The 70,856-nt window shown below is 53.8% G+C and overlaps 2 protein-coding genes across 3 annotated transcripts; one reads left to right on the forward strand and one right to left on the reverse strand.

The window, feature by feature from the left end:
- Positions 1-7,812: 7,812 nt before the first annotated feature.
- LOC144487963 (H-2 class II histocompatibility antigen, A-D beta chain-like) lies at positions 7,813-30,791 on the reverse strand. Its single transcript, XM_078206007.1, has 7 exons — positions 30,588-30,791; positions 12,695-12,970; positions 11,078-11,350; positions 9,846-9,959; positions 8,393-8,422; positions 8,156-8,263; positions 7,813-8,048 (listed from the first exon to the last, which is right to left on the reverse strand). The coding sequence occupies exons 1-7, from the start codon at positions 30,667-30,669 to the stop codon at positions 8,020-8,022; spliced, it is 912 nt and encodes a 303-aa protein (XP_078062133.1). The 5' UTR covers positions 30,670-30,791; the 3' UTR covers positions 7,813-8,019.
- A 1,901-nt stretch (positions 30,792-32,692) lies between these two features.
- On the forward strand, positions 32,693-38,177 carry LOC144487964 (class II histocompatibility antigen, B-L beta chain-like). Of its 2 annotated transcripts, none has more exons than XM_078206008.1 (6): positions 32,693-32,971; positions 34,565-34,837; positions 36,123-36,404; positions 37,079-37,190; positions 37,305-37,379; positions 37,997-38,177. In XM_078206008.1, exons 1-5 carry the CDS (start codon positions 32,908-32,910, stop codon positions 37,342-37,344), a joined length of 771 nt encoding a protein of 256 aa, XP_078062134.1. In that variant the 5' UTR covers positions 32,693-32,907; the 3' UTR covers positions 37,345-37,379; positions 37,997-38,177. The 2 variants fall into 2 exon arrangements, with proteins under 2 accessions (XP_078062134.1, XP_078062135.1); XM_078206009.1 differs by having other exon boundaries at positions 32,731-32,971; positions 38,002-38,177.
- Positions 38,178-70,856: the final 32,679 nt, after the last annotated feature.

The raw sequence follows: 70,856 nt of genomic DNA on the forward strand, positions 1-70,856 counted from the left end.
GGTTCGCCAGCCCGGGCCCCCCGCACCCCAGACGCCCCCTTCTGCATAGGGGGTGGGTGGTGGGGGGGCTGTTTAGCTGCTAGATAATTTATATACAAACACACCACCCTCCGCAGAGAGAGAGAGAGAGAGAGTTACATTGGCAGCTGCTGCGATATTCAGCATGGAAACCGCCTGCCTTTTGGCTCTCCCGCGGTGACCGATTAGCGGGCGCCACCCCCCCCCCCCCCCCCCTCCCCGCCCCCACTGCACCCCTCAGCACAGCAATGTGAGTGGGAGTCTCTCCCCTTTTCTCCTGGTTCTGCGGCGGGGTGGGGGTGGTTGGGGAGGGTGGAGGGCAGGGGGGCATTGGGCATGGCTCGCTTAGACTCCCAAGTTCCTCTCTACTCCCTTCACCTTCGCTTCTCACCCCCTCCCCCGCCCCCTCACTTGTTCCTGCGAGGAGCAAACGAAGGGCACCCCCCCTGGCCTGCTGTATCCCCCCACCCCGCTCACTGCTGCTCACCGCCGCCACAAGGGAGGTGGCGTTCGACTGAGACGGGCACCCATCCTCCTGCTTTGTCACTCCACTCGGGGGCGGTTGTGAATGACGGCCGGGTGAGGGTGGGGAACCAACATGGGCCCCTGGGGAAGCTCCCTGGGGTCTGTGCCCAGTCAGAGGAGTGAGGGGCAGTCGAGAAACAGTGACCCGCGGGGCAGGCGCTGCCTCTACAGCTCACGGCGCTCACCCACTCTGCCGGACCACGGACTTGAGTGGAAACACTCCAAGATCTTCCAGATGTCCCCTCCACTCCCAGCCCTGAGGGAGCGCCGCACTGTGGGAGAGTCGGTGCTGAGGGAGCGCCGCACTGTGGGAGGGTCGGTGCTGAGGGAGCGCCGCACTGTGGGAGAGTCGGTGCTGAGGGAGCGCCGCACTGTGGGAAGGTCGGTGCTGAGGGAGCGCCGCACTGTGGGAGGGTCAGTGCTGAGGGAGCGTCGCACTGTGGGAGGCTCAGTGCTGAGGGAGCGCCGCACTGTGGGAGGGTCAGTGCTGAGGGAGCGCCGCACTGTGGGAGGGTCAGTGCTGAGGGAGCGCCGCACTGTGGGAGGGTCAGCGCTGAGGGAGCGCCGCACTGTGGGAGGGTCAGTGCTGAGGGAGCGCCGCACTGTGGGAGGGTCAGCGCTGAGGGAGCGCCGCACTGTGGGAGGGTCAGTGCTGAGGGAGCGCCGCACTGTGGGAGGGTCAGTGCTGTGGGAGCGCCGCACTGTGGGAGGGTCAGTGCTGAGGGAGCGCCGCACTGTGGGAGGGTCAGTGCTGAGGGAGCGCCGCACTGTGGGAGGGTCAGTGCTGAGGGAGCGCCGCACTGTGGGGGGGTCAGTGCTGAGGGAGCGCCGCACTGTGGGAGGTGCTGTCTTTCCAATGAGAGGCTCCAGTAGAAGGGAAACACTCAGCGGCGCTTCATTTGGAGGTGGAACAATTGATGCCCATGTGATTGGTCAGCCCTCCTCCTGCCACCTCCCCCCCCCCCCCCCCCTCTCACAGCTGAGCAGCCCTTCCTTGGGGATCTCTTTACCAGGTGCAGCGTGCCCCCAGCGTTTGCACACACACTCTGCAAATACCCGAACGTGTTTGCGATGCTTGGTGCTCTGCCATTCTCCAAGGAGCGAGGGGAAGGGGAGAGATGTTAACTGGGAGAATCATGTCTATGAATGAATGAGCTTTGTTTAAAGAAGAGAGGCTTTTTATGTGCTTTTTATTTAATGGAATTGTTGTAAACACTATCTCGAAACTGAGTTCCCCGAAGCGCTGGTTAGATTCCATTCGTTAAAAGACAGAGTTTGCACAGACAGACCCCCACCCGCTCCCGATCGCGACCCCTCGAATCTGTATGTTGTTTGTGGCACCGGATACTCCTCGCTGAGGGAGAGAGAGGAGGTTCCTGCGGGGAGCCGTGCTGTCTCCCTGCTACACGGCTGGAAGGGATGCTCAGGCTGGAGTCTGTCGTGAGTATGTCAGTGCCGTGGGTGGGGTGACTCTCTGCGCGTGGGGTTGTGTGACCGTACAACCATTTGTCCAAGAGTTTAACCAATGTTGCCTGGTGAATATTTAACAGTGAAAATTAAATTATACAATTGACTCTCCATTCTCGCTCTCTGTCTCTGTCTCGGGTGCTCCTCCTGTTGGCTGTGGAGGATGGGTATCGATGGAAGCCCTGACCATCCCCAATGTTCCAACACAAGTCTCCAGTCACTGCTGAGCTACTCAACTCCACGAGGCATCACCTCTGCGTCGGGTTTGACCCACTGCGCTGTGGCTCAGACACTAAGAGATGGGAATCCAGCGTTTCTAGCCAGTTTACTCCACAGGACATTCGGCCCTCTATTCTATGCTGGCCCACACCAGCCTCCTCACCACCCTGACCCACCATTCATCTCCCCCCCCCCCCCAATATCATTCTATTCCTTTCTCTCGCGTCTGTTTATCCAGCTTCTCCCCCCCCACACCCTTAAACACATCGACACTCCCCATAGGAGCGACTCCCACATTCTCCCCCACTCCCCATGGGAGCGAGTCCCACATACTCCCCCACTCCCCCGTCGGAGCGAGTCCCACATACTCCCCCACTCCCCCGTGGGAGCGAGTCCCACATTCTCCCCCACTCCCCGTGGGAGCGAGTCCCACATTCTCCCCCACTCCCCGTGGGAGCGAGTCCCACATTCTCCCCCACTCCCCGTGGGAGCGAGTCCCACATTCTCCCCCACTCCCCGTGGGAGCGAGTCCCACATTCTCCCCCACTCCCCGTGGGAGCGAGTCCCACATTCTCCCCCACTCCCCGTGGGAGCGAGTCCCACATTCTCCCCCACTCCCCGTGGGAGCGAGTCCCACATTCTCCCCACTCCCCGTGGGAGCGAGTCCCACATTCTCCCCCACTCCCCGTGGGAGCGAGTCCCACATTCTCCCCACTCCCCGTGGGAGCGAGTCCCACATTCTCCCCCCGTGGGAGCGAGTCCCACATTCTCTCCCACTCTCTGTCGGGGTGAGTGCGGTGTCCAGATCTTCCAACTCGATATTCGACGTTGGAGGGACGTATCTGATAGGCGCCTGTCTCTTTTGTAGCGAGCAGCAGAGTTCTCGTTCGCCTCCTTCCTTGGCGGCAGAAGCGTCGCCATGGTTTTGTCTGCGGTGTCTGTTTTGGATTCCAAAGAGGCGGGAAAGTTTAAGGGAGATATTCCGGGGGAATCTTTTCACACAGAGAGCGGTGAGTGCCTGGAACGCGCTGCCAGAGGAGGTGGTGGAAGCAGGCACATTAACAACAGTTAAGAGACATCTGGATGGGTCCCTGGATAGGGAGGGAATAGAGGGATACGGACCGAGTGAGGGCAGAAGGTTTATTTTTAGTTTAGTTCGGGCATCATGATCAGCACGGGATTGGAGGGGCCGAAGGGCCTGTTCTTGTGCTGGACTGTTCTCTGCTCTTTGTAAATGGTTAAATTGTTGATAATATGAGTTCACCGGTGGAATCGTAAAACTTACACCCATCGTGACAAACTGATGTCGTGCTGATTGGTACACAGGATATCTCTTGTCGTCTGACATGAGGCTCTCTACTGCCACCACTGACTGGGAGGTGTCATCACAGCGTGATCTTTACATAGGCAGTTCCCATTGTAAACCTGGACAGAAGCAGCATCGAGTAGGAAGTCATCGACATTAAAGGAAAGCAGGCTGTGGTAGAGAGAACCTCTCCCTCAACCCTGAACTTCCTTCCCATTCAAGTAATGATCCCCCTTTTGTGAATGAATCTTCTTCCACCGCCCTTTCAGAGTGATTTGATTTGATTTATTACGGTCAGATGTACTGGGATACAGTGATAAGTTTTGGTTCCTGTACGCTATACAGACAAAGCATACTGTTCATAGCGTACATAGGGGAGAAGGAAAGGAGAGGGTGCAGAATGTCGTGTTACAGTCATAGCTAGGGTGTAGAGAAAGATCAACTTAATGCGAGGTCGGTCCATTCAAAAGTCTGACAGCAGCAGGGAAGAAGCTGTTCTTGAGTCAGTCGGTGCGTGACCTCAGACTTTTGTATCTTTTCCCCGACGGGAGAAGGTGGAAGAGAGAATGTCCGGGGTGCGTGGGGGTCCTTAATTTTGCAGCTGCTTTGCCGAGGCAGCGGGAAGTGTAGACAGAGTCAATGGATGGGAGGCTGGTTTGCGTGTTGGACTGGGTTACGTTCACAACCCTTTGTCGTTCCTTGTCGCCTCAGTCACATGGGGGGCACCAGGACAGGTTGTTGGTGATCTGGACACCTGGAAACTTGAAGCTCTCGACCATTTCCACTCCATTCCCGTTGATACATATGCTGGAATTTTACCATCCCACCCACCATGGGAATCGGAGCGGGAGTGGGGCGGACAATGGGAAGGTCTGTTGACCTCGGGTGGGATTTTACAGTTTTGGGGTGAGCGAGGTTGGAAAATTCCGCAGTCTTTTTCCCAGGGAAGGGGAATTGAAAACTAGGGGGGGCATAGGTTAAAGGTGAGAGGGGAAAGGTTGCAAAGGACCCCACGCACCCCGGACATTCTCTCTTCCACCTTCTTCCTTCGGGAAAAAGATACAAAAGTCTGAGGTCACGCACCGACCGACTCAAGAACAGCTTCTTCCCTGCTGCTGCTGTCAGACTTTTGAATGGACCGACCTCGCATTAAGTTGATCTTTCTCTACACCCTAGCTATGGCTGTAACACTACATTCTGCACCCGCTCCTTTCCTTCTCTATGAACGGTATGCTTTGTATCGTGCACAGGAAACAATAGTTTTCACTGTACATTAATACATGTAACAATAATAAATCAAATCAAATGAAGTCGATGACTATCTGGGCGGCACGGTGGCACAGTGGGTTAGCACTGCTGCCTCACAGTGCCAGGGACCCGGGGCAGCACGGTGACACAGTGGTTAGCACTGCTGCTTCACAGCTCCAGGGTCCCGGGGCAGCACGGTGACACAGTGGGTTAACACTGCTGCTTCACAGCTCCAGGGACCCGGGGCGGCACGGTGACACAGTGGTTAACACTGCTGCTTCACAGCTCCAGGGACCCGGGGCGGCACGGTGACACAGTGGTTAACACTGCTGCTTCACAGCTCCAGGGTCCCGGGGCGGCACGGTAGCACAGTGGTTAGCACTGCTGCTTCACAGCTCCAGGGTCCCGGGTTCGATTCCCGGCTCGGGCCACTGTCTGTGTGGAGTTTGCACATTCTCCTCGTGTCTGCGTGGGTTTCCTCCGGGTGCTCCGGTTTCCTCCCGCAGTCCAAAGATGTGCGGGTTAGGTTGATTGGCCAGGTTAAAAAAAAAAATTGCCCCTTAGAGTCCTGGGATGCGTAGGTTAGAGGGATTAGCGGGTAAAATATGTGGGGGTAGGGCCTGGGTGGGATTGTGGTCGGTGCAGACTCGATGGGCCGAATGGCCTTCTTCTGCACTGTAGGGTTTCTATGATTTCTATGATTTTGTTGACATTGAGGGAGAAATTATTATCACAGCAGTTCACCAGATTCGATGTCTTCCAGAGTACAACAACTGGTTGTGTTGGAAAAAATTCTCATCTTCCCCTTTCTGGTTCATTTCTCGATTCCCTTCATAGAACACAGAACAGTACAGCACAGAACAGGCCCTTCGGCCCACGATGTTGTGCCGAGCTTTATCTGAAACCAAGATCAAGCTATCCCACTCCCTATCATCCTGGTGTGCTCCATCTGCCTATCCAATAACCGCTTAAATGTTCCTAAAGTGTCTGACTCCACTATCACTGCAGGCAGTCCATTCCACACCCCAACCACTCTCTGCGTAAAGAACCGACCTCTGATATCCTTCCTATATCTCCCACCACGAACCCTATAGTTATGCCAACCTTTGGTTACTGACTCTCTTGCCACTGGAAGCACTTCCTCCTCATTTACTCCATCTAACCACCACCCCCCCCCCCCGCCCCGATTTGAACACCTCGATTAAATCGCCCCTTTGACCATCTCTGCTCTGAAGAGAACGATCCCAGCTTCTCCCAGCCTCTCCACATCCCCTCATCCCTGGAACCGTTTCGGGTGAATCTCCTCTCCACGCACTCCCTCCAAGACATCCTTCGTTACGTTTAGTGCCTGGAATTGGATACAGTGCTCAAACTGGGGCCAACAAATGATTTAATCAGTTTTAGCCGAACGCCTTCGCTTTTGAATTCTTCATCTCTCTTTTGCAAACAACCTTCCCAGCCAATATCAGCCATGATTGAGTGGCAGAGTAGACTCGATGGGCTGAATGGCCTAATTCTGCTCAAAGAAACCTGTCCTGTTACCTTCACTGAAATTTCCTTCATACTCAACTTCTTTCTACTTAAACCTCATGTTTCTCAAACCAGTGGTTGGGGGCAGACTGGGGCAACCAGAGGGAGCCCAGGGGGCTCTCGCCAGGATCCCACCAAGACCCCCATCCTTCGTGACACAGTCAGAAGTCACCAGCTTCAAGTCCAAGAGGTTTATTTGGAATCGAGAGCTTTCGGAGCGCTGCTCCTTCCTCAGGTGAGTGTGGAGTCCGAACACCTGATGAAGGAGCAGCGCTCCGAAAGCTCGTGCCACCAAATAAACCTGTTGGACTTTAACCTGGTGTTGTGAGACTTCTTACTGTGCCCACCCCAGTCCAACGCCGGCATCTCCACATCATTCTTCATGACCACATTGCTGAGAGTCACGTGTAGGCCAGGCCAGGTAAGGACGGCAGATTTCCTTCCCCAGAGGAAGGGTGGGGAGTAGCTGGCATGGTTTCCATTGCTGAGAATACCAGATTCCTAAAAACTGGCCTTGGGTAGAGAGGGAGAGGATGGGTTTCATATTTCTGTGGGGGGTGGGATGGGGGAGGGGGGTGCAAGGTAGGCGAAGATGGCAAGAAAGGTCAGGCTTGGCTCCGAGATGTGGAAGAGCCAATGTCAATATTCGTAATGAATTAGGGTTGAGGCTTTGAAGAAGCCTCCTTCACTGCGGCCATTTTTATATTTCAAAAGGAAAAGAAGGGTTTGTTTTTGTCCCTTCAATCTCCTCCCATTCCCCCACCCAATGCACATCCCCCACCCAATGCACATCCCCCACCCAATGCACATCCCCCACCCAATGCACATCCCCCACCCAATGCACATCCCCCACCCAATGCACATCCCCCACCCAATGCACATCCCCCACCCAATGCCCATTCCCCACCCAATGCCCATCCACACCCAATGCCCACCCTCCACCCAATGCCCACCCTCCACCCAATGCCCACCCTCACCCAATGTCCATCCTCACCCAATGCCCACCCCCCCATCCAATGCCCACCCTCCACCCAATGCCCACCCTCCACCCAATGCCCACCTCCTCCACCCAATGCCTATCCCTCACCCAATGCCCATCCCTCACCCAATGCCCATCCCTCACCCAATGCCCATCCCTCACCCAATGCCCATCCCTCACCCAATGCCCATCCCTCACCCAATGCCCACCCCCCACCCAATGCCCACCCCCTACCCAATGCCCACCCTCTACCCAATGCCCACCCTCTACCCAATGCCCACCCCTCCACCCAATGCCCACCCCCTCACCCAATGCCCACCCCCTCCACCCAATATCTATTCCCTTTCCCACCACCATCTTGATTGGGGCAGTCTCATGGTCATGCCCTGCACCCTTCTCTTTAGCGCCCCCCAGCTCTTCTGCTGGTCAGAAGTGGTACTGCAACCTCCTCCTCCTTATCTCTTCCCCCCCCCACCCCGCCCCCAAGATATATTCCGGATATATAACTCCAGACTGAATTACTGCATCAACACATTGGCAAGTCTTTATTACACACAGGAAGAGTTCTTCACAAAAGCGTTACAAGGTTATATTTATTGAATGGTTTGTTGCCCAGAAATGATCATGTCCTGCCCAATCTGGAGCAGGAGAATCCCTCATGGACAGCACAGAGTCACAGCCTCCAGTCACCGCACTAATATAGATATATTCCACACAGCTCGTAACCTCAGGCGTGGGATTTGGTCAAATCATCAGCTGTAACAGAGAGAGGGGATGTTGGGTGAATTGAGTGAAAGTTTCTCTCATTCCGGGTTGTAAATGTGACAGTAAACAAGGTGACAGATATACAGGATCTCTGGTACCTGAAGTGCAGCTGGTGTTGGAGGTGTTTGAGGTGTTTGAGCTACTCGAACGCACACTGGAACTACACAGGTTCGGTTGGCAGGATCCTGACCGTTTAGTGAACTTGGCTGGGAAGAGAGAAACAGCAAGTTGTGTGGCCATGATCAGTATATCTCCCACCCCCACCCCCAGCTCCCCCTTCCCAAATTATTCCCATACGGCCAAAATTACTCCGAGTCCAGGGTAGTTTCTCTTACCTGTCAGGTCAACGTTGAACTGGCCGGAACCTGTGTGAGAAACAGAATGGTGAACAGTTTAACATCAGCCTCTGGGAGTGATGTATTTCTAAACAGACTCTCCCTCTTCCTGCTTTGTTTTGTCTGGGATTTCTATCCCTCTCTCCCTCTCTCACACACAAATACACTCAGTGAATCATAGAATCCCTACGGAGCAGAAGGAGGCCATTCAGCCCATCGAGTCTGCACGGACCACAATCCCACCCAGGCCCTTTCATAGAACATAGAACAGTACAGCACAGAACAGGCCCTTCGGCCCACGATGTTGTGCCGAGCTTTATCTGAAACCAAGATCAAGCTATCCCACTCCCTATCATCCTGGTGTGCTCCATGTGCCTATCCAATAACCGCTTAAATGTTTCTAAAGTATCTGACTCCACTATCACTGCAGCCAGTCCATTCCACACCCCAACCACTCTCTGCGTAAAGAACTTACCTCTGATATCCGTCCTGTATCTCCCACCACGAACCCTATAGTTATGCCCCCTTGTAATAGCTCCATCCACCCGAGGAAATAGTCTTTGAACGTTCACTCTATCTATCCCCTTCATCATTTTATACACCTCTATTAAGTCTCCCCTCAGCCTCCTCCGCTCCAGAGAGAACAGCCCTAGCTCCCTCAACCTTTCCTCATATGACCTACTTTCCACTTTTCCCCCTAACCCCATGCATTTACCCTAACTAGTCCCCCTGACACTAGGGGACAATTTAGCACGGCCAATCCACCTAACCTGCACATCTTTGGACACTGCCTCTGGAAAAGCAGCCAGCATAATCAAGGACCCCACGCACCCCGGACATTCTCTCTTCCACCTTCTTTCGTTGGGAAAAAGATACAAAAGTCTGAGGTCACGCACCGACCGACTCAAAATGGGTTCTTCCCTGCTGCCATATTCACAATTCTCTTCACATGTTGAAAGCAGCAGGTTCAAACACACCAAATGTCCTGATTAATTCCAAATATTTGGGATCCTTTGCTAAAGTCGTAGAAAAGAATATTGCAGGTTCCTGGGGAGACGATAGGCTAGTGGTATTATTGCCAGATTATTAATCCAGAAACTCAGCTAATGTTCTGGGGACCCGGGTTCGAATCCCGCCACGGCAGATGGTGGAATTTGATTTCAATAAAAAAAATCTGGAATTAAGAATCTACTGATGACCATGAAACCAGTGTTGATTATCGGAAAAACCCACCTGGTTCCTTTGGGGAAGGAAATCTGCCGTCCTTACCCGGTCTGGCCTACATGTGACTCCAGAGCCACAGCAATGTGGGTGACTCTCAACTGCCCTCCAAGGGCAATGAGGGATGGGCAATAAATGCTGGACCCAGCCAGCGACACCCGTGTCCCAGGAATGAATAAAGAAATCCGTCTCCAATGTAATCTGAGAGTTTCTAATCTCTGCAGTCACTTACGATTTAAGATGCAGCGGGACAGAATTCCCATCACCAGAGCAAAGCAGATTCCCAGTATTCCCAGCACGGCTCCGATGATGATCAAATCTTCATTTTTTGTGATCCTGTTATGTTCTGAGGGAAGTTTTAAAATTTGTTCATTAATGTTGCAAGTAAGGCTTACATTAACACTGCAATGAAGTTGCTGTGAAAATCCCCTAGTCGCCACATTCCGGTGCCTGTTTGGGTTACACTGAGGGAGAATTTAGCACGGCCAATGCACCCTAACCAGCACGTCTTTCAGACTGTGGGAGGAAACCGGAGCATCTGGAGAAAACCCACGCAGACACGGAGAGAACGTGCAAACTTCACACAGAAAGTCACCCAAGCCGGGAATCGAACCTGGGTCCCTGGTGGTGGGAGATAGCAGTGCGAAACACTGTGCCACCCCAGACAGTTGGGAGACAGTTTACCTTGTGTTTGCAATCTTAACACCCGGACAATCCCCACCCGCTCCACACCCTCCCTGAGAATGCCACTCCCTGTAATAAGTGGCCTCTGATAATGGTGACAGATGGAAGAGGGGGTAGAAACATAGAAACTAGAAGCAGGAGGAGGCCATTCAGCCCTTCCAGCTGCTCCCCCATTCATTTTGACCATGGCTGATCATCAAATTTAATATCCTGATCCCCCTTCCCCCCCATATCCCTCGATCCCTTTAGCCCCAAGAGCGATATCTAATTTCTTCCTGAAATCACACAACGTTTTGGCCTCAGCTACTTTCTGTGGGAGTGAATTCCACACATTCACCACCCTCTGGGTGAAGAAATTTCTCCTCACCTCAGTTCTAAAAGGTTTACCCCTTATCCTCAAACTATGACCCCTAGTTCTGGACTCCCCCCACCATCGGGAACATTCTTTCTGAATCTACCCTGTCTAACCCTGTTAGAATTTTATAAGTTTCTATGAGATCCCCCCTCACTCTTCTAAACTCCAGTGAATATAATCCTAACTGACTTAGTCTATCCTCATATGACAGACCTGCCATCCCAGGAATCAGCCTGGTAAACCTTCGCTGCGCTCCCTCGATAGCAAGGACATCCTTCCTCAGATAAGGAAACCAAAACTGCACACAATACTCCAGGTGCGACCTCACCAACACCCGATACAATTGCAACAACACTTCTGTACTTTGGGGACAGGGTGGGTTTATTGATCTATTCCTGCCTGAGTATCTCAATATCAAACCTTACCAAATGGTAGCAGGAGTTTTCCTGTGAGGGCCTCATGTTCCACTTGGCAGGAGTAGTATCCGTCCACACCTCCATTCAATGTGAGGACGTTTCTCGCCTGAAAGGTCCCATCCCTTTGGGGTAAAATGTTCATGGTCTCCGGTCCGTCGACAATGGCCACTCCGTCCCTCAGCCAGCTCACTTGAATGTTTCTCGGGAAGAAGTTCTTCAGCGAACACACCAAATCCCTCTGGCCGCCTTTCTCCTGAAGAAAGACTCTGCTGGATGTCGGAGCTGTGGAACCAAACAGGAATGGCTTACAGGTTAGAATCGGCATGCTCAGGAATCTTCCAGAGACCCCAGCCCTTTGGATATGGTGCAGGGACAGCTTTGGAGTAGATCTGGTGCCGCTTTGGAATTGTTAAAAGAAGGCATGAACGTGCGTAGAAAAGGTGCAGAAACTCATTACTCTCAAGCCCATTGGAACTGTCAACAGAATTGTCAACATCAACTGTCAGAGGGATCTGTCAATGGGATCTGCCAGAGAGTCAAAAGGACCTATCAAAAGTGGCGGCAAAGGAAGTTGTCAATTTGTCAAGGCATTTAAAAGACCTGCCCTTATTACTTTTTTAAAATTTGTTCGTTCATGGCATGTGGGCATCGCTGGTTGGGCCAGCATTTAATGCCCGCCTCAAATTATCCTCCATTTCAGAGGGCAACTGAGAGTCAACCACATTGCTGTGGCTCTGGAGTCACATGTAGGCCAGACCGGGTGAGAATGGCAGATTTCCTTCCCTAAAGAATATTAGTGAACCAGATGGGTTTTTCAGACAATTGAGAATGGTTTCATGGTCACCAGTCAACTATTAATTCCAGATTTTTATTGAATTTGATCCTGGGTGCCCAGAGAATGACCCAGTGACAATATCACCAGCCCACTGCCTCCCCATGAGACCAAGGGCATAGGTTGGTATGGTGAGTATGGGGTGGGCTGGACGATAAGGGGTCATGGAGGTTGGAACGGATGTGCGAGGGGAGGGGCTGGAGGGGTTTATTTTATTGTTCATTTTTTAATCTGTCACATGAACATTGATGCACAAAACTGGAGGCCCCAGTCTCCACACTCGGTCACCCCAAACTCTCTGCCTTACCCCATCCCACCCCACAAAAACCTCCATCCGTATCGTGAGGAGGCGATGGTCTAGTGGGATTATCGCTAGACTATTAATCCAGAAACTCAGCTAATGTTCTGGGAACCCAGGTTCGAATCCCGCCACGGCAGACGGTGGAATTTGAATTCAATAAAAAATATCTGGAATTAAGAATCTACTGATGACCCATTGTCGGAAAAACCCATCTGGTTCCTTTAGGGAAGGAAATCTGCCGTCCTTACCCGGTCTGGCCTACATGTGACTCCAGAGCCACAGCAATGTGGGTGACTCTCAACTGCCCTCCAAGGGGCAACTAGGGATGGGCAATAACTGCTGGGCCCAGCCAGCGACGCCCGTGTCCCAGGAATGAATAAAGTAAAATCTGTTGTGCCAGGGCTCTGGCAGAGTCTGACGCCCACGCTGCGCGTTCCCGTGTCGATCTGATCCTCTCTGTGTTTGGCGGCTGTTTGCGGTTATATCATCGTACCCGTTCCATTCAGAGAGAGGTGGCTGGATTCCGCCGTTTGCTTAATCTCATCGCAGACGCTCTCGATCCGGCGAGGTACCGTCACCATGGAATCGGGGTCAGAATTCCGTCTGTTGACCACAGGTTGCATGAAAGACCTCACAGCCACGTATCTCAGACTGCTCGTATCATAGAACATGACCGTCGCGCCATCATAGGCGTAGCGCAGGCGAATGTTGGACAGCGTCTGGTTCCTGTGGTAGAAACATTCACACTGCACATGAAGCAGGTGAATCCCTGAAAGAAAAACACAACACAAGATAACAGGATTGGGCGATGTGTTCTGGAGGCTGTGTCGTGTGTCCAGCCTTGGAAGGATATTTCACACTGTGAAAGCACTCGTGAATTTACACACTTACCACAGTGCGGCGCTCCCTCAGCACTGACCCTCCCACAGTGCGGCGCTCCCTCAGCACCGACCCTCCCACAGTGCGGCGCTCCCTCAGCACTGACCCTCCCACAGTGCGGCGCTCCCTCAGCACTGACCCTCCCACAGTGCGGCGCTCCCTCAGCACTGACCCTCCCACAGTGCGGCGCTCCCTCAGCACCGACCCTCCCACAGTGCGGCGCTCCCTCAGCACTGACCCTCCCACAGTGCGGCGCTCCCTCAGCACCGACCCTCCCACAGTGCGGCGCTCCCTCAGCACTGACCCTCCCACAGTGCGGCGCTCCCTCAGCACCGACCCTCCCACAGTGCGGCGCTCCCTCAGCACTGACCCTCCCACAGTGCGGCGCTCCCCCAGCACTAACCCTCCCACAGTGCGGCACCCCCTCAGCACTGACCCTCCCACAGTGCGGCGCTGCCTCAGCACAGACCCTCCCACAGTGCGGCGCTCCCTCAGCACTGACCCTCCCACAGTGCGGCGCTCCCTCAGCACTGACCCTCCCACAGTGTGGCGCTCCCTCAGCACTAACCCTCCCACAGTGCGGCGCTGCCTCAGCACTGACCCTCCCACAGTGCGGCGCTCCCTCAGCACTGACCCTCCCACGGTGCGGCACCCCCTCAGCACTGACCCTCCCACAGTGTGGCGCTCCCTCAGCACCGACCCTCCCACGGTGCGGCGCTCCCTCAGCACCGACCCTCCCACAGTGCGGCGCTCCCTCAGCACTGACCCTCCCACAGTGCGGCGCTCCCTCAGCACTGACCCTCCCACAGTGCGGAGCTCCCTCAGCACTGACCCTCCCACAGTGCAGCGCTCCCTCAGCACTGACCCTCCTACAGTGCGGCGCTCCCTCAGCACTGACCCTCCCACAGTGCGGCGCTCCCTCAGCACTGACCCTCCCACAGTGTGGCGCTCCCTCAGCACTAACCCTCCCACAGTGCGGCGCTGCCTCAGCACTGACCCTCCCACAGTGCGGCGCTCCCTCAGCACTGACCCTCCCACGGTGCGGCACCCCCTCAGCACTGACCCTCCCACAGTGTGGCGCTCCCTCAGCACCGACCCTCCCACGGTGCGGCGCTCCCTCAGCACCGACCCTCCCACAGTGCGGCGCTCCCTCAGCACTGACCCTCCCACAGTGCGGCGCTCCCTCAGCACTGACCCTCCCACAGTGCGGAGCTCCCTCAGCACTGACCCTCCCACAGTACGGCGCTCCCTCAGCACTGACCCTCCTACAGTGCGGCGCTCCCTCAGCACTGGCCCTCCCACAGTGCGGCGCTCCCTCAGCACTGACCCTCCTACAGTGCGGCGCTCCCTCAGCACTGACCCTCCCACAGTGCGGCGCTCCCTCAGCACTGACCCTCCCACAGTGCGGCGCTCTCTCAGCACTGACCCTCCCACAGTGCGGCGCTCCCTCAGCACTGACCCTCCCACAGTGCGGCGCTCCCTCAGCACTGACCCTCCCACAATGCGGGGCTCCCTCAGCACTGACCCTCCCACAGTGCGGCGCTCCCTCAGCACTGACCCTCCCACAGTGTGGCGCTCCCTCAGCACTGACCCTCCCACAGCGCCTGCCACTCCCTCAGCACTGACCCTCCCACAGTGCGGCGCTCCCTCAGCACTGACCCTCCCACAGTGCGGCGCTCCCTCAGCACTGACCCTCCCACAGTGCGGCGCTCTCTCAGCACTGACCCTCCCACAGTGCGGCGCTCCCTCAGCACTGACCCTCCCACAGTGCAGGGCTCCCTCAGCACTGACCCTCCCACAGTGCGGCGCTCCCTCAGCACTGACCCTCCCACAGTGCGGGGCTCCCTCAGCACTGACCCTCCCACAGTGCGGCGCTCCCTCAGCACTGACCCTCCCACAGTGCGGCGCTCCCTCAGCACTGACCCTCCCACAGTGCGGCGCTCTCTCAGCACTGACCCTCCCACAGTGCGGCGCTCCCTCAGCACTGACCCTCCCACAGTGCAGGGCTCCCTCAGCACTGACCCTCCCACAGTGCGGCGCTCCCTCAGCACTGACCCTCCCACAGTGCGGGGCTCCCTCAGCACTGACCCTCCCACAGTGCGGCGCTCCCTCAGCACTGACCCTCCCACAGTGTGGCGCTCCCTCAGCACTGACCCTCCCACAGTGCGGCGCTCCCTCAGCACTGACCCTCCCACGGTGCGGCACCCCCTCAGCACTGACCCTCCCACTGTGCGGCGCTCCCTCAGCACTGACCCTCCCACAGTGCGGCGCTCCCTCAGCACTGACCCTCCCACAGTGCGGCGCTCCCTCAGCACTGACCCTCCCACAGTGCGGCGCTCCCTCAGCACTGACCCTCCCACAGTGCGGGGCTCCCTCAACACTGACCCTCCCACAGTGCGGCGCTCCCTCAGCACTGACCCTCCCACAGTGCGACGCTCCCTCAGCACTGACCCACAGTGCGGCGCTCCCTCAGCCCTGACCCTCCCACAGTGCGGGGCTCCCCCAACACTGACCCTCCCACAGTGCGGCGCTCCCTCAGCTCCGACCCTCCCACAGTGCGGTGCTCCCTCAACACTGACCCTCCCACAGTGCGGCGCTCCCTCAGCACTGACCATCCCACAGTGCGGCGCTCCCTCAGCACCGACCCTCCCACAGAGCGGCGCTCCCTCAACACTGACCCTCCCACAGTGCGGCGCTCCCTCAACACTGACCCTCCCACAGTGTGGCACACCCTCAGCACTGACCCTCCCACAGTGGGGCGCTCCCTCAGCACTGACCCTCCCACAGTGCGGGGCTCCCTCAACACTGACCCTCCCACAGTGCGGCGCTCCCTCAGCACTGACCATCCCACAGTGCGGCGCTCCCTCAGCACCGACCCTCCCACAGAGCGGCGCTCCCTCAACACTGACCCTCCCACAGTGCGGCGCTCCCTCAACACTGACCCTCCCACAGTGTGGCACTCCCTCAGCACTGACCCTCCCACAGTGCGGCGCTCCCTCAGCACTGACCCTCCCACAGTGCGGCGCTCCCTCAGCACTGACCCTCCCACAGTGCGGCGCTCCCTCAGCACTGACCCTCCCACAGTGCGGCGCTCCCTCAGCACTGACCCTCCCACAGTGTGGCACTCCCTCAGCACTGACCCTCCCACAGTGCGGCGCTCCCTCAGCACCGACCCTCCCACAGTGCGGCGCTCCCTCAGCACTGACCCTCCCACAGTGCGGCGCTCCCTCAGCACTGACCCTCCCACAGTGCGGCGCTCCCTCAACACTGACCCTCCCACAGTGCGGCGCTCCCTCAACACTGACCCTCCCACAGTGCGGCGCTCCCTCAGCACCTACCCTCCCACAGTGCGGCGCTCCCTCAGCACTGACCCTCCCACAGTGCGGCGCTCCCTCAGCACTGACCCTCCCACAGTGCGGCACTCCCTCAGCACTGACCCTCCCACAGTGCGGCACTCCCTCAGCACTGACTCTCCCACAGTGCGGCGCTCCCTCAGCACCGACCCTCCCACAGTGCGGCGCTCCCTCAGCACCGACCCTCCCACAGTGCGGCGCTCCCTCAGCACTGACCCTCCCACAGTGCGGCGCTCCCTCAACACTGACCCTCCCACAGTGCGGCGCTCCCTCAACACTGACCTCCCACAGTGCGGCGCTCCCTCAGCACTGACCCTCCCACAGTGCAGGGCTCCCTCAGCACTGACCCTCCCACAGTGTGGCGCTCGCTCAGCACTGACCCTCCCACAGTGCGGCGCTCCCTCAGCACTGACCCTCCCACAGTGCGGCGCTCCCTCAGCACTGACCCTCCCACGGTGCGGCACCCGCTCAGCACTGACCCTCCCACTGTGCGGCGCTCCCTCAGCACTGACCCTCCCACAGTGCGGCGCTCCCTCAGCACTGACCCTCCCACAGTGCGGCGCTCCCTCAGCACTGACCCTCCCACAGTGCGGCGCTCCCTCAGCACTGACCCTCCCACAGTGCGGGGCTCCCTCAACACTGACCCTCCCACAGTGCGGCGCTCCCTCAGCACTGACCCTCCCACAGTGCGACGCTCCCTCAGCACTGACCCACAGTGCGGCGCTCCCTCAGCCCTGACCCTCCCACAGTGCGGGGCTCCCCCAACACTGACCCTCCCACAGTGCGGCGCTCCCTCAGCACCGACCCTCCCACAGTGCGGTGCTCCCTCAACACTGACCCTCCCACAGTGCGGCGCTCCCTCAGCACTGACCATCCCACAGTGCGGCGCTCCCTCAGCACCGACCCTCCCACAGTGTGGCACTCCCTCAGCACTGACCCTCCCACAGTGGGGCGCTCCCTCAGCACTGACCCTCCCACAGTGCGGGGCTCCCTCAACACTGACCCTCCCACAGTGCGGCGCTCCCTCAGCACTGACCATCCCACAGTGCGGCGCTCCCTCAGCACCGACCCTCCCACAGAGCGGCGCTCCCTCAACACTGACCCTCCCACAGTGCGGCGCTCCCTCAACACTGACCCTCCCACAGTGTGGCACTCCCTCAGCACTGACCCTCCCACAGTGCGGCGCTCCCCCAGCACTGACCCTCCCACAGTGCGGCGCTCCCTCAGCACTGACCCTCCCACAGTGCGGCGCTCCCTCAGCACTGACCCTCCCACAGTGCGGCACTCCCTCAGCACTGACCCTCCCACAGTGTGGCACTCCCTCAGCACTGACCCTCCCACAGTGCGGCGCTCCCTCAGCACCGACCCTCCCACAGTGCGGCGCTCCCTCAGCACCGACCCTCCCACAGTGCTGCGCTCCCTCAGCACTGACCCTCCCACAGTGCGGCGCTCCCTCAACACTGACCCTCCCACAGTGCGGCGCTCCCTCTACACTGACCCTCCCACAGTGCGGCGCTCCCTCAGCACCTACCCTCCCACAGTGCGGCGCTCCCTCAGCACTGACCCTCCCACAGTGCGGCGCTCCCTCAGCACTGACCCTCCCACAGTGCGGCACTCCCTCAGCACTGACCCTCCCACAGTGCGGCACTCCCTCAGCACTGACCCTCCCACAGTGCGGCGCTCCCTCAGCACCGACCCTCCCACAGTGCGGCGCTCCCTCAGCACCGACCCTCCCACAGTGCGGCGCTCCCTCAGCACTGACCCTCCCACAGTGCGGCGCTCCCTCAACACTGACCCTCCCACAGTGCGGCGCTCCCTCAACACTGACACTCCCACAGTGCGGCGCTCCCTCAGCACTGACCCTCCCACTGTGCGGCGCTCCCTCAGCACTGACCCTCCCACAGTGCGGCGCTCCCTCAACACTGACCCTCCCACTGTGCGGCGCTCCCTCAGCACTGACCCTCCCACAGTGCGGCGCTCCCTCAGCACTGACCCTCCCACAGTGCGGCGCTCCCTCAGCACTGACCCTCCCACAGTGCGGCGCTCCCTCAGCACTGACCCTCCCACAGTGCGGGGCTCCCTCAACACTGACCCTCCCACAGTGCAGCGCTCCCTCAGCACTGACCCTCCCACAGTGCGACGCTCCCTCAGCACTGACCATCCCACAGTGCGGTGCTCCCTCAGCCCTGACCCTCCCACAGTGCAGGGCTCCCTCAACACTGACCCTCCCACAGTGCGGCGCTCCCTCAGCACTGACCCTCCCACAGTGCGGGGCTCCCTCAGCACTGACCCTCCCACAGTGCGGCGCTCCCTCAGCACTGACCATGCCACAGTGCGGCGCTCCCTCAGCACCGACCCTCCCACAGAGCGGCGCTCCCTCAACACTGACCCTCCCACAGTGCGGCGCTCCCTCAACACTGACCCTCCCACAGTGCGGCGCTCCCTCAGCACTGACCCTCCCACAGTGCGGCGCTCCCTCAGCACTGACCATGCCACAGTGCGGCGCTCCCTCAGCACCGACCCTCCCACAGAGCGGCGCTCCCTCAACACTGACCCTCCCACAGTGCGGCGCTCCCTCAACACTGACCCTCCCACAGTGCGGCGCTCCCTCAGCACTGACCCTCCCACAGTGCTGATATCCTTCCCTATATCTCCCACCACGAACCCTATAGTTATGCCCCCTTGTAATAGCTCTGAAGGAGGAAATTTTCCAGAAAACCATATTTGTATCATTAAACATATTTTTATTGGACTAATTGGCACCACTCATAACGGGCCAACAATGCAGAGGGGCACCCCCGGATGGATATTCGATCGGGTCTCCCCCTGCACAGCTGAGAGACTCACGAATTTCAGAAACTACGGAAGATCCCTAATCTGCCTAGCAACAGCACGTAGCTGCATTTTTAAACTGGCCAAGGCAGACATAAAAATCTGATAAACTAAGAGATAAGGATAAAAGGTTAAGAATGAAATACCCCAGACACCCAACAGGACAGGATGACATTAACACTCAATCTCACAAGCAGGAAACACAGACACGGAACAATAGGATCAATTTAAATAAGAAGACACATAGAGATGGTAATGGGAAACGCATTTAGACACCGGGGCAGGACCAAGTAATCCCATTAACACAAACACACACCATACAAATGCTAATCCATGAAACTTCCTAGGGACTTTTGAAACTGACAGACCACTTTATACATTGTGTAAAAAAAGGCATAATCAAATGTTCCCGCGCGAATTTTGGATCCCTATAAAGATCCAGAGCTGATGTGATTTAATTGAGATCAACGTGGCCAAGCCACTGTTTCTGAGCTGGCTACGGGGGTCTCCCTGGGATCCCAGTAATTGTACAATAAAGACACGCTTTGAACCTTGATTTGCGACTCAACTTCTATTCTGCACTGGTAAGGGATATTTCCCTACAACAAAATGGCGTAGTCACAGCAGGATTTGATATCTGACTTCTGACTGATGGCCACAGTTTGAAAGTCGGGATCAAATTTAAACGAATCTGATACAAATCCAGAGCAGTCAAAGGCGAGTGCAGGTCTCCGTTCAAAGTGAGGTACCTTTAAGGGTTAGGGTTTGTCTGTTTTAAGTATTGTTGTCTTGTAGAACTGTATAATCTTGCCTAAGTTTTTAAATTGAAACAGAAGTCCGCACTAAAGAGGTACAGGTCAGAACGACCGCGTGGAAGAAGGTAAGTAACTTTTAACTTTAATAGGAGTAAAGGACCAGAGGTAAAGATAACAGGTTTTGGGCTATTTGATAACAGGAATTAAGACTAATATAAAGATAAGTACCGCATGCAGAACTAATTGGTGTAACTAACCCAGGATTGTAAATGAAACCGCTGTCTGTGCCAAGGCAATAGGACAAGGGAGTGCTTGACTCAAGGTGCCCTACCCTAAACTGGACGTTAAGAGGAGAAATCTCCCACGCTAAGGTTGGGTTTTGAAGCGGGCGCTAAGAGGCACAGGCACTCAGGGTGCAAGGCACGGACAGTGTAAATCGGGTAACAACACTGACTCTGAAGGGACGAACAACCTCAGAGTCGATACAGTTACTAACTATAACAGGGGCTTTGATAACAGAATACATGTGTGTAAGTGTTGAGGAAAAGGGGACCCGATCCATCCTGACCAAGAGACACGACGACGGAGGATCCATTAGGGACCCGGGCGGAGTTTGATAACCTTGTTCGTCTGTAGGGAACACCACAGCCCATAGCAGGATACCCGGTTTTGGGGGGTAACGGATCAACCCTGCTAGTGGGGGTGGTGGCCGAGCGGGAGGCGTTGTACTTAGAGGGGCTGGGAACAGGGGCGGACAAACCCACTAAACAACCAGCACACATCCCAATAAGACAACACAAAATAGTCCAAGCGTGAGGTGTCAGGAATAGTTGGGGGAGCCCAGGGGAAAGAGACCCACTGGAACCTCACTACGAGGCCCTACAGCAATACAGACGGTGCTGGGGCAGTATCAGTGACAGGAGATAAGGGAGAGAGTTGAGGCACTTTTACTGTAGCAGCCAGCATACGGGGGTTGCAGGACTGCTAGACAGAAAAATGGCAGACCACGTTGTTAAGGGAGAAACTGCAGTAGCTCTCATTTTGAAGTATCTGTTAGCCAGAGAAGCGATTGTTGCAAAGATGAAACGGAACGGGTGGAACGCATCACAAACTTTAGAAGATCAAAGAAAGTGGGTAGACGGAGTTAAACGGGACAAAACAAAAGTAATGGGAGTAATATTAGTGACCCAGTTAGCTGGACTAATTGAGGAAGTAAATGCCTCAATGGAGGAGAGACACAAAGAGACAGAACAAATTAAAGTATTACAGGAGAGAGTGAGGGAATTAGAACACAGAAGACACACTGCGGAGATAACGCAGAGATCAGAGGAAACGGACCCTCGGCGCCCATACGAGTCAGTGCAGAAACATACAACCGCTCCAGCATCAGAAGAAAACGTAGAAAATTATAATCTAGCGCCAGTCACGAGAGGAGGGACGTTAGCACAACCAAAGGCAACCTATAAGCCTTTTACGCCAGGGGAAAGGCAGCAGATGGATAGGAGAGATCTTAGTTTTTGTATTTCAGTGTGTTTGTGAGATCTGGTAGCTTGTCGAATGTAGGTGGTTGTTGTTGTAATTAGATTGAGAGCAGGGAGCTCTTTGTTCCTGTGGAATGTTTGCTACAGGCAGTGGGTGCAGTACATTGCACCTTGGTTTAGCCTCAGGGGGCTGGGAGAGTGTTAAAACTGTTAAAAATTAAAGTGATAGGATTTCTTGAATTTACTTCTGTTTTGAGTCAATTACAGTTTGGAAGAAAGAAGAATAAAAGCGATTGTCTTAATCAATGTTCTGTATTCTCTTTGAATGTTTTACACTCATCCCAGTCTGAAATGATAAGTTTGAATGAAAAAGGATGTACTGTGGAATGACTTTTGGAAGCTTCCATGTGTGTGTGTGTGTGTGTTTAAACAAAGTGGTTGCGTGGATGCTTTGTTGTTGTTTGTTTTAATGTTAAGAAAGGATTTAAACCTTGGAAGGAAGCATGTGCTCTTTCCTTTGTCTTGAAGTAGAAATTATAAGAGTTAGTTGAGGAGTTAAGAGAAGAAAATAAGTTATTTTGTGGAAAGGTAGAAAAGCAGGAACAAAAGACTGAGGTCTATGAATTAGTTTAAAGTGTATCAAGTCAGTGAAATACAGTATTAATCGCAGAATATCGCGATTTGCGAACGTCAGATAGTTTAGTATTCTGAACTAGTTAAAATTATGTACTGCCGTCGGAATTTCATGAGCCATCAAGGTTCAAGGTTTGCCAAATATAAAAGCACTGCAAAGCTTAAAACCTAGTCAGTTAAGAAACCAAAATGTTCCTAATCAAATAACTGGTATGTATTGTACCTGCTTTGATTTTGATTCGGCGCCTGTTACTTTTCCTAGAGTGCGGGGGTTTCGATCTGGAGCTCAGTTTAAAAAAAGAAACGGCTTAAATTAAAAGGGTTTGGATATCACGGGTACGATGTGTAAAGTGGTATGATACAACTGCCGCTTGATTATTTTTATTATACAGTATAGCACTGCCATATAGACACAAGAATAACATCAAATCCTGAAAAGCCTTAACCAACTTTGTATGATATATTCATATACTATATTGAATATTGATAAAGACATAATTATTTTGTGAAGTACTGTGGTGCGGCACTTGCACGCAAACAAATGATCAAATTAGAGATAATGTAAGAGTACATCATATAAAGATCGGAGCTGTATGGCATGTGATTTTAATGGGGAAAGCGATGTCTTTTGATAAGATTACAGACAAATGAATGGATGTCCAATTGCAGCCAAAAAAGGCCAGTACAAAGTGTTATTTAATTCACACTAAGCTTGCTATGGATGGGGGATGCCAATTCAAGTTGATTCGGACCAGGGAACACATTTCACAGGAAAGGTTCTGAAAAACATTTGCCAACTATTAGGAATAAAACAAAAATTTCACATCCCCTATCACCCACAAAGTTCCGGGATGGTGGAGAGGATGAATCGGACTCTAAAAATAACAATGGCAAAAGCAATGCAATCCTCAGGTAGAAATTGGACAGAAGTCCTACCTGCAGTTCTGATGAGGCTTAGGGCGACCACAAATCGAACTACCGGCTTGACTCCATACGAGCTGATGACCGGGCGAGCAATGCACTTACCCGAAAACATTATTACAGGCTGGACAGATGTGGGTCCGATAAAAGATAGGATCCGACGATACATCCGAGACCTTAGCACCCAATTGAAGGGGATGCGCCGGTCCGTAATTTCTAATCAGGCACAGGTCGACGCAGAGGGGGACTCAGAAATATTACCAGAAGTCCCAAAAGCCGGGAGCCGGGTATTAACAAAAGTGCTTCCTGCAAAACCAGGATTTGCCCCAAGATGGCACGGACCTTACGAGGTCATTATTAGCGGAGATACCTGTGCCTGTATAGATATAAGGGGACAAGGGGTCTGGAAACACTGGACCCAATTGAAACTATATGAGGACAAATGAACTAAAAAATACCGTTTTGCTCATTCAACTTCCACAGGAACCAGGACCAGATCTATCAAGACGTCGGAACCAACTACTTTTAATTTAATTGCCTGTTTATTTTCTGTATATACTGTAATTGTAAAATACTGTTGAAAAAAAAAAGAGCGATATGGGAACAGGGACATATCTGATAATAACCCTGACCATTGTAAATACACTCCAACATATGGGGGTTAGGGGAGCAGAACCACCAATCATGGAAGGAAACCTATTCCTGAAAACACACATCCAGATCTATGGGAATAGGACCGCTTGTTACCCCTCAGCGCGATCAGTAAACTCCCTATTCATCGCAACACCAGGGTGGCTCCCACAAGAGTTATTCACTATTGACACATCGGGGGCACCCTGCAAAGAACATATTGGGTACTTTAAGCAAGGGATACAAGGAAGGTGTGTAGAGCTCACTGAGCCGGGAATTCTAAGGGGGACGGGACCCCAACCGGAGGAGACACTTGGGAACTACCCACAATGTTTTAAGGGAGAGGGATGGGGGTGCGTGCATGCCTTTGTCCCTAAAAATGATTCGTGCGCTGAGGCACATTGTGCTCTCCAGGAGTGCCGGGTCCGGGAAGGACACTTCACTTGTGACTGCAAGCAACAAAAATGCATTGCAGTCACCGCGGGTAGGCAGCTTATGTGTGGCAAGTGCAACAGCACCCACGTAAGCTCAGCCTCAGGGACATATCCATTTGATTCTCACCAAGAGGTACAATCAAGTGGACAGTCCAGGGGGAGGGAAGGTTCCACAAGATGGGGCCATGCGGTCAAACGACACCGGGGTAATGCATGTTATCGGGTTAAAGACGGGTACGTGTTTTTATTTAAAAATGTATATATGACGGCCACAGACAGGCCTCCAAGGTTCTTTTCCGTAGGGACAATCAGACCTCTCACGGTTCCATGCCCAAGTGAAGGGCATGTCCAGAAACGCATAGTGACCAGGGCCATCAGCGCAGAATTTTGCTCCGACTGGCAGGCCCCTGTCACACTAGGGTCTTCTTTAGGATATGGATTTCTGGGGACACTATCCCTGGGAGGCGCCGCAGGGGTGATCAGTGCCAGTAATAGGAACTTCTTCATATGTGGACTGACCATTTTAGGAAACAACACCCTACAAGCATTAGGCGCAATTGACCAAGAACTCGCAGAACTCAGACTATACACACAACAAACGAGATATGCGGTGGACTATCAGCTAGCCAGACAAGGGGGGGTATGCACCATCATCAAGGAAAAATGCATCACATACGTACACGACGAGACACTAAACATAACAGCAGCCATGTCCGGGATACAAAAGCAATTGGATAACTTTAAACAGGGGTTAACAGGGACTGATGGGTGGTTAGGATGGCTGTTTAACACAGTTTGGGGAGCATATATTATGAAGGGATTAATCCTAGTAGTAGCCATCCTGTTCACACTCTGCCTTGGCCTAACCTGTATTAAAGTGATATGTGCAAATATTACATCAAGAATGCTACCCACTGCCAGTATCCAGATGCAAGAACTTAGCAACGACCCAGAAGAGGAGGAACAACGGCAAGGACAACAGCTGTACAAATCACTGTTCCTCTGAAGGTCGTCCATGGGGGGTCAGCCATGAATGGCACCCCCTGGACGAGAGGAGGGACTGAAGGAGGAAATTTTCCAGAAAACCATATTTGTATCATTAAACATATTTTTATTGGACTAATTGGCACCACTCATAACGGGCCAACAATGCAGAGGGGCACCCCCGGATGGATATTCGATCGGGTCTCCCCCTGCACAGCTGAGAGACTCACGAATTTCAGAAACTACGGAAGATCCCTAATCTGCCTAGCAACAGCACGTAGCTGCATTTTAAACTGGCCAAGGCAGACATAAAAATCTGATAAACTAAGAGATATGGATAAAAGGTTAAGAATGAAATACCCCAGACACCCAACAGGACAGGATGACATTAACACTCAATCTCACAAGCAGGAAACACAGACACGGAACAATAGGATCAATTTAAATAAGAAGACACATAGAGATGGTAATGGGAAACGCATTTAGACACCGGGGCAGGACCAAGTAATCCCATTAACACAAACACACACCATACAAATGCTAATCCATGAAACTTCCTAGGGACTTTTGAAACTGACAGACCACTTTATACATTGTGTAAAAAAAGGCATAATCAAATGTTCCCGCGCGAATTTTGGATCCCTATAAAGATCCAGAGCTGATGTGATTTAATTGAGATCAACGTGGCCAAGCCACTGTTTCTGAGCTGGCTACGGGGGTCTCCCTGGGATCCCAGTAATTGTACAATAAAGACACGCTTTGAACCTTGATTTGCGACTCAACTTCTATTCTGCACTGGTAAGGGATATTTCCCTACAACAGCTCCATCCACCCGAGGAAATAGTCTTTGAACGTTCACTCTATCTATCCCCTTCTTCATTTTATAAACCTCTATTAAGTCTCCCCTCAGCCTCCTCCGCTCCAGAGAGAACAGCCCGAGCTCCCTCAACCTTTCCTCATAAGACCTCGTTACAGCTGAACTTGATTACATTTTCATGCTCCTGTCTTGTGGAGTGGGGTTTGAACCCCAACATGGTGAGAATGTTCCCCAGTGTGCCACAACCATCTGTAAATCCACCCATCTGACGTGTTTTGCACGGCTGCCTCACAGCGCCAATGTCCTGGGTTCAATTCCGGCCTTGGGTCACTGTCTGTGTGGAGTCTGCACGTTCTCCCCGTGTCTGCGTGGGTTTCCTCCGGGTGCTCCGGTTTCCTCCCACAGTCTGAAAGACGTGCTGGTTAGGGTGCATTGGCCGTGCTAAATTGCCCCTTAGTGTCCAAAGATGTGCTGATTAGGGTGCATTGGCCGTGCTAAATTCTCCCTCAGTGTAACCCGAACAGGCGCTGGAGTGTGGCCACTGGGGGATTTTCACAGTAACTTGAGCCTACTTGTGACTTTTATTTCCTCCGATATTTCTCTTTTCCCGCCTGTCGTTTGAACCTTTGTCCCTCTGAACCTCCCCTGTGACCAGTCGAGTTGTCGACATTCCTGGTGCTCTGCTGAAGTTTGCTGTGGTCACTCATACACGGATCATCTCAGCACTGAGCAATTCTCCCAATGCCTATGCTTTACCTTCAGTGAATCATCCAATCATGGAATCCTTAGAGAGCAGTAGGAGGCCATTCGGCCCATCGAGTCTGCACTGGCAACAATCCCACCCAGGCCCTATTCCCATAACCCCACATATTTACCCTGCTCATCCCCATGATACTAAACAGCAATTTAGCATGGCCAATCCACCTAACCTACACATCTTTGGTCACTAAGGGACAATTTAGCATGGCTAATCCACCTAACCTACACATCTTTGGTCACTAAGGGACAATTTAACATGGCCAATCCACCTAACCTACACATTTTTGGTCACTAAGGGACAATTTAGCATGGCCAATCCACCTAACCCACACATCTTTGGTCACTAAGGGACAATTTAACATGGCCAATCCACCTAACCTGCACACCTTTGGATACTAAGGGGCAACTTAGCATGGCCAATCCCACCTAACCTGCACATCTTTGGACACTAAGGGGCAACTTAGCATGGCCAATCCACCTAACCTGCACACCTTTGGAGTGTGGGAGGAGACCGGAGCACCCGGAGGAAACCCACACAGACACGGGGAGAATGTGCAGACTCCACACAGTCATCCGAAGCCAGAATCGAACCTGGTTTCCTGGTGCTGTGAGGTAGCAGAGCTAACCCACTGTGCCACCCGTCAGCATATGTGTATCATAGAAGAAATCATAGAAACCCTACAGTGTAGAAAGAGGCCATTCGGCCCATCGAGTCTGCACCGACCACAATCCCACCCAGGCCCTACCCCCTTATCCCTACATATTTACCCGCTAATCCCTCTAACCTCCCCATCTCAAGACACTAAGGGGCAATTTTAGCATGGTCAATCAACCTAACCCGCATATCTTTGGACTGTGGGAGGAAACCGGAGCACCCGGAGGAAACCCACGCAGACACGAGGAGAATGTGCAAACTCCACACAGACAGTGACCCAAGCCGGGAATCGAACCCAGGTCCCTGGAGCTGTGAAGCAGCAGTGCGAACCACTGTGCCACCGTGCCGCCCCGGGTCCCTGGAGCTGTGAAGCAGCAGTGCGAACCGCTGTGCCACCCAATATGAATTGAATATTGACTATTATATGACTCGAGCTACAATAAAAGACCTCATGGTGCCAATAACAAAAAGGAAAATGGGCTTCCTTACAAACTACAGAAAACATGAATAAAGATACACTTCTTAAAGGCACAGTTGCTTCACAAGGGTCTATCCTCAGTCCCCTGCCCCTTTTCCCATAGGATTCCCATTCCTCCTCCTTCCAAGTTAAACTCGCTTCCCGTTTTAAGAGTGATTTTGTGAACTGCTTCCGTCACTGCCTGTGGCGGGCTGTGCGGGCTGTGCGGGCTGTGCGGGCTGTGCGGGCTGTGCGGGCTGTGGCGGGCTGTGGCGGGCTGTGCGGGCTGTGCGGGCTGTGCGGGCTGTGCGGGCTGTGCGGGCTGTGCGGGCTGTGCGGGCTGTGGCGGGCTGTGCGGGCTGTGCGGGCTGTGGCGGGCTGTGCGGGCTGTGGCGGGCTGTGCGGGCTGTGCGGGCTGTGCGGGCTGTGCGGGCTGTGCGGGCTGTGCGGGCTGTGGCGGGCTGTGCGGGCTGTGCGGGCTGTGGCGGGCTGTGCGGGCTGTGGCGGGCTGTGGCGGGCTGTGCGGGCTGTGGCGGGCTGTGCGGGCTGTGCGGGCTGTGGCGGGCTGTGCGGGCTGTGCGGGCTGTGGCGGGCTGTGGCGGGCTGTGGCGGGCTGTGGCGGGCTGTGCGGGCTGTGCGGGCTGTGGCGGGCTGTGCGGGCTGTGCGGGCTGTGCGGGCTGTGCGGGCTGTGGCGGGCTGTGGCGGGCTGTGGCGGGCTGTGCGGGCTGTGCGGGCTGTGCGGGCTGTGGCGGGCTGTGCGGGCTGTGCGGGCTGCGGCGGGCTGTGGCGGGCTGTGGCGGGCTGTGCGGGCTGTGGCGGGCTGTGCGGGCTGTGGCGGGCTGTGCGGGCTGTGCGGGCTGTGCGGGCTGTGCGGGCTGTGGCGGGCTGTGCGGGCTGTGCGGGCTGTGGCGGGCTGTGCGGGCTGTGGCGGGCTGTGCGGGCTGTGCGGGCTGTGGCGGGCTGTGGCGGGCTGTGCGGGCTGTGCGGGCTGTGGCGGGCTGTGCGGGCTGTGGCGGGCTGTGGCGGGCTGTGCGGGCTGTGCGGGCTGTGCGGGCTGTGGCGGGCTGTGGCGGGCTGTGGCGGGCTGTGGCGGGCTGTGCGGGCTGTGCGGGCTGTGGCGGGCTGTGCGGGCTGTGCGGGCTGTGCGGGCTGTGGCGGGCTGTGGCGGGCTGTGGCGGGCTGTGCGGGCTGTGCGGGCTGTGCGGGCTGTGGCGGGCTGTGCGGGCTGTGCGGGCTGCGGCGGGCTGTGGCGGGCTGTGGCGGGCTGTGCGGGCTGTGGCGGGCTGTGCGGGCTGTGGCGGGCTGTGCGGGCTGTGCGGGCTGTGCGGGCTGTGCGGGCTGTGGCGGGCTGTGCGGGCTGTGCGGGCTGTGGCGGGCTGTGCGGGCTGTGGCGGGCTGTGCGGGCTGTGCGGGCTGTGGCGGGCTGTGGCGGGCTGTGCGGGCTGTGCGGGCTGTGGCGGGCTGTGCGGGCTGTGGCGGGCTGTGGCGGGCTGTGCGGGCTGTGCGGGCTGTGCGGGCTGTGGCGGGCTGTGCGGGCTGTGGCGGGCTGTGGCGGGCTGTGCGGGCTGTGCGGGCTGTGGCGGGCTGTGCGGGCTGTGGCGGGCTGTGGCGGGCTGTGCGGGCTGTGCGGGCTGTGCGGGCTGTGGCGGGCTGTGGCGGGCTGTGGCGGGCTGTGCGGGCTGTGGCGGGCTGTGCGGGCTGCGGCGGGCTGTGGCGGGCTGTGGCGGGCTGTGGTGGGCTGTGGCGGGCTGTGGCGGGCTGTGCGGGCTGTGCTATGTCCTAACAACTCTCCAAGTACTCAAGCACTGGATGCTATAGATTTGAGTATCGGGATAGGGATGTTTTGCTGCAATTGTACAGGACACTGGTGAGGCCACACCTGGAGTGTTGGTGTCTTTATCTGAGGAAGGATGTCCTTGCTATAGAGGGAGCGCAGCGAAGGTTTACCAGGCTGATTCCTGGGATGGCAGGTCTGTCATATGAGGAGAGACTAAGTGGGTTAGGATTATATTCACTGGAGTTTAGAAGAGTGAGAGGGGATCTCATAGAAACTTATAAAATTCTAACAGGGTTAGACAGGGTAGATTCAGAAAGAATGTTCCCGATGCTTGGGGAGTCCAGAACTAGGGGTCATAGTTTGAGGATAAGGGGTAACCCTTGCCGAACTGAGGTGACAAAAGGTTTCTTCACCCAGAGGGTGGTGAATGTGTGGAATTCACTCCCACAGAAAGTAGCTGAGGCCAAAACGTTGTGTGATTTCAAGAAATTAAAGTTTTAAAGTTTATTTATTAGTGTCATAAGTCGGCTTACATTAACACTGCAATGAAGTTACTGTGACAATCCCCTAGGCACCACACTCCGACGCCTGTTCAGGTACATTGAGGGAGAATTTAGCATGGCCAATGCACCCTAACCAGCACATCTTTCGGACTGTGGGAGGAAACCGGAGCACCCGGAGGAAACCCACGCAGACACGGGGAGAATGTGCAAACTCCGCACAGACAGTGACCCAAGTTGGAAATTGAACCCGGGTGCCTGGCGTTGTGAGGCAGCAGCGCTAACCCACTGTGCCACCGTGCCACCCTGCTTGGGGCTAGAGGGATCGAGGGATATGGGGGGAAGGGGGGGGGAATCAGGATATTGAATTTGATGATCAGCCATGATCATAATGAATGGCGGAGCAGCTGGAAGGGCCGAATGGCCTCCTCCTGCTTCTGGTTTCTATATTTCTCCCCCAGTGTGCTCCATCAAGGGAAGGACAGTAAAGTGAGGCAGGGTAAACTGAAGCCACTTACCACTTGCACCATCCGTCACCTCCACAACAGAAGCGAGTGTCACAGCGAGAGCCACAAGGACACATCTGTAGTGAGCTGACATCTGGAGAGGATGGATTGCTGAGCCCGGCTGGAGAGAGACTGGGACTGATTGATACCAGGGGGTTCACTCAGACTGGCTGCAGTTCAGACACAAAGGTGCGATTGTGAAATCTGCTTCACAGCAACACACAAATACCGACTCCAATTACACCAGCGGTTTATCTGACAACGTCACTCTGACACTCAATTAATTATCTTCCTCATGCTTCTCACAAAACTTCCATTAAAGGGATGGTTTCCCTTAAAGGCATCATCTCATCATAAGCACTGATTGGCCAACACCATTTGATCAGGTGGGGTGTGCGTGCCAACCCTGGCGCATACATCAGGGTGAATTATCATCAACTTCAGGAAGCGCGAGGGCGGCACGGTAGCCCAGTGTTTCGCACTGCTGCCTCGCAGCGCCAGGGACCCAGGTTCAATTCCTGGCTTAGGTCACTGTCTGTGTGGAGTCTGCACATTCTCCCCGTGTCTGCGTGGGTTTCCTCCGGGTGCTCCGGTTTCCTCCCACACTCCAAAGATGTGTGGGTTAGGTGGATTGGCCGTCCCCATTGATGTCACACAGACATATAATAGAATTCCTATAGTGCTGAAGGAGGCCTTTCAGCCCATCGAGCCTGCACCGACTATCTGATAACAATCCTACCGAGGCCCTGTCCCATAACCCCAAGTTTTTACCCCGTTAATCCCGCAATCTACAAATCTTTGGACACTAAGGGGCAATTTACCATGAAGTAGAAATGATCGAGAGCTTCACGTTTTTAGGTGTCCAGATCACCAACAACCTGTCCTGGTCCCCCCCATGCCGACACTATAGTTAAGAAAGCCCACCAACGCCTCTACTTTCTCAGAAGACTAAGGAAATTCAGCATGTCCACTACGAATCTCACCAATTTTAACAGATGCATCTAAGAAAGCATTCTTTCTGGTTGTATCACAGCTTGGTCTGGGTTCCTGCTCTGCCCAAGACCGCAAGGAACTACAAAGGTTTGTGAATGTAGCCCAATCCATCACGCAAACCAGCCTCCCATCCATTGACTCTGTCTACACTTCCCGCTGCCTGGGGAAAAGCAGCAGCATAATTAAGGACCTCACGCACCCCGGACATTCTCTCTTCCAACTTCTTCCATCGGGAAAAAGATACAAAAGTCTGAGGTCACGTACCGACCGACTCAAGAACAGCTTCTTCCCTGCTGCTGTCAGACTTTTGAATGGACCGACCTCGCATTAAGTTGATCTTTCTCTACACCCTAGCTATGACTGTAACACTACATTCTGCACCCTCTCCTTTCCTTCCCCCCCATGTACTCTATGAACGGGTATGCTTTGCATAGCGTGTGAGAAACAATACTTTTCACTGTATCCCAATACATGTGACAATAATAAATCAAATCAACATCTTGCCTTCAATTATTCCCCCTTCTGTTCAGTTTCTTGATGGCAACTGCAACCCAAGGCCCCTAAGTTCATAAGTTCATAAGTTTATAGGAGCAGAAGTAGGCCATTCGGTCCATCAAGTCTGCTGCACTATTCGATCATGGCTGATATGTTCCTCATCCCCATTCTCCTGCCTTCTCCCCATAACCCTTCAACCCCATTCCCAATTAAAAATCGGTCTAACTCCTCCTTAAATGTACTCACTGTCCCAGCATCCACTGCACTCTGGGGCAGCGAATTCCACAGATTCACAACCCTTTGAGGTAAATAGTTCCTCCTCAACTCTGTTTTAAATTTGCTGCCCCTTATCCTCAAACTGTGACCTCTCGTCCTAGAATGTCCCACAAGAGGAAGCACCTGCTCCACGTCTACTTTATCATCTTGTAAACCTCAATTTCATCTCCCCTCATTCTTCTAAATTCCAGAGAGTATCGGCCTAAACTGTCCTGCCCTCCTTCACTCCCACCAGCCCACCCAACACCTCGTTCCAACCCGGAGGCGATCTGCGATGTTTTTGCCAAGAATGGGAATGCCTGTAGATGAGGTGATGTGGTTTTTAAGTTGGTGATGTTTCCTGAAGAACGGGCTAGCCACAGCGAATCGGTGCCAAGTGGTGACAGAGGCTTGTAATTGGAATCGTTGAAATGTCAGGGATTGTGAAATGAGTTTGGGATGGTGAGATTGAGTTACATAATCGAATCACGGCTCAGTTGAAGCCACATCGATCGACGTGCTGAGTTACACCCGGTCTCCACTCACGGAGCTTGAGAGATTCCAGAGAAACGGACAGCTGCTTCCCAGCATGGAGCTCAGGAACTTCCTAATCATCATCGCTGCAGTGACAGCAGGAACAAGGGCAGCGATTGGTGAGTATATTGTAGGGGCCACACTGCGGAGAGGGGCAGGAGGAGGCCATTCAGCCTCTCTCTCTCTCTCTCGAGCCTGTCACCCAGGAACAGGAGGAGGCCATTCAGCCCCTCTCTCTCTCTCCAGCTTGTTACGCAGGAACAGGAGGAGGCCATTCAGCCCCTCTCTCTCTCTCCAGCTTGTTACGCAGGAACAGGAGGAGGCCATTCAGCCCCTCTCTCTCTCTCCAGCTTGTTACGCAGGAACAGGAGGAGGCCATTCAGCCCCTCTCTCTCTCTCCAGCTTGTTACGCAGGAACGGGAGGAGGCCATTCAGCCCCTCTCAAGCCTGTTCTGTTATTTAATAAGGTCACGATTGATCTGGGACCCAGCTTTGTCACAGACACACAGAGAGACCGAGGCTGGGATTGTTGTCCTGAGGGGAAAGAAGGCTGAGGGGAGATTTAATCCAGGCGCTCACAATCATCAAGCCTTTCCATCAAACAAATCAGGAGAAAGACTTCCAGTGGCAGGAGGCTTGGTAACTAAAGGGGTTTGGGGGCGGGGGGGGAGGGGAGGGGCGGAGGGTGGTGGTGGTGGGGGGGGTCCAGGGCAGGAGGCTCGGTAATCAGAGCTGGGTTGGGGGAGGGGGAGGAGCGGGGGGAGGGGGGAGCAGGGGGAAGGGGAGAGCGGGGGCGGGGGAGGGGAGGGGGGGGAGGTGGGGAAGGGTGGTGGCGGTAGGGGGGGGGGGGGGGTCCAGGGGCAGGAGGCTCGCTAACCAGAGCCGGGTTGGGGAAGGGGGGGGAGCGGAGGAAGGGGAGAGCTGGGGCAGGGGGGGCGGGTGGGGGGGTCGGGGAGCACAGATTGAAGAGAATCAGTCAAAAGCCAGAGGGGGAGATGAGAAGAATTTTTTTGAGATGTTTTAACGCCAGCAAGTCACGTTGCAGCTTTATAAAACTTTGGTTCGGCCGCACTCAGAGTATTGCGTTCAATTCTGGTCACCACATTACAGGGAGGATGTGGAGGCTTTGGAGAGGGTGCAGGAGAGGTTTACCAGGATGCTGCCTGGATTAGAGGGTCGGAGCTATAAGGAGAGGCTGGACAAACTGGGGCTGTTTTCTCTGGAGCAGCGGAGGCTGAGGGGAGACCTGATAGAAGAATATAAAATGATGAGAGGCACAGATAGAGTGGACAGTCAGAGGCTTTTCCCCAGGGAGGAACAAGGGGGCACAGGTTCAAGGTGAGAGGGGGACAGTTTAAGGGAGATGTGCGGGGGAAGTTTTTCACACAGAGAGCGGTGGGTGCCTGGAACGCGCTGCCAGAGGAGGTGGTGGAAGCAGGAACATTAACAACATTTAAGAGACATCTGGATAGGTCCCTGGATAGGGAGGGAATAGAGGGGATACGGACCGAGTGAGGGCAGGAGGTATTTTTTTAGTTTAGTTTGGGCATCATGATCGGCACGGGATTGGAGGGGCCGAAGGGCCTGTTCTTGTGCTGGACTTTTCTGTATTTTCTTTCTTTGTTTTGGATTTTGGTGGCGGGCAGTCGGATCGAGTGTAAATGGAAGGATTTGATGCCATGATGTTACTTATGCTGTTTCCCACCGTGTAGAGTATAAAAGTGTATCAGAGAGGCTGTACTACAGTTACACTGGGGCTGAAGAAACCAATGGCCACATCTTCACAGCAAATGCCTTTCCATTCCTCTACTATGACTATAAGAAGCTGAAGTTTGTTATACACGGACAAGAGACAAACGGCATCCAGGAACTGGGGCAGGACGAGGTGACCCACTTTAAGGAGCGGGCGAGTGGGATCCAGGCAGGGCTGCAAGGCATTGCCAAGGAGATAACAAGACTGACCAAAGGTTCCAGCGTCCTCAAAAGTGAGTACTCCGCTTCGAACATATGTCAACTGCTTGTGGTCCAACGCTGTTATCCCAGGGGATAATGTGCCTGCCTTGCTGTCAGTGAGGTACAACGCTGCTCTCCACATAATACAGCACCAAGAACACTGCCCACACTCCCCAAGGGAGCGCCGCACTGTGGGAGGGTCAGTGCTGAGGGAGCGCCGCACTGTGGGAGGGTCGGTGCTGAGGGAGCGCCGCACTGTGGGAGGGTCAGTGCTGAGGGAGCACCGCACTGTGGGAGGGTCAGTGCTGAGGGAGCGCCGCACTGTGGGAGGGTCAGTGCTGAGGGAGCGCCGCACTGTGGGAGGGTCAGTGCTGAGGGAGCGCCGCACTGTGGGAGGGTCGGTGCTGAGGGAGCGCCGCACTGTGGGAGGGTCAGTGCTGAGGGAGCGCCGCACTGTGGGAGGGTCGGTGCTGAGGGAGCGCCGCACTGTGGGAGGGTCAGTGCTGAGGGAGCGCCGCACTGTGGGAGGGTCAGTGCTGAGGGAGCGCCGCACTGTGGGAGGGTCGGTGCTGAGGGAGCGCCGCACTGTGGGAGGGTCAGTGCTGAGGGAGCGCCGCACTGTGGGAGGGTCAGTGCTGAGGGAGCGCCGCACTGTGGGAGGGTCGGTGCTGAGGGAGCGCCGCACTGTGGGAGGGTCAGTGCTGAGGGAGCGCCGCACTGTGGGAGGGTCGGTGCTGAGGGAGCGCCGCACTGTGGGAGGGTCAGTGCTGAGGGAGCGCCGCACTGTGGGAGGGTCAGTGCTGAGGGAGCGCCGCACTGTGGGAGGGTCCGTGCTGAGGGAGCGCCGCACTGTGGGAGGGTCAGTGCTGAGGGAGCGCCGCACTGTGGGAGGGTCAGTGCTGAGGGAGCGCCGCACTGTGGGAGGGTCAGTGCTGAGGGAGCGCCGCACTGTGGGAGGGTCGGTGCTGAGGGAGCGCCGCACTGTGGGAGGGTCAGTGCTGAGGGAGCGCCGCACTGTGGGAGGGTCAGTGCTGAGGGAGCGCCGCACTGTGGGAGGGTCAGTGCTGAGGGAGCGCCGCACTGTGGGAGGCTCAGTGCTGAGGGAGCGCCGCACTGTGGGAGGGTCAGTGCTGAGGGAGCGCCGCACTGTGGGAGGGTCAGTGCTGAGGGAGCACCGCACTGTGGGAGGGTCAGTGCTGAGGGAGCGCCGCACTGTGGGAGGGTCAGTGCTGAGGGAGCGCCGCACTGTGGGAGGCTCAGTGCGGAGGGAATAAATAAGAAAGTTGTGACCTTTTTTTGTTGTTATTTGAATCACAGAAAAGCCCGTTGTACACATCTACACCGAGGAAGATTATGCCCCACATCACGCAAACACCCTGTATTGTTACGCGGAGAAATTCTACCCTTTTGAGATTGGGGTCACCTTCCTGGTGAATGGGAGGCCGTTCGCCGGGTTGGTCAATTCCTCACAGTTAGTGGTTGAGTCAGACTGGACATTTAACATCTTGAAGTACATCCGGATCGATCCACAGGATGGAGACAGTTACAGCTGCCAAGTGGATCATATCAGCCTGGATAAACCACTGACTGTTTCAATGGGTACGTGAGATTTGATTTGATTTATTATTGTCACATGTATTAGTATACAGTGAAAAGTGTTGTTTCTTGCGCACTATACAGACAAAGCATACCGTTCATAGAGAAGGAAAGGAGAGGGTGCAGAATGTAGTGTTACAGTCAGAGCTAGGGTGTCGAGAAAGATCAAGTTAATGCGAGGTCGGTCCATTCAAAAGTCTGACAGCAGCAGGGAAGAAGCTGTTCTTGAGTCGGTGACCTCAGACTTTTGTATCTTTTTCCCGACGGAAGAAGGTGGAAGAGAGAATGTCCGGGGTGTGCGGGGTCCTTGATTATGCTGCTGCTTTTCCCGAGGCAGCGGGAAGTGTAGACAGAGTCAATGGATGGGAGGCTGGTTTGCGTGATGGATTGGGCTACATTCACGACCTTTTGTAGTTTCTTGCGGTCTTGGGCAGAGCAGGAGCCCAGACCAAGCTGTGATACAACCAGAAAGAATGCTTTCTATGGTGCATCTGTAACAGTTGGTGAGAGTCGTAGCGGACATGGCAAATTTCCTTAGTCTTCTGAGAAAGTAGAGGCGTTGGTGGCTTTCTTAACTATAGTGTTGGACACCTGGCAACTTGAAGCTCTCGACCATTATTTAGTGAATGATGCCGACACAGGGAGTGAAGCTGCTGATGTTTGGATATTTCCTACAGATCCGCCTTCTCCAGGGCCGCAGTCTGGAATCATTGTCTGCGCTGTTGGAGTTATCGCTGGAGTTATCGGCTTGCTAATCGGTCTGTATCTGGTGACAACAATCTGCAGCAGGTGAGATCCTTCTCTTTATTGCGACTGGTTTCGTTCTCACAAACACCGAATGCTTTGAATTCTGCTGGGATTTATCAAGTGACAGCTTCAACTTCTTTATAAATTCATTCACAGACTGGGGAAGCCGCCTTCCAGACAGTTCCGCAAAGAATAACATTGTGACACAGGATGGAAATATCTCTGATTAAGGTTTGTGTCAGTAATCTCACTGATAATCTCCTCACTTTAACCGCCGTGTTACTGTCAGAGTCACAGGGGGACAGCTTTATTCATTTTATTAGAGTCACAAGTAGGCTGACATTAACACTTCAATGAAGTTACTGTGAAAATCCCCCAGTCGACACACTCTGGCACCTGTTCGGGTAACACTGAGGGAGAACTTAGCACGGCCAATGCACCCTCACCTGCACATCTTTCGGACTGTGGGAGGAAACCGGAGCACCCGGAGGAAACCCACGCAGACACGGGGAGAACGTGCAGACTTTGGTTTCCTCCCACACTCCAAAGATGTGCAGGTTAGGTGGATTGTCCATGGGAAATTGTCACCTTAGTGTGAGGGGGATTAATAGGGTAAATACATGAGATAATGGCAACAGGGACTGGGTGGGATTGTGGTCGGTGCAGCCTCGATGGGCTGAATGGCCTCCTGAATGGCACTGTGGGGATTCTGTGATGGATTCTCTGATTCCCTGGGAGCGCTCGATTCTAACAAGTGTCACCCAGGACAAGCGCTAAGCAGATTGGAAATACTTCCACAGCAGTTTGAGGTTTGATCTCACGAATACTTTTCCAATCTTTGACTCTAGATTAGAGATCGCTGGGAGAAGGGGAGCCGCCATCTTCACCTGCCAGATGATTCTGGCTGTTAGCGTGAAGATCACATCAAACATACATCAAGGATGTTCATGGAATCTGGCGAATTGCAGACAAGATAACGCAACGGTGGGAATCCTGTGGGAATCTATTAAAAATAAGCAATAAACTGGATTGTATTGTCTGTGATTTCTTGGACAAAGTGGGAGAGCTGATGTGATAAATATTGGTGGAATCAGCAGATGACACCAAGCTCTCCCTGTTTCCCCACCCCTTTCAAATCCTCTACTTACACCATATAACCATAGGATATAGGAGCAGAATTAGACCATTCGGCCCATCCAGTCTGCTCCACCATTCAGTCATAGATAAGTTTCTCAACCCATTCTCCCGCCTTTTCCCCGTAACCTCTGATCCCCTTACTGATCAAGAACCTATCTATCTGATGCGCGTCAATTGAACACGAGGCACGAAGCTTCGGTAACAGAAGGCTTTTATTGTCTAACAATGGAACTAATAGAACGTAAACACACTATCCCAGACTGAAGGGGTCCCGCCCGAGCAGGGGGTCTTATACCTCTCCCAGGAGGCGGAGCCCGACTGGGATGTGCCACAACAGTAACAACCACAGGTGTATTAATCCCACCCTAGCCCAACAACAACATTAGAACAATCCCACAGTGGGAACCAACGATGGTTCACAACATTCACCCCTCCTTTGAGAACAAAGGCCGGCGGGGTACGAAAACAGACTAAAATGTCAACAGATTATAAGTCTAGACGGTCTGGAGGACCGCACCGTCATTGTGACCTCCTCAATACCGGCGGTGACACCGGAGTAGGTGCTTGCGGTGGCGTTCTCCCCAAAACAGCGTCCAGCTGTTCTCCCACGGACTCACAGGCCGGTTGACCCTGATGAAGCGGTAGTGCAGGGGATCCCGGTACATTCTGCGATGGCGCCGATCTCTGGGGCTCAGGCAAGCTGTGCATTGGAGTAAAACTGTTAAGCACTGGTCCCGGTGCTGTCCGCGCCACGTCCGGGGGAGAAATAAGGGATAAGGGATTCGTCACTGGGGGTATGGGAGCGACAGGAGTTGCTACGTCCCCTGCGGGCGCCAGGTCTCGAATCGAGACCGTGTCCTCTCGCCCGTCAGGATATGCCACATAGGCATACTGAGGGTTGGCGTGGAGGAGGTGGACCTGTTCGACCAAGGGGTCGGACTTGCGGGCCCTTACATGTCGCCGCAGGAGGACGGGTCCTGGGTACGTCAACCAGGCTGGTAAGGAGATCCCCGAGGACGACTTCCGAGGGAATGAGAACATCCTCTCGTGGGGAGTAGCATTGGTTGCCGTACACAGGAGGGAGCGAATGGAGTGAAGCGCATCAGGGAGGACCTCCTCCCAATGGGAGACTGGAAGGCCTTTGGACTTCAGCGCCAATAGGACAGCCTTCCAGACTGTAGCATTCTCTCTTTCCACCTGTCCATTACCCCTAGGGTTGTAACTCGTGGTCCTACTAGAGGCAATCCCGTACGAGAGCAGGAATTGCCTCAAGTCATTACTCATGAACGACGAGCCCCTGTCGCTATGGATATAGCTGGGGTACCCGAACAGGGTAAAAAGATCACGGAATGCCTTGATCACCGTGGCAGTCGACGTGTCCGCGCAGCGGACAACAAACGGGAACCGGGAGTACTCATCTATTATGTTCAGAAAGTACACGTTCCGATCTGTTGAGGGAAGGGGGCCCTTAAAATCCACACTCAGCCTCTCGAAGGGGCGAGTGGCCTTGACCAAATGTGCCCGGTCAGGTCGGTAAAAGTGCGGTTTGCATTCCGCGCAAATCCGACAGCTCCTTGTCACCGACCTGACGTCCTCCACTGAGTAAGGCAGGTTGCGGGCTTTGATAAAGTGGTAGAGCCGAGAGACCCCAGGATGGCACAGGTCATTATGGAGGGCGTTCAAGCGATCCTCCTGCGTAGTAGCGCATGTTCCGCGCGAGAGGGCATCCGAGGGCTCATTGAGTTTCCCTGTACGATACATGATATCGTAGTTATAGGTGGAGAGTTCAATTCTCCACCGCAAGATCTTATCATTCTTGATCTTGCCCCTCTGCGTGTTGTTGAACATGAACGCCACGGACCGCTGGTCCGTGATCAGGGTGAACCGCTTCCCCGCCAGGTAATGGCGCCAGTGTCTGACGGCCTCCACAATGGCCTGGGCCTCCTTTTCCACCGCTGAATGCCGAATTTCGAGGCCTTGGAGGGTGCGGGAAAAAAACGCGACGGGCCTGCCCGCCTGGTTTAGTGTGGCGGCCAAGGCGAAATCAGATGCATCACTTTCCACCTGAAAGGGGATGGATTCGTCTACCGCGTGCATCGTAGCTTTCGCGGTGTCGTGTTTCAATTCCTTGAAGGTCAATTGGGCCTCTGGCGTGAGTGGAAAAGTCGTGGACTTAATAAGCGGACGGGCTTTGTCCGCGTAGTTGGGGACCCACTGCGCATAATAGGAGAAGAAGCCTAGGCATCTTCTCAGTGCTTTTGCGCTAGCGGGCAAGGGAAGTTCAGCAAGGGGGCGCATACGGTCGGGATCAGGGCCAATGACCCCGTTTTCCACCACGTATCCCAGGATGGCTAACCGGCGCGTACAGAATACACACTTCTCCCTGTTGTAGGTCAAATTCAGGCGAGATGCAGTGCGTAAAAAGTTCTGGAGATTTGTGTCATGGTCCTGCTGATCACGGCTGCAGATGGTGACATTATCCAGGTACGGGAAGGTAGCCCGCAGCCTGTTCTGGTCCACCATTCGGTCCATAGCACGCTGGAAGACCGAGACCCCATTGGTGACACCAAATGGAACCCTAAGAAACTGATACAGACGACCATCCGCCTCAAAGGCCGTGTAGTGTCGGTCCTCTGGGCGAATGGGGAGTTGGTGGTAGGCGGACTTAAGGTCTATGGTGGAGAACACCCGGTACTGCGCAATCGAATTGACCATATCAGATATGCGCGGGAGGTGATGCGCATCCAGCTGCGTATATCGATTAATGGTCTGACTGTAATCAATGACCATCCAGGGTTTGTTCCCGCTTTTGACCACCACAACCTGTGCTCTCCACGGACTAGCACTGGGCTGTATGATCCCTTCTTTGAGGAGTCGCTGAACCTCAGATCTGATGAAGATCCGATCTTCAGCGCTGTAACGCCTACTTTTAGTAGCGATGGGCTTGCAGCCTGGTACCAGATTCTTGAATAAAGAGGGTAGCGACTCCTGGTGGTCATCCTCCTCCGACTCCGTCGACCACAATGGCGTCGTCCTAGACTCGCACGTGGACGAACCCCGTGAGTACTTCGAAGTCGATGGTGATGATCCCCGTTCCGAAGGGTCACAGGCCGCACTGCCGTTCTTGGGCTTCGATCTGCAGACCTTCGCATAATGCCCCTTTTTACCGCATAGGTTACAGACCACCGCTTTAGCGGGACACTTTTGTCGTGGATGCTTGGCTCCTCCGCAGAAGTAGCACCGCGGGCCGCATGGGGCTGCAGCCGTCGTCGGGTCTACATGGGAGCACGCCATAACACTGCACTTCGAGCCCGTGGGGCGAGGAGGGATTTGCGACTGCTCCTGCCACGTTGTCCCCACGTGGTCCTCCGGATACAGGACCAAGCTCTTCGAAGCCGCCTCAAGCATTTCAGCCAATTCCATAGCTTGGGTCAGGTTGAGATTTCCCTTTTCTAGCAGCTTGAGACGGATGTATGAAGACCCGACCCCTGCCACAAACGCATCTCGGGCGAGGTCATACATGTACTGCTCAGCCGACACAGCTTTGCAGTCGCAGCCCCTGGCTAGCTGCAAGAGCTCATTGGCGTAATCCTCCATGGTTTCGCCCGACTGCCGACGTCGTGTAGCGAGGAGGTAACGAGCGTGGATCTCGTTGGGAGGTTTCGTGTAGCGCTTTTTTAAAAGCTCGAGGGCCCTCGGATAAGTGGTGGCCGCACGGATCGCGAGGTAGACAGTGTCGCTTACCCTCGCATGGAGGACCCGGAGTCTGTCATCATCTGTGGTGACCGCTGCGGAGGCTGCTAGGTAGTCCTCAAAACACTTCAGCCAGTGGTCGAAGGTGTTAGAAGCGCCCACCGCACGTGGATCTAGCGTCAGACGTTCTGGCTTTAGGATTTGCTCCATACTCTCCTTTCTTTTTCCCTTCCGTCGAGAGCTTAATGTTAGACAATAAAATTGATGCGCGTCAATTGAACACGAGGCACGAAGCTTCGGTAACAGAAGGCTTTTATTGTCTAACAATGGAACTAATAGAACGTAAACACACTATCCCAGACTGACGAGGTCCCGCCCGAGCAGGGGGTCTTATACCTCTCCCAGGAGGCGGAGTCCGACTGGGATGTGCCACAACAGTAACAACCACAGGTGTATCAATCCCACCCTAGCCCAACAACAACATTAGAACAATCCCACAGTGGGAACCAACGATGGTTCACCACACTATCTCTTAAACGCACTCAATGACCAGGCCTCCATAACCTTCTTGGCAATTAATTCCAAGATTCACCACCCTCTGGCTGAAGAAATTCCTCCTCATCTCGGTTCTAAAGGGTCGTCCCTTCACTCTGAGGCTGTGTCCTCGGATTCTAGTCTTTCCGACCAATGGAAACATCTTCCCCACGTCCACTCTATCCAGGCCTTTCCGTATTCTGTAAGTTTCAATGAGATCCCCCCTCATCATTCTAAACTCCATCGAGTACAGGCCCAGAGTCCGCAGACGCTCCTCAAACATCAAGCTTTTCATTCCAGGGATCATTCTCATGATCATTCTCTGGGAAATCATGTTGCAGCTATATAAAACCTTGTTAGGCCGCATTTGGAGTATTGCGTGCAGTTCTGGTCACCACAGTAGCAGACGGACGAGGGAACTTTGGAGAGAGTGTGAAGCAGGTTCACCAGGATGTTACCGGGTCTCGAGGGTGTCGGCTGTGAGGAGAGGTTGGATAAACTGGGATTGTTTCCACTGGAAAGACGGCGACTGAGGAGAGACCTGGTCTACAGAATGATGAGAGGCACAGACAGGGGGGAGAGTCAGAGGCTTTTCCCCCAGGGTGGAAGGGTCAGTTACAACGGGGCGCAGGTTCAAGGTGAGAGGGGGACAGTTTAAGGGAGATGTGCGGGGGAATCTTTTCACACAGAGAGTGGTGGGTGCCTGGAACGCGCTGCCAGAGGAGGTGGTGGAAGCAGGAACATTAACAACATTTAAGAGGCATCTGGATGGGTCCCTGGATAGGGAGGGAATAGAGGGATACGGACCGAGTGAGGGCAGAAGATATTCTTTTAGTTTAGTTAGAGCATCATGATCGGCACAGGCTTGGAGGGGCCGAAGGGCCTGTTCCTGTGCTGGACTGTTCTTTGCTCTTTGTTCTAGGAATGGACAGGCCATGAATCCAGGTCAGTGCAAGTCTCGGATCACCCCTTAGAAGGTTGTGATTCTCAGGATTTTGGCAGGATTTGGGAACTATCTGGGATTGCGACATTATCGACGGATGGGATATTAAGTCAGAGCCCAATCTGCCTCTTCAGGTGACTGTTTGAAGGATTTATTCCGAGCGGGGGTTCCGGGAAGCAGAGAGGGTGGGACTTCCATCCACATCAGAGGGTCTGGGATACAGGTAATGTTAGTGGGGGTGGTGAAAAAGGCTTTTGGGACACTTGCCTTTATCAGTCGGGGTATCGATTACAAAAGCAGGGAAGTCATGTAGGGGTTGTATCGAACTTTGGGGAAATGGTGCAGAAAAGGAACTGAGGCGGGCGTAGATCAGCCATGATCATCTTGAATGGCGGGGCAGGCTTGAGGGGCCGAATGGTTTTATTTCTTGTGTATTCTCGTAAGAGTGTTTCGCACTCTGCTTTACAAAGGAGGAAACACTTTTCAGGAAGAGAACATGGGTCAACTCATTTGTGGATGACAGTAAGATTGTCCGGGTGGTTAACAGTGAGGCGGAGTGTCTTGGGCTACAAGAATTTATAGATGGAATGCTCAAATGGGCGGATAAGCGGCGGATGGAATTTAACCCTGAAAAGTGTGCAGTGATCCACTTTGGAAGGAGTAATTTGACAAGGAAGAACTCAATGAATGGTAGGACACTGGGAAGTTCTGTGGAACAAAGGGATCTTGGCATTTTATCCACAGATCTCTGAAAGCGGAAGGGCATGTTAGTAGGGTGGTGAAAAAGGCAAATGGGACACTCGCCTTTATCAATCGAGGCACAGATTACAAAAGTAGGGAAGCCATGTTGGAGTTGGATAGAACTTTGGTGAGGCCACAGCTGGAGCACTGTGTGCAGTTCTGGTCGCCACATTATCGGAAGGATGTGATTGCACTGGAGGGGGTGCAGAGGAGATTCACCAGGATGCTGCCTGGGACGGAGCGTTTCAGTTATGAAGAGAGGTTGGATAGGCTTGGGTTGTTTTCATTGGAGCAGAGAAGACTGAGGGGTGACCTGATCGAGGTGGACAAGATTATGAGAGACACGGACAGAGTGGATAAGGAGCAGCTGTTCCCCTGAGTTGAAGGGTCAGTCACGAGGGGGACACAGGTTCAAGGTGAGGGGCAGGAGGTTTAGGGGTGATGTGAGGAAAAAGCTTTTTACCCAGAGGGTGGTGAGGGTCTGGAATGCGCTGCCTGGGAGGGTGGAGGAGGCGGGAGGCCTCACATCCTTTAAAAAGTACCTGGATGAACACTTGGCTCATCATCACATTCAGGGCTCTGGGCCAAGAGCTGGCAGATGGGGTGAGGTGGGAGTTCAGGTGTTTCTCGCGTGTTGGTGCAGACTCGATGGGCCGAAGGGCCTCTTCTGCACCGTGAGATTCTGTGATTCTCTGATTAATGGATGCGTTGATGATGATTTACTTCAATTTCCGAGATTCTGGAATGTTCCAGGTGAACGGGAAGGCAGCTAACGTGACAGCAGGATTTGAGAAAGGAGGGAGGGAGTACCAGGCTTTCACTATCTTTTCTCAGTACCCCCTCCCACACCGCTCTCGCCTGTCATCATGCCAGCTTCCATATCTCCCACCTGGGCGAATAGACCCTCCCAAATCCCAACCCAGACCTCTCCACCAATCCTCAATCTCCCTCCTTGCTGTCGCAGGGTTGGAACTCTCCAAGATAAGCCGACAGCTTCCCTCTGAGCCTCCCTTGTTTAATTTATTGCCCATCCCTAGTTGCCCCTTGAGGAGGTGGTGATGAGCTGCTGCCTTGAATCGCTGCAGTCCATGTTCTGTGGGTTGACCCACAATGCCGTGAGGGGGGGAATTCCAGGATTTTGACCCTGCGACTGTGAAGGAACGGTGATATATTTCCAAGTCAGGATGGTGAGTGGCTTGGAGGGGAACTTGCAGGTGGTGGTATCCCAGGTATCTGCTGCCCTTGTCCTTCTAGATGGAAGTGGTCGTGGGTTTGGAAGGTGCTGTCTAAGGATCTTTGCTGAGTTGCTGCAGTGCATCTTGTAGATAGTACACACTGCTGCTACTGAGCGTCAGTGGTGGAGGGAGTGGATGTTTGTAGATGTGGTGCCAATCAAGCGGGGCTGCTTTGTCCTGGATGGTGTCGAGCTTCTTGTGTTGTTGGAGCTGCACCCATCCAGGCAAGTGGGGAGTATTCCATCACACTCCTGACTTGTGTCCTTGTAGATAGAAACATAGAAACATAGAAAAACTACAGCACAAAACAGGCCCTTCGGCCCCACAAGTTGTGCCGAACATATCCCTACCTTCGAGGCCGACCTATAACCCTCCATCCTATTAAGTCCCATGTACTCATCCAGGAGTCTCTTAAAAGACCCTATTGAGTTCGCCTCCACCACCACTGACGGCAGCCGATTCCACTCGCCCACCACCCTCTGTGTGAAAAACTTCCCCCTAACATTTCCTCTGTACCTACCCCCCAGCACCTTAAACCTGTGTCCTCTCGTAGCAGCCATTTCCACCCTGAGGAAAAGCCTCTGAGAGTCCACCCGATCTATGCCTCTCAACATCTTATATACCTCTATTAGGTCTCTCATCCTACGTCTCTCCAAGGAGAAAAGACCGAGCTCCCTCAGCCTATCCTCATAAGGCATGCCACTCAATCCAGGCAACATCCTTGTAAATCTCCTCTGCACCCTTTCAATCTTTTCCACATCCTTCCTATAGTGAGGCGACCAGAACTGAGCACAGTACTCCAAGTGGGGTCTGACGAGGGATTTATATAGCTGCATCATTATCCCCGGACTCCTAAACTCAATCCCTCGATTGATAAAGGCCAGCACACCATACACCTTCTTAACCACCTCCTCCACCTGATTTTAGAGTCCTATGGACCCGGACCCCAAAGTCCTTCTGATCCTCTACAGTACTAAGAGTCTTTCCCTTTATATTATACTCCTTCATCCAATTCGACTTACTAAAATGGACCACGACGCATTTATCTGGGTTGAAGTCCATCTGCCACTTCTCTGCCCAGTCTTGCATCCTATCTATGTCGCTCTGTAACTTCTGACATCCCTCCAGACTATCCACAACCCCACTAACCTTCGTGTCTTCGGCAAACTTACCAACCCATCCCTCCACTTCCTCATCCAGGTCATTTATGAAAATGACGAACAACAAGGGTCCCAGAACAGATCCCTGGGGCACACCACTGGTGTCCGACCTCCATTTAGAAAAAGACCCATCTCTGCCTCCTTTGGGCAAGCCAGTTCTGGATCCACAGTGAAGCAGCCCCTTGGATCCCATGCCCTCTCACTTTTTCGAGAAGCCTTGCATGGGGGACCTTAACGAACGCCTTGCTAAAATCCATATAAACCACATCTACCGCTTTCCCTTCGTCAATGTGTTTAGTCACATTTTCGAAGAACTCCACCAGGCCCATAAGGCACGATCTGCCTTTGACAAAGCCATGTTGAGTATTCTTGAGCATACTAAACCTCTCCAAATGCTCATAAATCTTGTCCCTCAGGATCTTCTCCATCAGCTTACCAACCACTGAGGTTAGACTCACCGGTTGGTAATTTCCTGGGCTATCCCTATTCCCCTAGTTGAAAATAGGAACCACATCCGCAATCCTCCAATCCTCCGGCACCTCTCCCGTCTCCATCGATGACGCAAAGATCATCGCCAGAGGCTCTGCAATCTCTTCCCTCGTCTCCCACAGTAACCTGGGGTACATCCCATTCAAAGATTCCAGCACAACCTCTTTCTTAAAGTCTACATACTCAATCTTTTCAGTCCACCGCAAGCCCACAGTACATCCACCCAGGTCCTTCTCCTCTGTGAAAACCGAGGCAAAATACTCATTAAGCACCTCTGCCATTTCTACTGGTTCCGTACAGACTTTCCCGCCTTCACCTTTTATAGGCCCTATTCATGTGAGGTAATTCACTTTGGTAGGAATAACAGATGTGTTGAGTATAGGGCTAACGGGAGGACTTTGAATAGTGTGGAGGAGCAGAGGGATCTAGGTGTATGTGTGCATAGATCCCTGAAAGTTGGGAATCAAGTAGATAAGGTTGTTAAGAAGGCATATGGTGTCTTGGCGTTTATTGGTAGGGGGATTGAATTTAGGAGTCGTAGCGTTATGTTGCAACTGTACACAACTCTGGTGCGGCCGCACTTGGAGTACTGTGTGCAGTTCTGGTCCCCACATTACAGGAAGGATGTGGAGGCTTTGGAGAGGGTGCAGAGGAGGTTTACCAGGATGTTGCCTGGTATGGAGGGGAGATCCTATGAGGAGAGGCTGAGGGATTTGGGATTGTTTTCGCTGGAAAGGCGGCGGCTAAGGGGGGATCTTATTGAAACATATAAGATGATTAGAGGTTTAGATAGGGTGGATAGTGATAGCCTTTTTCCTCTGATGGAGAAATCCAGCACGAGGGGGTATGGCTTTAAATTGAGGGGGGGTAGTTATAGAACCGATGTCAGGGGTAGGTTCTTTACCCAGAGGGTGGTGAGGGATTGGAATGCCCTGCCAGCATCAGTAGTAAATGCGCCTAGTTTGGGGGCGTTTAAGAGATCCGTAGATAGGTTCATGGACGAAAAGAAATTGGTTTAGGTTGGAGGGTCACAGTTTTTTTTTTTAACTGGTCGGTGCAACATCGTGGGCCGAAGGGCCTGTTCTGCGCTGTAATGTTCTATGTTCTATGTTCTATTCCTTCACGTCTCATCCTTTTACTCTTCACATATTAATAGAACGCCTTAGGGTTTCCCTTAATCCTACCTGCCAAGGCCTTCTCGTGACCCCTTCTGGCTCTCCTAATTTCCTTCTTTAGTCCCTTCCTACAAGCCGTCTACTCATCTAGATCCCTATCTTCGCCAAGCTCTCTGAACCTTTTGTATGCTTTCCTTTTCTTCTCGACTAGGTCCCGCACAGCTTTCGTGCACCACGGTTCCTTTAACCTACCATCGGCGCAACATCGAGGGCCGAAGGGCCTGTACTGCGCTGTAATGTTCTATGTTCTATGTCCTATGTACCATCTCCTCCCTGTCTGCTTGAAACGTTGTCCTGTAGAACTCTAGACAGACATTCCTTGAAAAACTGCCACCTCTCTTCAGTACATTTCCCCGAGAATACCTCCTTCCAATTTACTCCTCTAATTTGCTGCCTTATGTCTTCATATTTCCCCTTACTCTCTATAAACGCTTTCCTAGCTTGCCTGATCCTCTCTTTTTCCAATGCAAGCATAAAGGAGATAGAGTTATGATCGCTATCCCCAAGATGCTCTCCCACTGAGAGATCTGACACCTGTCCAGGTTCATTGGTCAGTATCAGATCAAGTACAGCCTCTCCTCTTGTAAGCTTGTCCACATGCTGTGTCAGGAAACCCTCCTGAACACACCTAACCAACTCCTCCCCATCCAATCCACGGCTTGGATGGTGGACAGGGTTTGGGGAGTCAGGAGGTGAGTTACTCGCCGCAGGATTCCCAGCCTCTGACCTGCTCTTGTAGCCACTGTGTTTATGTGGTGAGTCCAGTTGAGTTTCTGGTCAATGGTGACCCCCAGGATGCTGACAGTGGGGGATTCAGTGATGGTAACACCATCGTTCTCCCCGTGTCTGCATGGGTTTCCTCCCACAGTCTGAAAGACGTGCTGGTTCGGTGTATTGACCCGAACAGGCACCAGAGTGTGGCGACTAGGGGATTTTCACAGTAACTTCATTGCACTGTTAATGTCACCCTACTTGTGACTAATAAATAAACTTTACTTTACTTTTTTGAATGTCAAGGGGCGGTGGTTAGAGTGTCTCTTATTGGTGATGGTCATTGGCTGGTATTTGTGTGGGGTGAATGTTAGTTGCCACTTGTCAGCCCGAGCCTGGATATTGTCCCGATCTTGCTGTGTTTGGACACGGACTGTTTCAGTATCTGAGGGGTGGGAAAATGCCGGAAAGACTCAGCAATGTCAGGCAGCGTGTGTGGAGAGAGAAAATGGGCAGATTCTTGTGGAGGTGATGGTGGGTCTTGGTCACTTGTTCTCTCTGTCTGTCACTGGCTTCGAACCAGCAATGGTGGCATGAGGCACTTCAGTGGGTATTAACTAATCAGGGTTCCCGCCTAATGAACCATCTCCACCCCCCGCCCCCCACGTCCCCCAGGCCACCAATGGCGCCGCGGGGGAGGGGACAAGACTCTGGCCAGTGTTTCAGGACAATGTCCTTTCACAGGAACTGATCTGCTGCGTATTCTCAATGTGTTTGGCTGTCACAACAAGTCCTGTTATCCTGCTTCAGCGAAGCTGGGGTGACAGACTTGCTTTGTTACTTTGACGGAAGGGTTTTTGAAGCCAAATAGTTTTACAAGCTGTGGAAAGTCCCTGTGAGCATCAGAACAATGTCGCTGGATATCGCTTACGGGTAGCAGGTAAATCCTGCTTGACTGGGTCTACTTTGTGACAGTAAACCTTCCCGCTGTCAATGGTTCATTGCTCCACTGTAATTATCCAGTAACCTGATTCCATTGCGTGAATTTGTTGGTGATCAGGAGTGAGTGATAGCATGTTATAGAGTCACAGAACAATACAGCACGGAAACAGGCCCTTCAGCCCGACCGCTGCATGCTGCCCTCCCAGCTAGTCCCAATTGCCCGCGTTTGGTCCATATCCCTCTCGAATCCTGTCCCATCCACGTACTTATCCAAATGCTTTCTAAATGTTGGTATTGAACCCGCCTCAACCACTGTCTCTGGCAGCTCATTCCACATTCACACCACCCTCTGCGTGAAGAGGTTTCCCCTCAGGTCCCTTTGCAATCTTTCCCCTCTCACCTTTAACCTCTGCCCTCTAGTTTTCAATTCCCCTTCCCTGGGAAAAAGTCTCCGGGCGTTCATCCTATCTCTGCCCCTCGTGATTTTATCCACCTCAATAACGTCACCCCTCATTCTCGTACGTTCCATTCCAAGGAATAAAGTTTATCTTATTTATTTAAAGTTAATTTATTAGTGTCACAAGTAGGCTTACATTAACCCTGCAATGAAGGGTTTGGGTGCGGGTGGTGCACCCTGGCAATGCCAGCCTGTGCCCCATGGCAGTGCCCAAGAGACAAATGCCAATGTCCAGGGAGCACCTTGGCACTGCCCATTGGGCATCATTCAGAGGCTGGAGGGGCAGCACTGCGGGGGTCCCGGGCTGGCCAGTGATCGGATCGTGGGGGGAGTGGGGGTTGGAGGGGCAACACTGCGGGGGTCCCGGGCTGGCCAGCAAACGGGGAGACTGACATGCGCAGAGTTCTGGAACCGTCAAACCCCGGCGCGATTAGGCCCCGCCCCCTGGGTATTTAATGAGATTCCCGACTGGGACCTCTGCAGTGCACAGAGTGCGGAGATTCAGGTGAGAAACTGAACTGACAAAACATTCGGGATCGAGAACAGATTTCGCACAAATTCAGAACTTTTGGGAGAATCACCCCCGAAGTTACTGTGAGAATCCCCGAGTGGCCACCCCGGTGCCGGTTCGGGGACACTGAGGGAGAATTTAGCACGGCCAATGCACCCTAACCAGCACGTCTTTCGGACTGTGGGAGGAAACCGGAGCACCCGGAGGAAACCCACGCAGACAAGGGGAGAACGTGCAGACTCTGCACAGACAGTGACCCAAGCCGGGAATCGAACCCAGGTCCCTGGCGCTGTGAGGCACAGTAAGAAGTCTCACAACATCAGGTTAAAGTCCAACAGGTTTATTTGGCAGCACAAGCCACTAGCTTTCGGAGCGCTGCTCATTCGTCAGATAAGTGGGAGTTCTGTTCACAAACAGGGCACAAAGACACAAACTCAATTTACAAAATAACTTGGAATGCGAGTCTCCACAGGTAATCAAGTCTTAAAGGTACAGACAATGTGAGTGGAGAGAGCGTTAAGCACAGGTTAAAGAGATGTGTATCGTCTCCAGCCAGGACGATACACATCTCTTTAACCTGTGCTTAACGCTCCCTCCACTCACATTGTCTGTACCTTTAAGACTTGATTACCTGTGGAGACTCACATTCCAATTTATTTTGTAAATGGAGTTTGTGTCTTTATATGCCCTGTTTGGGAACACGACTCCCACTTATCTGACGAAGGAGCAGCGCTCCGAAAGCGAGTGGCTTTTGCTACCAAATAGACCTGTTGGACTTTAACCTGGTGTTGTGAGACTTCTTACTGTGTTTACCCCAGTCCAACGCCGGCATCTCCACATCATCGAGAGTGGAAGCAGTTCTGATCAAAATTGGAGAAGGTTTCTATCATAAAGCAGTTTGTGAATCTCTGTGTTTTTTCTCGTGCCGTCTCTGGGTCTGTTGTAGATTAATCAGCGCCATTAGTCAATGTTCCTTCCTCATTTCAGCTATTTTCCCAAACCGCTTCCTTTCCCACATTCCTGTCCTGCGTGTCACAGATTCTGGGAAAACACCTGAGCAAATCCAGCTCTCACTCAATGAGGAAGTGGGCACAGAAAATAAACAGTAAATGACAGAAAAACAGGAGCTCAAAATAGAAACAAGATCCCCATCTCTCCTCAAAGTGACAGTGAGGTGTGTCTAAAGACAGCATGGATCGTGGGTCAATTATGTATTGAATTGGTGTCACTGTGATCTTGGGTGTTGTAACAACACACTGACTGGGCCAGGAATCTGGAGCATTCTTAGAACAAGAGGTCACAGGTTAGAGAATCATAGAATTCCCACAGAGCAGAAGGAGGCCATTCAGCCCATTGAGTCTTCACCGACCACAAACCCACCCAGGACCTATCCCCGTAACCCCATGCATTTACCCTAGCTAGTCCCCCTGACACTGAGGGCCAATTGATCACGGCCAATGCACCCAAACCAGCACATCTTTGGACTGTGGGAGGAAACCGGAGCACCCGGAGGAAACCCACGCAGACACGGGGAGAACGTGCAGACTCCACACAGACAGTGACCCGAGCCGGGAATCGAACCCGGGTCCCTCGCGTTGTGAGGCAGCAGCGCTAACCACTGTGTCACTGTGTCGCCCCCATATAGGTATAGGGTGAGAGGCGGTGGATTTAAAACTGAGATGAGGAGGAACTACTTCTCGCAGAGGGTGGTGAATTTGTGGAACTCGCTGCCCCATCGCGCGGTGGAGTCTGAATCATTGGTTTCAAGAAGGAGATGGACAGATTTCTAATAAAAAAGGGATTCGGGGATAAGGGGAACAGGTGGGGAGGTGGATTTGAGACCAGGGAGAGATCAGCCATGATCTGATTGAATGGCGGAGCAGGTTCGAAGGGCTGAACTTGCCGACTTCTGCTCCTTAACCCGATGTTCCTACGTTCCGACATGGGTTCAAATCTCACCACGGCAGCTGGGTGGGGAATTTAAATTCAATTCAATAAAAAAATCTCGAATTAAAAGCTGAGTTTAAATGGTGACCATTCAGTAAATAATCCACCTGCTTCACCAATATCCTTTAGGGAAGGAAATCTGCCGTCCTCACCCGGTCTGGCCTACAGGTGACTCCAGAACCACAGCAATGGGGTTGACTCTTAACTGCCCTGCCTGAAAGGCTGAGCGAGATTCAGTTATATTCAAGGCGGTGGCTCCCTGCCAGGGAGTCATCGATGCCAGGTTTGCCAGTGGTGCCCACGTCCCAGAATGAACGGACGACAATGGGCAGAATTTCCAATCCCGCCTCATAGTCGTGGTTTGGAAGGGGGTGCCTTAGGAGCCGTGGTGAATCTTGTAGATGGTCGCGACCGTTCCTCTGTGGTGGGGGGATTGAAATTTTGTGGAAGGGATATCAATCAAACGGGTTACTCTGCCCTGGATGGTGTCATAGAGATTCATAGAATCCCTACAGTGCAGAAGGAGGCCTTTCAGCCCATCGAGTCTGCGCCGACCACAATCCCACCCAGTCCCTATCCCCATAACTCCCATACATTTACCCTAGCTAGTCCGCCTGGCACTGAGGGGCAATTCAGCACGGCCAATGCACCCTAACCAGCACGTCTTTCGGACTGTGGGGGGAAACCGGAGCACCCGGAGGAAACCCACGCAGACACGGGGAGAATGTGCAGACTCCACACAGACGCAGTGACCCAAGCTGGGAATCGAACCTGGGTCCCTAGCGCTGTGAGGCAGCAGCACTAACCACTGTGCTATCGTGTTGAGCTTCTAAACTCTTTCTTGTTGGAGATGGTCACAGACGCTCAGTTTGGGTTTCGTCAGGGTCACTCAGCTCCTGACATCATTGCAGCCTTGGTTCAAACATGGACGAAAGAGCTGAATTCCAGAAGTGAGGTGAGAGTGACAGCCCCTTGACATCAAGGCCAAGCTTGTGTCTGGAACAAGCTTATTTGGTAGCAAATACCATTAGCTTTCAAAGCCCTGCTCCTTCGTCAGATGGAGTGGATATCTGCTCCCAAACAAGGCTGTAACTTGATGTTGTGTCTCTGTGCCCTGTTTGAGAGCAGATTTCCACTCCATCTGACGAAGGAGCAGCGCTCCGAAAGCTAATGATATTTGCTACCAAATAAACCTGTTGGACTTTAACCTGGTGTTGTTAAACTTCTTACTGTGTTTACCCCAGTCCAACGCCGGCATCTCCACATCTGGAGCAAGTTGCCAGAGGTAGTAGTAGAGGCGGGTACAATTTTATCTTTTAAAAAGCATTTAGACAATTACATGGGTACGATGGGTATAGAGGGATATGGGCCAAATGCGGGCAATTGGGATTAGCTTAGTGGCTTTAAAAGAAAAAGGGCGGCATGGACAAGTTGGGCCGAAGGGCCTGTTTCCATGCTGTAAACCTCTATGACTCTATGACTCTAAGGCTGCATTCGACCGAGTGTGGCATCAAGGAGCCCGAGCCAAACTGGAATCAATGGGCATCAGGGGAAACTCTCCGCTGGGTGGAGTGATACCTGGTACAAAGGAAGATGGTTGTGGTTGTGGAGGGTCAGTCATCTCAGCCCCAGGACATCACTATGGGAGTCCCTCAGGGCAGTGTCCTCAACCCACTCAAGAACAGCTTCTTCCCTGCTGCTGCTGTCAGACTTTTCAATGGACCTACCTCGCATTAAGCTGATCTTTCTCTACACCCTAGCTATGACTGGAACACTACATTCTGCACCCTCTCCTTTCCTTCTCTATGAACGGTATGCTTTGTCTGTATAGCGTGCAAGAAACAATACTTTTCACTGTATGTTAATACATGTGACAATAAATCAAATCAAATCAGATTCAAAAAAATCTTCAGCTGCTTCATCAATGGCCTCCTCTCCATCGTAAGGTCAGAAGTGGGGATGTTCGCCGATGATTGCACGATGTTCAGCACCATTCGCCACTCCTCAGATACTGAAGCAGCCCGTGTCCAAATGCAGCAAGATCTGGACAATATCCAGGCTCGGGCTGACAAGTGGCAACTAACATCCACGCCACACAAATGCCAGGCAATGACCATCACCAATAAGAGACACTCTAACCACCGCCCCTTGACATTCAACGGCGTTCCCATCACTGAATCCCCCACTGTCAACATCCTGGGGGTTACCATTGACCAGGAAGTGAACTGGCTTTTTCCAGAGCAGAGAAGGCTGAGGGGGGACCTGATTGGGGTGTATAACATTGTGAGAGGCATCGATAGAGTGGATAGAAGGGAACTTATCCCCTTAACACAGGGGTCAATAACCAGGGGGCTTGAATTTCAGTTAAGGGGCAGGAGGGGAGATGTGAGTATAAATATTTTCCCCCAGAGGGTGGTGGAAATCTGGAACTCGCTGCCCGAGGCGGGAAGCCTCACAACATTTAAGAAGTACTCAGATGAGCTCTTGAAATTGTTATGTGCGTGGGGCGTGGCCCCTTTAAGAGGATATGGGGTGTGAGGTGACCTGCCCAGGAAACTGGCCTATAGCCACTTGAGGGCTGGAGTGTGAGGAGTACAGTTCATCAATAAACCCTGCTGTCTCAGTGGCTTGCCTTAATTAATTAATTAAATTATTTATTAGTGTCACAAGTCGGCTTACATTAACACTGCAATGAAGTTACTGTGAATGTCCCCTGGTCACCACACTCCGGTGCCCGTTCGGGTACACTGAGGGAGAATTTAGCACGGCCGATGCACCCTAACCAGCACGTCTTTCAGACTGTGAGAGGAAACCGGAGCACCCGGAGGAAACCCACGCAGACACGGGGAGAACGTGCAGACTCCACACAGACAGTGACCCGAGCCGAGAATTGAATCTGGGTGTGACTTCTATGGAGATGCCTTCCCGGTCGTCTCAGGCTTAACATAAATGCCATGGCATAGTAAGCTGTGGAACAAGTGCTGAAGAATGGGATTAGAATGGATGGATGCTTGATGGCTGGCATGGACACAATGGGCCGAAGGGCCTCATTCCATGCTGTAAAACTCGATGACTTATGGCAGATTTTCAGCTGGCTTTTATTCATTGTCTTTGTATATTCCTGAAAGCTGAAATCCGCAAGTCTGTCTGGACATCACACACGGAGTATCCCTCAATGCAATGACATTCATGGTCTCCCATTGTCTCCACATGGGGTGGCAATTGGTTTCTGTACGCTTTAGAAGTCTGGAAATATCTCACATAGTATCACCCACCGGCAAGTCAGTCAGCAAATGGCTTTACAACCTTAACCACTTTTGGCTTGTATTTACAATCTAAATATCTCACAGGTATTATTTAATGTTCATTATTTCCAGATGTAATTCAGTGTTTTTCATTCATTATTACGGCACTAAAAATAGAACTTAGAGTTCCAGCTGATGAGTATGTGACTGATGTGCGGGTCAGGGTTTGATGATGGGATGGAGATGTGAGCTATTCTCAGTTGCTGGGACAGATCGATCACCCCTCTCCACAGGGCCGATTCCTGACCCACCAACCGCCCGCCATCTTTCATGCTTTTTTGTGTGTCAGCGTGGCCTGGACGAAAACAAAAGTAAGGCCAGTGATCAGAGGGGATGGAGTAGAGGTTGGGGGAAATGCGTGTGTGCGTGTGTGTGTGTGTGTGTGTGTGTGAGCCCTGCCCCAGAACGGCCAGGGGATGGAGAGTGAGCCATGTGATAACTGGGGTCATCATAGAAAATCATAGAAACCCTACAGTGCAGAAGGAGGCCATTCGGCCCATCGAGTCTGCACCGACCACAATCCCACCCAGGCCCTACCCCCACATATTTACCCACTAATCCCTCTAACCTACGCATCTCAGGACTCTAAGGGGCAATTTTTAACCTGGCCAATCAACCTAACCTGCACATCTTTGGACTGTGGGAGGAAACCGGAGCACCCGGAGGAAACCCACGCAGACACGAGGAGAATGTGCAAACTCCACACAGACAGTGACCCGAGCCGGGAATCGAACCCAGGACCCTGGAGCTGTGAAGCAGCAGTGCTAACCACTGTGCCACCGTGCCGCCCAGCGTAGGAAAAGGAAGAGTGATCTCACCTGCCAGGATAAGTCACCTCTCACCTCCCTCCGCTATCAAACCCTCAGCACAGTGCCAAGCACACAAACAGTGACGATTTATTGACACAATCACTCCAGCGCGGGTGCTGGAGATGTGGAAATCTCCATCAGAGAATGAGCATTGGCGTGTGTCCCCCGCCAATGGATGAATGCGACCACAGCGCCAGGGACCTGGGTTCAATTCCGGCCTTGGATAACTGTCTTTTGCACGTTCTCCCCTCCCGTGTCTGCGTGAGTTTCCTCCGGGTGTTCCGGTTTCCTCACACAGTCGAAAGATGTGTAGGTTAGGGTGGATTGGCCGTGCTAAATTGTCTCTTAGTGTCCAAAGATGTGCAGGTTAGGGTGGATTGGCCGTGCTAAATTGCCCCTTAGTGTCCAAAGATGCGTAGGTTAGGCGGACTGGCCATGCTAAGATGTGTGGATTAGGGGGATTTGAGGGGTAAGTATATGGGGTTACAGGGAAAAGGCCAGGTGGGATTGCTGTCGGAGAATCGGTGTGGGTTCGGTGGGCCAAATGGCCTCCTCCCGCACTGCAGGGATTGTGTCAATAAATCGTCACTGTTTGTGTGCCTGGCACTGTGCTGAGGGTTTGATAGCGGAGGGAGGTGAGAGGTGACTTATCCTGGCAGGTGAGATCACTCTTCCTTTTCCTACGCTGGATGGCAGCGCGGGCACAGGTGCCAGCCGCGCTGATCTCCTGAGCGACAGCTTCCCAGGACAGAGATGGGAGGTTGCTGTGTTTGCTGGATCCATCCCTGGGATACAGGGCATGTCTGGGGCCTACACCCCTCTGACCCGGGGCTCAGGGGAACTGGCTGAAGTATTTAAATAACTATCGCCCCTGCCTGTGATAGGAGCAGAGAATCACAGATTGGTCAGCATTCAGGGGCCATTCGGCCCATTGTGTCAGTGTTGTGCTAGCTCTCTGAAGGAGCAATGTACCCGTCGCCATTCCTTCTCCCTGTAACCATGGCCACATTCTTCCTCTGCAGACAACAATCTAATTCCTCGATAGGAATCTGGGTATTCCAGAGATTACCCACGCTCTCCGTGAATTATAAACACTTCACCTGGTATTTATTTTCATTTATCTCCTCTGACCCTCCTAGAGCCATCGAGGTTTACAGCATGGAAACAGGCCCTTCGGCCCAACTTGTCCATGCCGCTTTTTTTTAAACGCCTAAGCTAGTCCCAGTTGCCCACATTTGGCCCATATCCCTCTGTACCCATCTTACCCATGTAACTATCTAAATGCTTTTTAAAAGACAAAATTGTACCTTCCTCTACTACTGCCTCTGGCAGCTTGTTCCAGACACTCACCACCCTCTGTGTGAAAAAATTGGCCCTCTGGACACTTTTGTATCTCTCCCCTCTCACCTTAAACCTATGCCCTCTAGTTTCAGACTCCCCGACCTTTGACTATCTAGCTGATCGGTGCCCCTCATTATTTTATAGACCTCTAAAAGATCACCCCTCAGCTTCCTACTCTCCAGGGAAAAAAGTCCCAGTCTATCCAGCCTCTCCGTATGACTCAGTTGTATCTATCTGGGGATCCCTGTTTGAGGAAGTGGAGATTAATAGCTAGACATTGCCTACAGGTATTCTCATTGCAGTGTGGAACCCGGGTCAGCTCACCTCCAGAAGGAAACACGTTCCTATTGATTCACAGGATCAGAAATCCCCTTGTCTCTTCAAGTACACACACAGCTTGTCTATGCATGTCCTAGCGTAGAAGCCGTTCGCTGAGCAAGCTATTGCTTATGTAAGTCAGGTGTTTACATGGCACAGTGGGTTAGCACTGCTGCCTCACAGCGCCAGGGACCCGGGTTCGATTCCCGGGGGCACGGTGACACAGTGGGTTAGCACTGCTGCCTCACAGCGCCAGGGAGCCGGGTTCGATTCCCGGGGGCACGGTGACACAGTGGGTTAGCGCTGCTGCCTCACAGCGCCAGGGAGCCGGGTTCAATTCCCAGCTTGGGTGACTGTGCAGAGTCTGCACGTTCTCCCCGTGTCTGCGTGGGTTTCCTCCGGGTGCTCCTCCCACAGTCCGAAAGACGTGCTGGTTAGGGTGGATTGGCCGTGCTAAATTCTCCCTCAGTGTACCCGAACAGGCGCCGGAGTGTGGCGACTAGGGGATTTTCACAGTAACTTCATTGCAGCGTTAATGTAAGCCTTACTTGTGACACTAATAAATAAACTTTAAACTTTAAACTTGTTGATCCTGTCTGCCGTTCTGTGGCCGTCCCACAGGATTAGACACGGAATCCTGACTCTGCACAGTCTGTTCACCAACTACAATGCACAAACGTGATGGATTCTCCACCTGCAGTGCGGCTCCAACAACACTTGAGAAGCTCGACACCATCCAGGACAAAGCAGCCCCGCTCGATCGACACGCTAACCACAAACACTCACTCCCTCCACCACCGACGCACAGTGACAGCCGTGTGTACCGTCTACAAGATGCACCGCAGCGACTCACCAAGGCTCCTTAGGCAGCACCTTCCAAACTCACCACCTCTACCATCGAGAAGGACAAGGGCAGCAGATACCTGGGAACACCCCCACCTGGAGGTTTTTCCTCCGAGTCACTCACCATCCCGACTGGGAAATATATCGGCCGTTCCTTCACTGTGGCTGGGGTCAAAATCATAGAATCCCTGCAGTGCAGAAGGAGGCCCTTTGGCCCATCAGATCTGCACCGACCCACTTGTGAAAAATCTTACCCAGGCCCTATCCCTGCAACTCCTCATATTTACCCTACTTATCCCATAAACTAAATATCTTAGGCCACTAAGGGACAATTTAGCACAGCCAATCCACCTACCCTGCACATCTTTTGACACTAAGGGGCAATTTAGCATGGCCAATCCACCCTAACCTACATATCTTTGGACCCCACGCACCCCGGCGGGGGTGGTGGGGGCGGGGGTGGGGGCGGGGGTGGGGGGGGGTGGGGTTGGGGGGGGGGGTGGGGGCGGGGGTGGGGGGGGTGGTGGGGGCGGGGGTGGGGGTGGGGCTGGGGGTTGGGGGTGGGGGGGTGGGGGCGGGGGTGGGAGTGGGGTGGGGGGGTGGGGGGGGGTGGGGGCGGGGGTGGGGGCGGGGGTGGGGGGGTGGGGGCGGGGGTAGGGGGTGGGGGTGGTGGGGGGGTGTGGGGGGGGTGAGGGGGGTGGGGGTGGGGGGGTGGGGGCGGGGGTGGGGGCGGGGGGGTGGGGGCGGGGGGGTGGGGGCGGGGGTGGGGGGTGGTGGGGGTGGGGGGGTGGGGGTGGTGGGGGGGTGTGGGGGGGGGGGGCGGGGGTGGGGGGGTGGGGGCGGGGGTGGGGGGGTGGGGGTGGTGGGGGGGTGTGGGGGGGGTGGGGGGGGTGGGGGCGGGGGTGGGGGGGTGGGGGCGGGGGTGGGGGGGGTGGGGGCGGGGGTGGGGGGGTGGTGGCGGGGGTGGGGGGGATGGGGGTGGTGTGGGGATGGGGGTGGGGGGTGGTGGGGGGGTGGTGGGGGGGGTGGGGGCGGTGGTGGGGGCGGGGGTGGGGGTGGGGGGGGTGGGGGGCGGGGGTGGGAGTGGGGTGGGGGGGTGGGGGTGGGGGTGGGGGGGGTGGGGGGCGGGGGTGGGAGTGGGGTGGGGGGGTGGGGGCGGGGGTGGGGGCGGGGGTGGGGGGGTGGGGGCTGGGGTGGGGGGTGGTGGGGGCGGGGGTGGGGGGGTGGGGGTGGTGGGGGCGGGGGTGGGGGCGGGGGTGGGGGGGTGGGGGCTGGGGTGGGGGGTGGTGGGGGCGGGGGTGGGGGGGTGGGGGTGGTGGGGGGGTGTGGGGGGGGTGGGGGGGTGGGGGCGGGGGTGGGGGGGTGGGGGCGGGGGTGGGGGCAGGGGTGGAGGGGTGGGGGCGGGGGTGGGGGGTGGTGGGGGCGGGTGGGGGTGGTGGGGGGGTGTGGGGGGGGTGGGAGGGTGGGGGCGGGGGTGGGGGGGTGGGGGCGGCGGTGGGGGGGTGGGGGTGGTGGGGGGTGTGGGGGGGTTGGGGGGGTGGGGGCGGGGGTGGGGGGGGTGGGGGCGGGGGTGGGGGCGGGGGTGGCGGGGGTTGGGGGGGATGGGGGTGGTGTGGGGATGGGGGTGGGGGGTGGTGGGGGGGGTGGGGGAGTGGTGGGGGAGGTGGTGGGGGGATGTAGATTAAGCCTATAACTTTACCCAGGCCGGAGTTGTTAGCCCCAAGGTAAAGACGACTGCACTGTAAACACCAGGAACGGCCATTCCCTTTGGCGCCCAATACTGGGGGCTAGTAACAGGAAAATGGCATTTGCCTGAATTGCTGTAGTTGGCACGGTGACTGCAAATAACTCCAAAGGATCATGAACGTAACCCAGTCCATCACTCAAACCAGCCTCCCATCCATTGACTCTGTCTACACTTCCCGCTGCCTCGGGAAAAGCAGCCAGGATAATCACAGACCTCACACACCCCGGACATTCTCTCTTCCACCTTCTTCCGTCGGGAAAAAGATACAAAAGTCTGAGGTCACGCACCGACCGACTTAAGAACAGCTTCTTCCCTGTTGCTGTCAGACTTTTGAATGGACCGACCTCGCATTAAGTTGATCTTTCTCTACACCCTAGCTATGACTGTAACACTACATTCTGCACCCTCTCCTTTCCTTCTCCTCTGTGTATTCTATGAACAGTATGCTTTGTCTGTATTGTGTGCAAGAAACAATACTTTTCACTGTATCCCAATACATGTGACAATAATAAATCAAATCAGATCACAGTGCTACGGATCCGGGTTCGATTCCCAACCTCGGGTCACTGTCTGTGTGGAGTTTGCACGTTCTCCCCGTGTCTGCGTGGGTTTCCTCCGGGTGCTCCGGTTTCCTCCCACAGTCCGAAGGACGTGCTGGTTAGGGTGCATTGGCCGTGCTAAATTCTCCCTCAGTGTACCCGAACAGGAGTGTGGCAACTGGGGGATTTTCACAGTAACTTCATTGCAGGGTTAATGTAAGCCTACTTGTGACACTAATAAATTAACTTTAAATAAATAAGATAAACTTTATTCCTTGGAATGGAACGTAGGAGAATGAGGGGTGACGTTATTGAGGTGGATAAAATCACGAGGGGCAGAGATAGGATGAACGCACATAGTCTTTTCCCCAGGGAAGGGGAATTGAAAACTAGAGGACAGAGGTTAAAGGTGAGAGGGGAAAGATTGCAAAGGGACCTGAGGGGAAACCTCTTCACGCAGAGGGTGGTGTGAATGTGGAATGAGCTGCCAGAGACAGTGGTTGAGGCGGGTTCGACAGCAACATTTAAAAAGCATTTGGATAAGTACGTGGATGGGAAAGGATTCGAGAGGGATATGGACCAAACGCGGGCAATTGGGACTAGCTGGGAGGGCAGCATGCAGCGGTCGGGCTGAAGGGCCAGTTTCCGTGCTGTATTGCTCTGTGACTCTATAACATGCTATCACTCACTCCTGATCACCAACAAATTCACGCAATGGAATCAGGTTACTGGATAATTACAGTGGAGCAATGAACCATTGACAGCGGGAAGGTTTACTGTCACAAAGTAGACCCAGTCAAGCAGGATTTACCTGCTACTCGTAAGCGATATCCAGCGACATTGTTCTGATGCTCACAGGGACTTTCCACAGCTTGTAAAACTATTTGGCTTCAAAAACCCTTCCGTCAAAGTAACAAAGCAAGTCTGTCACCCCAGCTTCGCTGAAGCAGGATAACAGGACTTGTTGTGACAGCCAAACACATTAGGAATACGCAGCAGATCAGTTCCTGTGAAAGGACATTGCCCTGAAACACTGGCCAGAGTCTTGTCCCCTCCCCCGCGGCGCCATTGGTGGCCTGGGGGACGTGGGGGGCGGGGGGTGGAGATGGTTCATTAGGCGGGAACCCTGATTAGTTAATACCCACTGAAGGGCCTCATGCCACCATTGCTGGTTCGAAGCCAGTGACAGACAGAGAGAACAAGTGGCCAAGACCCACCATCACCTCCACAAGAATCTGCCCATTTTCTCTCTCCACACACGCTGCCTGACATTGCTGAGTCTTTCCGGCATTTTCCCACCCCTCAGATACTGAAACAGTCCGTGTCCAAACACAGCAAGATCGGGACAATATCCAGGCTCGGGCTGACAAGTGGCAACTAACATTCACCCCACACAAATGCCAGGCAATGACCATCACCAATAAGAGACACTCTAACCACCGCCCCTTGACATTCAAAAAAGTAAAGTAAAGTTTATTTATTAGTCACAAGGAGGGTGACATTAACAGTGCAATGAAGTTACTGTGAAAATCCCCTAGTCGCCACACTCTGGTGCCTGTTCGGGTCAATACACCGAACCAGCACGTCTTTCAGACTGTGGGAGGAAACCCATGCAGACACGGGGAGAATGATGGTTTTACCATCACTGAATCCCCCACTGTCAACATCCTGGGGGTCACCATTGACCAGAAACTCAACTGGACTCACCACATAAACACAGTGGCTACAAGAGGAGGTCAGAGGCTGGGAATACTGCGGCGAGTAACTCACCCCCTGACCCCCCAAAGCCTGCCCACCATCTACAAGGCACAAGTCAGGAGTGTGATGGAATACTCCCCACTTGCCTGGATGGGTGCAGCTCCAACAACACCCAAGAAGCTCAACACCATCCAGGACAAAGCAGCCCCGCTTGATTGGCACCACATCTACAAACATTCAATCCCTCCACCACTGACGCTCAGTAGCAGCAGTGTGTACTATCTACAAGATGCACTGCAGCAAGTCACCAAAGATCCTTAGACAGCACCTTCCAAACCCGCGGCCAGTTCCATCTAGAAGGACAAGGGCAGCAGATACCTGGGAACACCACCACCTGCAAGTTCCCCTCCAAGCCACTCACCATCCTGACTTGGAAATATATCGCCATTCCTTCACAGTCAAAATCCTGGAATTCCCTCCCTCACGGCATTGTGGGTCAACCCACAGCACGGGGACTGCAGCGATTCAAGGCAGCAGCTCATCTCCACCTTGATGCGCGACAATCAAGCACGTGGAACAAGGCTTCAGTATTGAAGGCTTTTATTGTCAAACAATGGAACTAACTAACACGAATACACCAGTTCAGACTGAAGGGGTCCTGCCGGAGCAGAGGGTCTTATACCTCTCCTCCGGAGGCGGGGCCCCACCGGGATGTGCCATAATAACATTTACCACAGGTAAACACCCTAACCCAACAACATTATACAACCCCCACAGTGACAACACCCTAACCCAACAGTAACATAAGAACAACCCCCAGTGGTAACCAACGATGGTTCACCACATTCACCCCTCCTTTAAAAACAAAGGCCGGCGAGGTGCAAAAAACAGGTCATATGTACAAAATTCACAAGTCCAGACGGTCTGGAGGACCGCACCGTCGCTGTGATCTCCTCAACACCGGTTGCGAAACCGGAGCAGGTGCTTGCGGTGGCGTTCTCTCCAAAACAGCGTCCGGCTGTCCCCTCAAGGACTCCCGGGCCGGTTGACCCTGGTGAGGCGATGGTGCAGGGGATCCTGGGACCTTCGGTGGTGGTGCCGATCTCCGAGTCTCAGGCAAGCTGTACATGGGAGTATAACTGTTATGCACTGGTCCCGGTGCTGACCGCGCCACGTCTGGGGAAGAAATGAGTAGTAGGGGATTCGTGACAGGGGGTATGGGAGCGACAGGAGTTGCTACGTCCCCTGCGGGCGCCAGGTCTCGAATGGAGACAGTGTCCTCTCGCCCGTCAGGATATGCCACATAGGCATACTGAGGGTTGGCGTGGAGGAGTTGGACCGGTTCGACCAAGGGGTCGGACCTGCGAGCCCTCACATGTCGCCGCAGAAGGACGGGTCCTGGGTACGTCAACCAGGCTGGTAATGAGATCCCCGAGGACGACTTCCGAGGGAATGAGAACATCCTCTCGTGGGGAGTAGCATTGGTTGCCGTACACAGGAGGGAGCGGATAGAATGGAGCGCATTTGGAAGGACCTCCTGCCAACGGGAGACTGGAAGGTCCCTGGATTTCAGTGCCAGTAGGACAGCCTTCCAGACTGTAGCATTCTCCCTTTCCACCTGTCCGTTACCCCTAGGGTTGTAGCTCGTGGTTCTACTAGAGGCAATCCCGTATGAGAGCAGGAATTGCCTCAAGTCGTTGCTCATGAACGACGAGCCCCTGTCACTATGAATGTAGCAGGGGTACCCGAACAGGGTAAAAAGCTCACTGAATGCCTTAATGACGGTGGCAGTCGATGTGTCCGCACAGGGGACAACAAACGGGAACCGGGAGTACTCGTCTATTATGTTGAGGAAATAGACGTTCCGGTCCGTTGAGGGAAGGGGGCCCTTAAAATCCACACTCAGCCTCTCAAAGGGGCGAGTGGCCTTGACCAATTGTGCCCGGTCTGGTCGATAAAAGTGCGGTTTGCATTCTGCGCAAATCCGACAGCTTCTCGTCACTGACCTGACATCCTCCACCGAGTAGGGCAGGTTGCGGGCTTTGACGAAATGGTAGAGTCGGGTGACTCCAGGATGACACAGGTCATTGTGGAGGGCCTTCAAGCGGTCCTCCTGCATGATGGCGCATGTTCCGCGCGAGAGGGCATCCGAGGGCTCATTGAGCTTCCCTGGACGATACATAATATCGTAATTATAGGTGGAGAGCTCAATTCTCCACCGCAAGATCTTATCGTTCTTGATCTTGCCCCTCTGCGTGTTACTGAACATAAACGCCACGGATCGTTGATCCGTGATCAGAGTGAACCGCTTCCCCGCCAGGTAATGGCGCCAGTGTCTGACGGCCTCCACAATGGCCTGAGCCTCCTTCTCCACCGCTGAGTGCCGAATTTCGGGGCCTTGAAGGGTGCGGGAAAAGAACGCGACGGGCCTGCCTGCCTGGTTTAGTGTGGCGGCTAGGGCGAAATCAGATGCATCACTCTCCACCTGGAAAGGGATGGATTCATCCACCGCGTGCATCGTGGCTTTCGAAATGTCGCTTTTCAAAGCCTTGAAGGCCAATTGGGCCTCCGGCGTGAGTGGGAAGGTCGTGGACTTGATGAGCGGACGAGCTTTGTCCGCGTAGTTGGGGACTCACTGCGCATAGTACGAAAAGAACCCGAGGCATCTCCTCAGTGCTTTCGTGCTAGCGGGCAAGGGAAGTTCAGTAAGGGGGCGCATACAGTCTGGATCAGGGCCAATGACCCCGTTTTCCACCACGTATCCAAGGATGACTAACCTGCGCGTACGGAATACGCACTTCTCCCTGTTATAGGTCAGATTCAGGCGAGATGCAGTGCGCAGAAAGTGTTGGAGATTCGTGTCATGGTCCTGCTGGTCATGGCCGCAGATGGTGACATTATCCAGGTACGGGAAGGTAGCCCGCAACCCGTTCTGGTCCACCATTCGGTCCATAGCACGCTGGAAGACCGAGACCCCATTGGTGACACCAAATGGAACCCTGAGGAAATGGTATAGACGACCATCCGCCTCAAAAGCCGTATATTGTCGGTCCTCTGGGCGGATGGGGAGTTGATGGTAGGCGGACTTAAGGTCTATGGTAGAGAACACTCGGTACTGCGCAATCTGATTGACCATATCAGAAATGCGCGGGAGAGGATACGCATCCAGCTGCGTATAACGGTTAATGGTCTGACTGTAGTCGATGACCATCCGAGGTTTGTTCCCGCTTTTGACTACCACGACCTGCGCTCTCCACGGACTAGCACTGGCCTGTATGATCCCTTCCTTGAGGAGCCGCTGAACCTCAGATCTAATAAAGATCCGGTCTTCAGCGCTGTAACGCCTACTCTTAGTAGCGATGGGCTTGCAGCCTGGTACCAGATTCTTAAATAGGGATGGTGTAGTGATTTTCAGAGTGGAAAGATTGCATGCGGGGCGCTTTGGGCAATTTGGAGGCTGCGGCTGATTCCCTACTGCCAGTGAAGGGAGTGGCCCACCGTACTGTAGGATCACACTCTTCATGTGGACCATAAAATTTAGTCCGAGGAGAATTGGCGCACAAAGGTGAGGTAACACAAGGAGCCTGTATTGCTCGTAAATTGTGCCCTGTACCTCTAGAGTTACCATACATCGTCCTTGGATCGGTACAGACCGGGATCGTGATGCCATGGAAATTGTCTGCTTGGCAGGTAGAACCCGGAGTCCACACCTTTTAGCAGTGTCAGGGTGTATGAAACTCTCGGTGCTCCCACTGTCAAACAGACAATTCACAGTACGACCATTTACCTTGATAGCCATCATTGAATTCTCAAGCCTGTGGTGCTTAGTCTGGTCCAGGGAGATCGACGCCACCGTTGGCCCCTGGGCGTCACTGCATGCCGCCGATGTTGATGCTGAGGACCCCTGCTGGTCGCTCCTAGTCGTCGTGGACCATGATGGCCGCCCCCATGAATCGCACGTGGGCGAGGGCGCCAAACGCAGCGACTCCTGGTGGTCTTCCTCCTCCTCCGTCAGCCACGATGGCGCCGTCCTGGATTCGCACGTGGTCGGACCTCGTGGGTACTGCGACGCCGAAGGAGATTGTCTCCGCTCTGGAGGGTCACAGGCTGCACTGCCGTTTTTGGACTTCGACCTGCAAACTTTACCGTAGTGGCCTTTTTTACCGCACTGGCTGCAGATTGCCGTTCTAGCCGGACACTGTTGCTGTGGATGCTTGGCCCCACCGCAAAAATAGCATAGCTGGCCGCCTGGAGCTGCCGCCGTCGTCGGATCGATCTGGGAGCGCGAGTTTGCGGGGCGAGGAGAGATTTGTGCTTGCTCCTGCCACGTTGTCTCCACATGGTCCTCGGGGTACAGAGCCAAGCTTTTCGACGCCGCTTCCAGCATCTCAGCCATCTCCATCGCTTGGGTCAAGTTGAGGTTCCCTTTCTCCAGTAACTTAAGCCGGATGTACGAGGACCCTACCCCTGCTACGAACGCGTCTCGGGCGAGGTCGTACATGTATTGTTCGGCTGATACGTCTTTACAATCGCAACCCCTGGCAAGCTGCAGGAGCTCATTGGCGTAGTCCTCCATGGTTTCGCCCGACTGCCGACGTCGTGTAGCGAGGAGGTAACGAGCGTGTATCTCGTTGGGTGGTCTCGTGTATCGTTTCTTCAAGAGCTCGACGGCCCTCGGGTAAGTGGTAGCCGCACGAATCGCGAGATAAATCGTGTCGCTTACCCTTGCGTGGAGGACTTGGAGTTTGTCGCTGTCTGTAGTAATAGCTACAGAGGCAGCCAGGTAGTCTTCGAAACACTTCCACCAGTGGTCGAAGGTGTTAGCGGCACCGACCGCACATGGGTCCAACGCCAGACGATCTGGTTTCAAGATCTGTTCCATACTCTTTTTTTTTACAGCTGAGAGTTTTCTATTTGACAATAAAATTGATGCGCGACAATCAAGCACGTGGAACAAGGCTTCAGTATTGAAGGCTTTTATTGTCAAACAATGGAACTAACTAACACGAGTACACCAGTTCAGACTGAAGGGGTCCTGCCGGAGCAGAGGGTCTTATACCTCTCCCCAGGAGGCGGGGCCCGACCGGGATGTGCCATAACAACATTTACCACAGGTAAACACCCTAACCCAACAACATTGTACAACCCCCACAGTGACAACACCCTAACCCAACAGTAACATAAGAACAACCCCCAGTGGTAACCAACGATGGTTCACCACACACCTTCTCAAGGGCAACTAGGGATGGGCAATAAATGCTGGCCAGACAGTGACGCTCATGTCCCATGAACTAATTAAACAAGGGAGTCTCAGAGGGAAGCTGTCAGCTTATCTTGGAGGGTTCCAACGCTGTGACAGCAAGGAGGGAGATTGAGGATTGGTGGAGAGGTCTGGGTTGGGATTTGGGAGGGTCTATTCGCCCAGGTGGGAGATATGGAAGCTGGCATGATGACAGGCGAGAGCGGTGTGGGAGGGGGTACTGAGAAAAGATAGTGAAAGCCTGGTACTCCCTCCCTCCTTTCTCAAATCCTGCTGTCACGTTAGCTGCCTTCCCGTTCACCTGGAACATTCCAGAATCTCGGAAATTGAAGTAAATCAGCATCAACGCATCCATTAATCAGAGAATCGCAGAATCACACAGCCAGCGGTAGCGGTACATATTGGTACCGCTGATGTGGGAAGGAAGGGGGAAGGGATCATGAAAAGAGAGTACAGGGAATTAGGGAGACAGCTGAGAAGGAGGAAAGCAAAGGTAGTAATCTCAGGATTGCTGCCTGTGCCACGGGAGGGTGAGGGCAGGAATGGAGTGAGGTGGAGGATGAATGTGTGGCTGAGGGAATGGTGCAGGGGGCAGGGATTCATGTTCCTGGACCATTGGGAACTCTTTAGGGGCAGGTGTGACCTGTACACAAAACGGGAGGCACTTGAATCCCAGGGAGACCAATATCCTGGCGGGAAGGTTGGCTAAGGCTCCTGGGGAGAGTTTAAACTAGATAGGTTGGGGGGAGGGGATCGAGACGAGGTGACTGGAAGCGAGGAAGTTAGCTCGCAAACAGAGAAGGGTTATAGACGGTGCAAGAGGGCGGATGGACGGGGGATAGAGAAGGAGAGAGCTCAGACCAAAGGATTGAGATGTGTTTACTTTAATGCCAGGAGTATAGTGAATAAAGGGGATGAGCTCAGAGCGTGGATCGATGCCTGGAAGTGTGATGTGGTGGCTATTACGGAGACTTGGATGTCTCAGGGACAGGACTGGATACTCCAGGTGCCGGGATTCAGATGTTTCAGGAAGGACAGGGAGGGAGGCAAGAGAGGGAGTGGAGTGGCACTGCTGATCAGGGATAGTGTCACAGCTGTAGAGAAGGTGTATGCTGTGGAGGGATTGTCTACAGAGTCTCTGTGGGTGGAAGTTCGGAGTGGGGGCGGGGGTGGGGGGGGTGGGGGTGGGGGTGTGGGGGCGGGGGTGGGGGGGGTGGGGGCGGGGGGGGGTGGTGGGGGCGGGGGTGGGGGGTGGTGGGGGGGGTGGTGGGGGGGGGGGGTGGTGGGGGGGTGGTGGGGGGGTGGTGGGGGGGGGGGGTGGTGGGGGGGTGGTGGGGGGATGTAGATTAAGCCTATAACTTTACCCAGGCCGGAGTTGTTAGCCCCAAGGTAAAGACGACTGCACTGTAAACACCAGGAATGGCCATTCCCTTTGGCGCCCAATACTGGGGGCTAGTAACAGGAAAATGGCATTTGCCTGAATTGCTGTAGTTGGCACGGTGACTGCAAATAACTCCAAAGGATCATGAACGTAACCCAGTCCATCACTCAAACCAGCCTCCCATCCATTGACTCTGTCTACACTTCCCGCTGCCTCGGGGAAAAGCAGCCAGGATAATCACAGACCCCACACACCCCGGACATTCTCTCTTCCACCTTCTTCCGTCGGGGAAAAGATACAAAAGTCTGAGGTCACGCACCAACCGACTTAAGAACAGCTTCTTCCCTGCTGCTGTCAGACTTTTGAATGGACCGACCTCGCATTAAGTTGATCTTTCTCTACACCCTCGCTGTGACTGTAACACTACATTCTGCACCCTCTCCTTTCCTTCTCCCCTGTGTATTCTATGAACAGTATGCTTTGTCTGTATTGTGCGCAAGAAACAATACTTTTCACTGTATCCCAATCCATGTGACAATAATAAATCAAATCAGATCACAGTGCTACGGATCCGGGTTCGATTCCCAACCTCGGGTCACTGTCTGTGTGGAGTTTGCACGTTCTCCCCGTGTCTGCGTGGGTTTCCTCCGGGTGCTCCGGTTTCCTCCCACAGTCCGAAGGACGTGCTGGTTAGGATGCATTGGCCGTGCTAAATTCTCCCTCAGTGTACCCGAACAGGAGTGTGGCAACTGGGGGATTTTCACAGTAACTTCATTGCAGGGTTAATGTAAG

Source organism: Mustelus asterias, unplaced genomic scaffold, assembly GCF_964213995.1.
Source record: "Mustelus asterias unplaced genomic scaffold, sMusAst1.hap1.1 HAP1_SCAFFOLD_1168, whole genome shotgun sequence".
In the NCBI taxonomy this organism is placed as follows: Eukaryota; Metazoa; Chordata; class Chondrichthyes; order Carcharhiniformes; family Triakidae; genus Mustelus; species Mustelus asterias.

What these genes read in the sequence shown, in the direction of transcription:
- LOC144487963 (XM_078206007.1), bottom strand. Translation starts at nt 30,669, where the DNA reads ATGTCAGCTCACTACAGATGTGTCCTTGTGGCTCTCGCTGTGACACTC. An exon ending in CCTCTCTCTGAATGGAACGG is followed by an intron (nt 11,351 to 12,694) that starts GTACGATGATAT and finishes TTGGTTCCACAG; the next exon opens with CTCCGACATCCAGCAGAGTC. An exon ending in GTTCAACGTTGACCTGACAG is followed by an intron (nt 8,264 to 8,392) that starts GTAAGAGAAACT and finishes CTCTCTTCCCAG; the next exon opens with CCAAGTTCACTAAACGGTCA.
- LOC144487964 (XM_078206008.1), top strand. Translation starts at nt 32,908, where the DNA reads ATGGAGCTCAGGAACTTCCTAATCATCATCGCTGCAGTGACAGCAGGA. An exon ending in AGGAACAAGGGCAGCGATTG is followed by an intron (nt 32,972 to 34,564) that starts GTGAGTATATTG and finishes CCCACCGTGTAG; the next exon opens with AGTATAAAAGTGTATCAGAG. An exon ending in GTGACAACAATCTGCAGCAG is followed by an intron (nt 37,191 to 37,304) that starts GTGAGATCCTTC and finishes ATTCATTCACAG; the next exon opens with ACTGGGGAAGCCGCCTTCCA.